The 72089-nt window shown below is 48.6% G+C and overlaps 1 protein-coding gene across 2 annotated transcripts; it reads left to right on the top strand.

The window, feature by feature from the left end:
- The first annotated feature begins 1652 nt into the window (after window positions 1–1652).
- whamm (WASP homolog associated with actin, golgi membranes and microtubules) lies at window positions 1653–38488 on the top strand. 2 transcript variants are annotated; one of them, XR_011933843.1, is made up of 10 exons: window positions 1653–2213; window positions 6696–6869; window positions 8289–8439; window positions 10142–10311; window positions 10388–10550; window positions 13722–13909; window positions 18932–19018; window positions 19090–19199; window positions 21259–21694; window positions 35653–35808. XR_011933843.1 is itself a non-coding variant. In XM_072470292.1 (10 exons), exons 1-10 carry the CDS (start codon window positions 1680–1682, stop codon window positions 35952–35954), a joined length of 2301 nt encoding a protein of 766 aa, XP_072326393.1. In that variant the 5' UTR covers window positions 1653–1679; the 3' UTR covers window positions 35955–38488. The 2 variants fall into 2 exon arrangements, 1 of the variants encoding a protein (XP_072326393.1); XM_072470292.1 differs by having other exon boundaries at window positions 19104–19199; window positions 35653–38488.
- Window positions 38489–72089: the final 33601 nt, after the last annotated feature.

Raw genomic sequence — 72089 nt, forward strand, 5'->3', positions numbered from 1 at the left:
GATCCTATGGCCACGCCGCAGCCGGTGGATTCGGTGGTCGGTGTAATCCGGGAGACTCCACTCTCGGGATCTTCCCGGCTCGCAATGCCTCTCATGATCCAACACGGAATTGCAATACATTGCGATGTAAATCCCGCCCATTGTGGGCAGAATCACATAGGGGCTGGTTTAGCACAGGGCTAAAGAGCTGGCTTTTAAAGCAAACCAAGGCAGGCCAGCAGCACGGTTCAATTCCCGTACCAGCCTCCCCGAACAGGTGCCGGAATGTGGCGACTAGGGACTTTTCACAGTAACTTCATTGAAGCCCACTTGTGACAATAAGCGATTTTCATTTTAGCAAAACTGCATATTAGACCGAGACAATAAGCCTCACTCTAATGTGCAGATTCCCGAGGTACTGGAGACTTTGGGATTCAATCCCTTCGCCTCAGGGACCTCGGGCAATCGCCGTTTGGTACTGGTCCCGATACACGGGGACCCGACGGAACATCACTTGTGGGGGTCTCCCAGGGGATCGGAGGCCCTCAGCTGCATGCCCTTTGGGCAGGGTGGTGACCTGCCACTGCTGGTGCTACCTGGGCACCCTGGCACTGCCAAGATGGCACTTTGTGCACACGATCAGGCTGGGGGGGGTGCCCTTTGTGGGGGGTTGCGGGGACCCTCCCATCGTGTGTTCGGGCTGGGGGAGGAGGTTGGGATCTCTTTGGGAGCCTCGGAGTTCGGGACGTCATCAATCTCTTGCTACACTGGGGGTTCCGGCGAGCGGAGCTGCCACTGTATAAAACGGGGCTGTGAGCAGCCTCAGCCGTGCGGTCCCCGTTCAGGCCCTTTGTACAATGTGAGTCGTGTTGAACAGCCGGGCGTTTCTCAGCTCTGCCAGTGCCGGGACAGGCGGCTAAATGCTTTGTGCCCATTTGGTAGAATCGCAGCCAAAGTGTTGCTGTTGGGATTGAATTGCGAGCGGTTCGTGTTCCCGATGTGGGCGCTATTTCAGGACACGCTAATGGGCCACTGCTCTGTCCACGTGAATCCAGAGCAATTCCCAATCCCGCCGGTGTCAGACTCGCTGGAGCTGGAATTGGTGCTGGAGAGCCGGACTCCACAACCCCCACCCCCCACTTACCCCAACCCCCCCCCACATCCCCCTCACCCCCCCCAACCCCCACCCCCCACTTACCCCAACCCCCCCCACATCCCCCTCACCCACCCCAACCCCCACCCCCCACACCCACCGCCACCCACACCCCCCCCACCCCCACCCCCCCCAACCCCCACCCCAACCCACACCCCCCCCAACCCCCCACACCCCCTCCCACACCCCCCAACCCCCACCCCCTCGGGGAGGCGGGGCTGCTGGGCGGGGGGCGGGGGGGCGGGGCTGGCGGGGGGGCGGGGCTGGTCGGCGGGGGGGGCTGCTGGGGGGGGCGGGGCTGGTCGGGGGGGGGGGCGGGGCGGGCCGGGGGGGCGGGGCTGGTCGGGGCGGGGCTGGTCGGGGGGGCGGGGCTGGTCGGGGGCGGGAGGGGGCGGGGCTGGTCGGGGGGGAGGGGGCGGGGCTGGTCGGGGGGAGGGGGCTGGCCGGGGGCGGGAGGGGGCGGGGCTGGTCGGGGGGCGGGGCTGGCCGGGGGCGGGAGGGGGCGGGGCTGGTCGGGCGGGGCGGGTAGGCCCCAGGCCTCGGGCTGATGGAGTCGGAGCAGCCGGACAGCCTGGAGGGCTGGGTGGCGATCAGAGCCGATGTGTTCGCGGAGGCGGAGCGCGGCCGCCTGCGCTTCCTGGTGGGCTGGAATGAGGTGGAGGGGAAGTTCGCGCTGACCTGCCACAGCGGCGGGCGGCAGCGGGGCGACGCCGAGCCCCAGGCCCCGGGCAGCTGGGCCGCGCTGTACCGGCCGGAGGAGCTGGGCGCCATCCACCGGCAGCTGGCGGGCAGCTGCTCGGCCCTGGAGCCCTGCTTGCCGGCGCTGCCCGAGCTGCGGCCCGCCGGCCTGTGGGGCCTCCTGTTCCCGGCCCAGGGCCCGCCGCCCGGCCCCGGACTCGAGCCCGTCTGCCGCCAGCTGGAGCGCTACCTGGGCGCCGCCGCCGAGCTGTGCGGCCGCCGCATCCTCCTGGAGTCCGTCTTCCCCGCCGCCGCCGCCGGAGAATATTTCGAGAATCTGACCGAGTTCCGCAGGAAAAGTCTGGAACACAGAGTGGCTCGCGGCCGGGAGGCGCTGAGGGAGGTGAGGGGGGACCGGGGGGGGGGGGGGGAGGTGAGGGGGGACCGGGGGGGGGGGGGGAGGTGAGGGGGGACCGGGGGGGGGGGGGGGAGGTGAGGGGGGACCGGGGGGGGGGGAGGTGAGGGGGGGACCGGGGGGGGGGGGGGGGAGGTGAGGGGGGACCGGGGGGGGGGGGGGGGGGAGGGTGAGGGGGGACCGGGGGGGGGGGGGGGGGAGGTGAGGGGGGACGGGGGGGGGGGGGGGGAGGTGAGGGGGGACCGGGGGGGGGGGGGGGGGGAGGTGAGGGGGGACCGGGGGGGGGGGGGGGGAGGGTGAGGGGGGACGGGGGGGGGGGGGGGGGGGAGAGGTGAGGGGGGACCCGGGGGGGGGGGGGGAGGTGAGGGGGGACCGGGGGGGGGGGGGGGGGGGGGAGGTGAGGGGGGACCGGGGGGGGGGGGGGGGGGAGGTGAGGGGGGACCGGGTGGGGTGGGTGGGGGGGGGGGGAGGTGAGGGGGACCGGGTGGGTGGGTGGGGGGGGGGGTGGAGGTGAGGGGGGGACCGGGGGGGGGGGGGAGGTGAGGGGGGACCGGGTGGGTGGGGGGGGGGGTTAGGGGGGGACCGGGTGGGTGGGTGGGGGGGGGGGGAGGTGAGGGGGGACCGGGGGGGGGGGGGGAGGTGAGGGGGGGACCGGGTGGGTGGGGGGGGGGGGTTAGGGGGGGACCGGGTGGGTGGGTGGGGGGGGGGGGGAGGTGAGGGGGGACCGGGGGGGGGGGGGGAGGTGAGGGGGGACCGGGTGGGTGGGGGGGGGGGGTTAGGGGGGGACCGGGTGGGTGGGTGGGGGGGGGGGGGGGAGGTGAGGGGGGGACCGGGGGGGGGGGGGGAGGTGAGGGGGGACCGGGTGGGTGGGGGGGGGGGTTAGGGGGGGACCGGGTGGGTGGGTGGGGGGGGGGGGGGAGGTGAGGGGGGGACCGGGGTGTGGGGGGGGGGGGGAGGTGAGGGGGGACCGGGTTGGGGGGGCCGGGGAGGTGAGGGGGGACCGGGTTGGGGGGGGCCGGGGGAGGTGAGGGGGGACCGGGGTGGGGGGTGGTGAGGGGGGACCAGGTGGGGGGGGGGGTTAGGGGGGACCGGGTGGGGGGGGGGGGGTTAGGGGGACCGGGTGGGGGGGGGGGTTAGGGGGACCGGTGTGGGGGGGGGGGGTTAGGGGGACCGGGTGGGGGGGGGGTTAGGGGGGCCGGGGGAGGTGAGGGGGGACGGGGGGGGGAGGTGAGGGGGGACGGGGGGGGAGGGTGAGGGGGGACCGGGTGGGGGGGGGGGGGGGGGGGTTAGGGGGGCCGGGGGAGGAGGGGGACGGGGGGGGGGAGGTGAGGGGGGACCGGTTAGGGGGGGGGGGTTAGGGGGGACCGGGTGGGGGGGTGGTGAGGGGGGGACCGGGTGGGGGAGGTGAGGGGGGGACGGGTGGGGGGGGGGGGTTAGGGGGGCCCGGGGGAGGTGAGGGGGACGGGGGGGGGGAGGTGAGGGGGGACGGGGGGGGAGGTGAGGGGGGACCGGGTTGGGGGGGCCGGGGAGGTGAGGGGGGACCGGGTGGGGGGTGGTGAGGGGGGACCGGGTGGGGGGAGGTGAGGGGGGGACCGGTGTGGGGGGGGGGGGGGGGGGGGGGGGTTAGGGGGGCCGGGGGAGGTGAGGGGGGACGGGGGAGGTGAGGGGGGACCGGGTGGGGGGGGGGGTTAGAGGGGGGGGGGGGTTAGGGGGACCGGGTGGGGGGTGGTGAGGGGGGGACCGGGTGGGGGGAGGTGAGGGGGACCGGGTGGGGGGGGGGGGGTTAGGGGGGCCCGGGGGAGGTGAGGGGGGACGGGGGGGGGAGGTGAGGGGGACCGGGTTAGGGGGGCCGGGGGAGGTGAGGGGGGGACGGGGGGGGGAGGTGAGGGGGGACCGGGTTGGGGGGGCCGGGGGAGGTGAGGGGGGACCGGGTGGGGGGTGGTGAGGGGGGACCGGGTGGGGGGAGGTGAGGGGGGACCGGGTGGGGGGGGGGGGGGTTAGGTGGGCCGGGGAGAGGTGAGGGGGGACGGGGGAGGTGAGGGGGGACGGGGGGGGAGGTGAGAGGGGGACCGGGTGGTTGGGGGGGTGGGGTGAGGGGGGACCGGGTGGGGGGGGGGGGTTAGGGGGACCGGGTGGGGGGTGGTGAGGGGGGACCGGGTGGGGGGAGGTGAGGGGGGACCGGGTGGGGGGGGGGGGTTAGGGGGGACCGGGTGGGGGGGGGTTAGGGGGGCCGGGGGACCGGGGGAGGTGAGGGGGGGGGGTTAGGGGGGCCGGGGGAGGTGAGGGGGACGGGGGGGGGAGGTGAGGGGGGACCGGGTGGGGGGGGGGGGGGTTAGGGGGGCCGGGGGAGGTGAGGGGGGACCGGGTGGGGGGAGGTGAGGGGGGACCGGGTGGGGGGTGGTGAGGGGGGACCGGGTGGGGGGAGGTGAGGGGGGGCCGGGGGAGGTGAGGGGGGGACCGGGTGGGGGGAGGTGAGGGGGGACCGGGTGGGGGGGGTGGTGAGGGGGGGACCGGGTGGGGGAGGTGAGGGGGGCCGGGGGAGGTGAGGGGGGACCGGGTGGGGGGGGGGGGCCGGGGGAGGGGGACCGGGGGAGGTGAGGGGGGACCGGGTGGGGGGGTGGGGGTTAGGGGGGCCGGGGGAGGTGAGGGGGGACCGGGTGGGGGGGAGGTGAGGGGGGACGGGGGGGGGAGGTGAGGGGGGACCGGGTGGGGGGGGGGGGGGTTAGGGGGGCCGGGGGAGGGGGGGACCGGGGGAGGTGAGGGTGGGACCGGTGGGGTGGGGGGGGGGGGGGAGACCGGGGGAGGCGAGGGGGGGGGAGGACTTGGGGAGTGATGATTCTGGGGAAGTGTGTGTTGATAGTCTGTGTCCACTGTTGGATGTCGTGGCAAGTGTGAGGGGCCCATGTTATTGATGCCAGTGATTGACTGGAGTTGGCAGTGGCCTGAATGCTGAGTATTGATTATCCAGAAATGGACGATTGCAATCTGTGGGCATCTGTTTGGGTTTCCTGAGTGAATCGTGTGTCCATTGGAAATACATTGAATTTGTGGTGCAGTTGACCTGACTGGCCACCTCCTGTGAAACAGTGAAGGTGCTAAATACGTGCAGGTTGTTATTGTCAGTCCATGAGCATGAGGTCAGGTGGATCTGGTATGTCTCTCTTCTGGGGTCCATGAATTGGATTCAATTTTGAATTGTTTTTGGAGCAGGCAAGGAGCTGGATTAGGGGTTTGCCCCTGTCCACACTCTGTAACTCTGAATAAAATAAACGCAGCTAGTGAGTAAACTCTGGCAGTACAGCAACTTCTCAATCACTGTTGCTGGGGTGGGGATCAACCACTTTGCTGCCCCCATTTCCAGAACAGATCTGACCCGTCTAACTTGCGAGGGGATGGAACTGAATTGGTGGCCCCGGTGGGTCCCCTGATCTTTGCTTTCTCTCCTGGTTAGTTGGAATGATAAAAATCTGTAAAGAGATTGTGTCACAGGATAGTACAAAGGAAGATGATTAAACTATATAAACAAAATATAATGAGTTAATTTTTTCCCCTTCCCCTCCTCCACCCACTTGAAACAATAGCCAAGAGCAAAGCAGATTTTCAACTTCTGCCAACCAGCATTAATAACAACTTCTTAATCCTTTCATGCAGTGGAGTTTTACATTGCCAGTGTCACCAGGTCTCAAATCCTTCTCTATGAGGAGCAAGAGTGTGGTCTAGGGCTACACATTCTGCCCACCTCCTGTCCTAAAAGACCTTTCACTCCCTTGTCAATTGAGAATCTGTCTAACTCTGCCTTCAAAATATTCATTACACGACACCCATATTAGAGAACCTGCGTTGCACTCTGCTAGTAACCAATTGGTCCACTAAATCAGACTCTTAGCAACCTCGCTGCCATTTTGGCCTGAGCTGTATTCACCTGAATCAAAAGTGCTGACACCTGTCACCACTCCCACCTCAACTTATCTGCTGTTGAGATCATCCTCAGAAACACTGTACAAATTCTTTCTCTCTCTTTCCCCCCCCCAAAAAAAGAAACTGGGCCCCAGTGGTGTCAACTGTTTGAAGCCTTTAATATTTTAATAATGCTGTGGTGCCACTGCCCTTTGGGTTGTGCTAAGGAGCAGTGACTTGGTCCACAAGTCATTCTTCTGTTAACAGATGTACATTCCTTATGGGGCGACTCGGTAGCACAGTGGTTAGCACTGTTGCTTCACAGCACCAGGGACACTGGTTCGATTCCCGTCTTGGGTCACTGTCTGCGTGGGTTTCCTCAGGGTACTCTGGTTTCTTCCCACAAGTCCCGAAAGACATGCTGTTAGCTGAATTGGACATTCTGAATTCCCCCTCAGTGTACCAGAACAGGCACCAGAGTGTGGCGACTAGGGGATTTTCACTGTAGCTTCATTGCAGTGTTAATGTAAGCCTACTTGTGACACTCATAAGGATTATTATTATCTCTTCCAGATTCTGCACCAACACAATACCGCTAAAGAGATGGTAACCCTGAAAGCCATTTACCAAGAAGAAGATGAGGCCTACCAGGAATTGGTCACTGCGGCCACACAGTTCTACCAGTATTTACTCCAGCCTTTCCGGCACATGAGAGAGTGTGCCTCATTCTGTAAACAGGAGGTCTTGGTAATTCAATCCATACTGTTGTGGTTTCTTTACAGACTAATTTTTTTAATTAGCAATGTGTTTAATCAGTAATAACAATTGAACACAAAATAAAAGCAGGAATAGACCACACACCCCGTAGAGCCTGCTTTTTTATTCATTTTACGGGATGTGGGTGTTGTTGGCTTGACTAGCATTTATTGCCCATCCCCAGTTGACCTTCAGAGTGGCAATTGGCTTTGGATTCCTGGGATGGCAGGACGGTCATATGAGGAGAGACTAAATCGTTTGGGATTATATTCATTGGAGTTTAGAAGCGTGAGACGGGATCTCATAGAAACTTTAAAATTCTGACAGGGTAGATTCAGAAATAAGTTACCAATGGTGAGGGAGTCCAGAACTAGGGGGTCATAGTTTGAGGATATGGGGTACTTGTCATTTGCCAGGGTATCATCCAGGTCTTGCTGCATTTGAACATGAACTGCTTCAGGATCTGAGAAGTCACAAATGGTGCTGAACATTGTGCAAGCATCTGCGACCCATTGCCACCTTTCACCTGAGGATGGAAGGAAGGTCATTGACAAAGCAGCTGAAGCTGATTGGGCCGAGGACACTACCCTGAGGACCTCCAACCAACAGAGAATTCTCTCCATGATTCCCAATGCCTCCGTTTTTACTCGGGTTCCTTGATGCCATACTCGGCCTTCAGCTGTTTCTGAAATGTTCGGCCGTTTCATACAATCACGGCCGATCTTGGACTTCAACTCCATTTTCCTGTCGGCTCTCCATATCTCGTGATTCCGCAAGAGAGAAGAAATCTGCCGATCCCACTGATGGAGCACCCACACCCTCTGGGGTAGAAAATTCCAAAGATTCAGTAGCCTTCGGTGAAGGCATTTCTCATCTCGATCCTAAATGATCGGCCCCTTGTCCCAAGACTGGGCCCCCATGTTTTAACCCTCTCAGCGTCCCCTCCGTCTAACCTTTTTGAAGACTGAATGGAGTGGGTTCTTTAACACCAGAATCTCGAGGAACTGAATTAAAATTCTGTCCAGTGTTCAAGATCTCTCTCCTGCTGACTGCCACTGGAGACAAGTTTCTGAAGCCATTAAGTATTGCTGGAGGTGGACTAACTTCACGCTGGAGTTACAATATTATATGTGCTTGATCTAGGAGTATCTGGTACTGCACCGTGGCAACATGCTCCATACCTTAATGTTAATATCATTCACCAAAAGGTTAACAAGAACAGACTTATTTGGAACATTGGCACTTGAATCCAAATCAGGTGACTTCAATTCCTTTTTTTAATATAAATTTAGAGTACCCAATTATTTAGAGTACGCAGCTAACCACTGCGCCATTGTGCTGCCCTTCATTATTTGAATTCTGATTGCCATGACTTTATCCACAAGGTGACTGGCTCTTTTATCGTTGCAGAAATCTTTGGAGTTTGACGAGTTGGGTCCGAGGAGGATTCAAAGCCTACAGAAAGATGCAGAGGAATGGACCAGGAGGATGCAGGAAGCGGTTTGCTCAATCCAGGACATAACGGTGGATTACTTTAAAGAGACTGTGAAAGCACTGGCCGGTAAATCTGATCAGTGACACGACAGCTTGAGAAGCGGCCTGTGATTTATAGTATTAGATGATAACCATGTTTGATTCCATGTGATTTTATATCAGTAAACCTGGCTTGTGTGCAGCAGGAGGAGGGAGCATTGTCCTGGTCAGCTGAGGGTTCAGGTGAACACAGGGTGGATGATACAACAACAAAGTTGGGAAGAACGTTGTTCCATTTCAGGAAATATGTTTTGCTGTGTGTAGCTTTTGGAGGGAATATGGAAAGATCCGTAACATCCTAGAGAATGGCAACCAGCTTTGGATTGCCACTCCGTGCCTAATTACCCAGCATCCCTGGGTTTAAATTACACTTTCTGATGGCTCCCAGTGCAGGGCAATTGCCCAGAGGACATTTACGCTTCTGGGTCATTGCCATGCAAAGCCTGACCACTGAGAATCGTTTTTTTAAAAGGCCTTATCTGAAAGAGAGGGCGAGGGTGCCAAGGGAAAAGGAGGAATCTCCTTGCGCAAAATGTCAGGGACCTGAAAAAACCTAAATGCGTTATACAACTCCTCAAGACCAAGGGCGGCACGGTGGCGCAGTGGTTAGCACTGCTGCCTCACGGCGCCGAGGACCCAGGTTCAATCCCGGCCCTGGGTCACTGTCCGTGTGGAGTTTGCACATTCTCCCCTTGTCTGCGTGAGTCTCACCCCCACGACCCAAAGATGTGCAGGGTCGGTGGATTGGCCGCGTTAAATTTCCCCTTAATTAGAAAAACTTTTTTTTTCAAGTAGTTGAAGCCTGTTGGCCGATAGCTACTGGCTTTGACAGAACAGCTCTGTTCCTCCAAAATCACCCCTAGGAGGCAGAGCTCCAAGTGCATTTCCAGAACCTTCACCAACAGCTTAGTGTCCTCTTTCAGTACGAATAGGGCGATACGGCCCCCTCTCTCAGATCCTTATCCTTCAAAATCAAGGAGATTGATGCCTGCACCGGTGTGACCGGACATGGAATCGTTAAACATATCGAACAACAATGGGATCAGCTGACCCGCAAATGTCTTCTAAAATTCAATCAGCAATCCATCCGGGCACACCGCTTTACCAGGATGCATTAACCCGTACATTTCAGGATTTTCACCACTAGGGTAGACAAGCCATCCAATAATTCCGTCACCAGCAACCTCTCGTCCAGGGGCTCCGACTTGCAGAGGCTTCGGCAAAAGTCTTCAAAAGCAACATTGACCTTCTCTGGGCCGGAGACTAACCTGCCACTCGAGTCCTTCACCTGCACTATGTCCCGGGAGACAGCCTGCCGCCTCAGCTGGTGCGCTAATAGGAACTGGCCTTCTCCCCATATTCATAAAATGCCCCACTCGAGCCTCGCAGCTGGTGTGCCGCCTTGCCTATCGAGAACAGCTCAAATTCCATCTGCAACTTCAAGGATGGAGTCCACCAACTTCTGCCTATCCACCCTTTCACTCTTACGCTTATGTGCCTTATAGGAGATTATCTCCCCCCACCCCCCGGTAATCCATAATCCAGCAACTACTCCTAGAGTGCCCACACCAGGCTCGCCCAGGTCTGGTGTGGGGAGGGACTATATTTTGTACAAACTCAGTAGCACCTTTTAAAATCTGACACCGAGCAAAGAGCCAAGTGCTCAGTGAGAGATTTAGGAATGTGTCCGTAATGAAACTATTAGTTGATATTTCTCCCAAACCCTGTAGCCATGCAGAAACAGATGGAGGAAGATCAGAATCATTTTGGCAAAGCTGCCTGGAGCAGTGTCGCACCCAGACTGGAGAAGCTAAAGTTCATGTTTGCCAAGGAAACCTTGCAACACACAAGGGCGAAAGAACTTTGCCTCAATCGCAGGAAAGCAGAGATTCAGCACAAGGTAACACCTGTTGCATTGATTCATTTTTCCCTCTTGAGGGTGTGGCACATTCCCTTAACTCTTGCTTTAATTTTAGATGGAATATCTTGATACTGAGGAAGCAGTGGAAATGGTGGATGGGTTAGAAATACAGTATTATGAAACACAGCTGGAACTGTACAATATTCAGCTGGAAATGTTAAAGTATGAGGAGCTGCTCCTTTTCGCACAGTTGGACACCATTCGTCGACAGATCAAAGGTGGGCAGCACCTGTTAACCTGTTGGTTTATTCTGACTAACCCATTCACCCTTTAACAGTGAGAAAATTCAAAGATGCCCTGAAGCTGGTGTCTACCACCAATATGGAGAGGAATGGGGATTGATGTGTATTAGGGCAGATGTGGTCTTTGGCTTTGTCTAATGTCATAACCTCTCAGCAATGCCTCGTTCATATTGTGACGATTGGAAGACTTAAGAACTTTGGATTCTAACTATTGGGCAATTTAAGGGTTAGAGTCTGTTTGACTGCAGTGGTCATGTTTTTTTTTTGTAATACTGTTTTGCAGGGTTTGGGTGCTTTTAGCAGCCAGAAGTTGAAATTGACAAAGGAATAAGCTTTTCAGTCTGGACTAATATACTGTGGTTTGACTGGGAAAGTCCCCGTGGAGTTAATGAGCTTTGCAGCCTGCAGAGATCATTTTTTTCAGCTTGGGGAGATGAGGTCATTGCTGGGTGGGGGCAAGGAATACAGAACAGATATGTTGTTTTTTGAAGAGAAGGGAGTAGATTCTGATCTGCCTGATGCTGAGTCCACAACTCTCCCACAGTAAGATAGATTGAGAGCTGTATGTTTATTTCCTTGTTGTTTAATGGGAAATTGAGTAGTAGTGTTTAAGGTGTAATTGTAAGATGTTCTTTTCGGGTGTGAAGTTAAAAAGTTTAATGGTGTATGCATAATAAAGTTTTGTTTTAAAAATAACCAAGCGCTGTTTCTTCGTGCAATCACTCCTGGAGCGAATCATTCTTGCCGCACAGTCTTACAAATCAACTGAAATATTGGGATTTTGGTCCAGTATCCTAGCAACTGCTGTACCTGGTCTGGGATGATAATATGCTGAATTGCATAGAAAGACACTGGCCACTGAGTAGGAAAACAAGCAGCTGCTATTGCCCAGCAATGAGGCTAGAGATTCTGTTCTACTTTTTGGTATTTGATATCCGTTTGCCCGGACATCAGGAATAATGTCAGCGGATTTTTAAAGTCAGTGTTAACTCGAGAATGGGGAGGTGGATCCTCTGTTCAATATCTCATCCAAAGCTTGATGACCAGTGGTGTGCCTCAGGGATCAGTGCTGGGTCCACTGTTATTTGTGATTTATATTAATGATTTGGATGAGAATTTAGGAGGCATGGTTAGTAAGTTTGCAGATGACACCAAGATTGGTGGCACAGTGGATAGTGAAGAAGGTTATCTAGGATTGCAACGGGATCTTGATCAATTAGGCCAGTGGGCCGACGAATGGCAGATGGAGTTTAATTAAGATAAATGTGAGGTGATGCATTTTGGCAGATCGAATCAGGCCAGGACCTACTCAGTTAATGGTATGGCGTTGGGGAGAGTTATAGAACAAAGAGATCTAGGAGTACAGGTTCATAGCTCCTTGAAGGTGTAGTCGCAGGTGGACAGGGTGGTGAAGAAGGCATTCGGCATGCTTGGTTTCATTGGTCAACATTGAATACAGGAGTTGGGACGTCTTGTTGAAGTTGTACAAGACATTCGTACGGCCACACTTGGAATACTGTGTGCAGTTCTGGTCACCCTATTATAGAAAGGATATTATTAAACTAGAAAGAGTGCAGAAAAGATTTACTAGGATGTTGCCGGGACTTGATGGTTCGAGTTATAAGGAGAGGCTGGATAGACTGGGACTTTTTTCCCTGGAGCGTAGGAGGCTTAGGGGTGATCTTATAGAGGTCTATAAAATAATGAGGGGCATAGATAAGGTAGATAGTCAACATCGTTTCCCAAACGTAGGGGAGTCTAAAACTAGAGGGCATAGGTTTAAGGTGAGAGGGGAGAGATTCAGAAGGGCCCAGAGGGGCAATTTCTTCGCTCAGAGGGTAGTGAGTGTCTGGAATGTGCTGCCAGAGGTAGTAGTAGAGGCGGGTACAATTGTGTCTTTTAAAAAGCATTTAGATAGTTACATGGGTAAGATGGGTATAGAGGGTTATGGGCCAAGTGCGGGCAACTGGGACTAGCTTAATGGTAAAAACTGGGCGGCATGGACTGGTTGGGCCGAAGGGCCTGTTTCCATGCTGTAAACTTCTATGATTCTACCTCACGAATATTGGTCTTCATTCTCTCCTCTGACCTTCGCTGTTGCTGGGTAAAAATCCTGGGGTTCCCTCCCTCACAGCACAGTGGGTGTATCTACATCATATGGACTGCAGCGGTTCGAGAAGGCAGCTCACCACCACCTTCTCGGGCAGTTATGGATGGGCAATAAATGCTGGGCTGGCCAGCGGCGCCCTATTCCCTTGACATAAGCCAGTGATGGCAATCTGCCCCTCATTCCATGCTCACTGGTCTAAGAGTGTGATCGATGCAACACTGGTGTCCGTCTGTAATTTACTAATCAGACCGTAACCAACCTCCTTCATACTCTGATCAACTTTTAACAATTCTGATTTTATGTTTTGGAAATTCACTGTGAACCTATTGTCTGATTGGTGCCTATAAGTTTTGGAACTCTATAACTCTATAACTTAACTGCTATCAAAGTTTCTCTCGCGTTGCATCCCTCTCGATATTGAATTAGCAAATCACAAGTTCTCGGCTCAGTCTTTCCTGGGAAGTTGAGAAATCCGATTCAAAAATCTGGGGTTTTTTCAGACGTCTGTTCATAACCACGTTTATTTTCACAGTAAATATTTTGAACCAAATACATTGTTGCCCAAAATAAAAACAAAATGCTGACCGTTGGGAACAGGGGCGAAGATCCACTGCCTGAGATTGGCTGTGTGAAGTGTTCATTTAGCAGAGTGTTCTGGAATATTCTGTGCCACCATGAGGAATTGGGAAGTTTTGTAACTACTGAAAATAATTGTTTGTTGTTCATCCATTTGTTCATTTTACTTTTCAATCGATTTGCCTATTGGTTTGAAACCTGAAGCCAGGTTCAGGGTATTGTCATGTTGCGGCTCCAAGGTAGGGAGTGTGGTGAAGCCATTCACTGGAATCAGTTGCTAAAGGAATGTTCCACGTTGTCCTGGGAATGGTATCGGGCATCCAAGTATAAACAGACTGCAGCGCATCGGCCCGAAATAATGAGTAAAAAGGCGCAAAAATATAACGAGTTAAAAATGTACCCAGATTGAAAAAGAAAAATACTGCCACTTCACAGAAACTCTTTGCTATTCTTCATTCCAGAAAAAGAGGAGGAGGTGATTTATTATGACACCTGTGAAGACCCTCAGCAGCTTCAGACCACTGATGAACAGGGGTTGATACATGACACTCGTTCAGTAGACATGAAGAAATTATGGCGCAAGGCTCGCCAGCTGGAGACGAAGCGAGGTCATATTGGTGCACGCCGATCCTATTTGAGAAATAAGCGGGTAATTGGTACAATGTTCCTTAACTGAGGTGTTTTGTTTAGATAATTGGATCCCCTCTATTTTTCCCGTCTCTGCAGCCTCCAGAATTGTAATTTCACAAATCTTATCAGCAAAGATTATTTTCTCTCGCGTGACCTTTGTTCAGCCAATCAATCTTGTCAATCTGTAACTGGAACATGAAGTCACTCACTGTTGTGACCTCATTAACTCTGTCTGTTTCTTGATTGAGGGAACTGCCTTGTTCTTAGTGCAGTAAGAAGTCTTACAACACCAGGTTAAAGTCCAACAGGTTTGTTTCAATATCACTAGCTTTCGGAGCTCACCTGAGGAAGGAGCAGCGCTCCGAAAGCTAGTGACATCGAAACAAACCTGTTGGACTTTAACCTGGTGTTGTAAGACCTCTTACTGTGCTCACCCCAGTCCAACGCCGGCATCTCCACATCTTGTTCTTAGTGGATCAGCTTTTTTTAAATTCATTTTTACGGGATGTGAGTGTCATTTGCTAGGCCAGCATTTGTTGCCCATCCTTAATTGCCCTTGAGAAGATGGTGGTGAGCTGTCTTCTTGAACTGCTGGAGTCCATGTGGTGTAGGTACACCCACAGTGCTGTTAGGGATGGAATCCTAGGATTGTGACCCGGCGACAGTGAAGGAACGAAGAAGATATTCCCAAGTCAGGGTGGGTGAATGACCTGGAGGGAACTTCCATGTGGTGGCGTTCCCAGGTATCTGCTGCCCATGTCCTTGTAGATGGTACAGTAAGAAGTCCAACAGGTTTGTTTTGAATCACTAGCTTTCAGAGCACTGCTCCTTCATCAGGTGAATGTTCTAAGTTTGAGGAAGGAGCTGTGCTCCGAAAGCTAGTGATATCGAAACAAACCTGTTGGACTTTAACCTGGTGTTGTGAGACGTCTTCCTGTGCTCACCCCAGTCCAACGCTGGCATCTCCACATTCTAGATGGAAGGTGCTGCCTAAGGAGCTGCCTTTTTTTTTCATAGAATTTACAGTGCAGAAGGAGGCCATAAGGCCCATCGCGTCTGCACCGACTCTTGGAAAGAGCACCCTACCCAAGTCCACACCTCCACCCTATCCCCATAACCCAGTAACCCCACCAACACTAAGGGCAGTTTTGGACACGAAGTGCAATTTATCATGGCCAATCCACCTAACCACATCTTTTGGACTGTGGGAGGAAACCGGAGCACCCGGAGGAAACCCACGCGCGCACGGGGAGAACGTGCAGACTCCGCACAGACAGTGACCCAGCGGGGAATCGCACCTGCGACCCTGGAGCTGTGAAGCAATTGTGCTAACCACTGTGTTACCGTGCTGCCCATTCTTGTAGATGGTACACACGGCTGCTAGTGTGTGTCGGTGGTGGAGGGAGTGAATGTTTGTGTAAGGATACCAATCAAGCGGGGCTGCTTTGTCCTGGATGATGTCGAGCTTGAGTGTTGTTGGAGCTGCGCTCATCCAGGCAAGTGACTCCTGACTTGTGCCTTGTAGGTGATGGACAGACTTTGGCGAGTCAGGTGGTGAGTTACTCACCACAGAATTCCTAGCCTCTTACCTGATCTTGTAGCCATAATATTTATATGGTTAATCCAGTTCAATTCCTGGTCAATGGCAGCCCCCAGGATGTTGATAGTGGGGGATTCAGTAATGGCAATGCCACTGACTGTCATGGGCCGATGGTTTGATTCTCTCATTGGAGATGGTCATTGTCTGGCACTTGTGTGGTGTGAATATTACTTGCCAAATGTCAGCCCAAGCCTGGATATTGGCAGGTCTTGCTGCATTTGGACAAGGACAGCTTCAGTGTGTGAGGAGTTGTGAATGGTGCTGAATATTGTGCAGTCATCAGTGAACGCCACTTGGTGGCACTCTGACCAGATCAGGCCAAGGACACACTGGAGCTTTCATCCCCATTTCATTGGAGTAGGAATGTTGCCCGCATCACTTTCTCTTACTTTGCAGCAAACTTAGAACATCACTTACACCATGTGGGTGCCTTCAGGGTGTAAATTAATCTTTTGTACAGAGTTGCCTCGATGGTTGCTTCGCCTCTGGCCTAACAACCAGTGACTAATCCATCTCAAAATGGATTGTTCGTTACATTTTATAGCATATGAATTGGGAGCTGGAGTACTTCAATCAGCCCATCAATAAAATCCCGTCTGATCAGATTGTAGCTTCAATTCCACTTTGCTGCCTATTCCCAAAAACTCATGGCTACCTTGTCAAAAACATATCTGACTCGGCCTTGAATATATTCGACGACCCAGCCTCCACTGCTGACTGGGGAAGAGCATTCCAAAGATTAATGGTCATCTCGGAGAAGAAATCCCTCATCTCCGTTTTAAACAGGAGGTTCCTTGTTTTGAAACGGTGCCCCCAAAGTTCCAGATTCCTCCACAAGGGGGAAACATTCCCTCGGCGCCTACCCTGTCCAATCACTCGGCACCTACCCTGTCCAATCCCTCGGCACCTACCCTGTCCAATCCCTCGGCCCCTACCCTGTCCAATCCCTCGGCACCTACCCTGTCCAATCCCTCGGCCCCTACCCTGTCCAATCCCTCGGCACCTACCCTGTCCAATCCCTCGGCACCTACCCTGTCCAATCCCTCGGCACCTACCCTGTCCAATCCCTCGGCACCTACCCTGTCCAATCCCTCGGCACCTACCCTGTCCAATCCCTCGGCCCCTACCCTGTCCAATCCCTCGGCACCTACCCTGTCCAATCCCTCGGCACCTACCCTGTCCAATCCCTCGGCACCTACCCTGTCCAATCCCTCGGCACCTACCCTGTCCAATCCCTCGGCACCTACCCTGTCCAATCGCTCTGCGCCTACCCTGTCCAATCACTCGGCACCTACCCTGTCCAATCACTCGGCGCCTACCCTGTCCAATCACCCGGCGCCTACCCTGTCCAATCACCCGGCGCCTACCCTGTCCAATCACTCAGCGCCTACCCTGTCCAATCCCTCGGCACCTACCCTGTCCAATCCCTCGGCACCTACCCTGTCCAATCACTCGGCGCCTACCCTGTCCAATCACTCAGCGCCTACCCTGTCCAATCCCTCGGCGCCTACCCTGTCCAATCCCTCGGCGCCTACCCTGTCCAATCCCTCGGCGCCTACCCTGTCCAATCCCTCGGCGCCTACCCTGTCCAATCACTCGGCTCCTACCCTGTCCAATCCCTCGGCACCTACCCTGTCCAATCCCTCGGCGCCTACCCTGTCCAATCCCTCGGCGCCTACCCTGTCCAATCCCTCGGCACCTACCCTGTCCAATCCCCCGGCGCCTACCCTGTCCAATCCCTCGGCACCTACCCTGTCCAATCCCTCGGCGCCTACCCTGTCCAATCCCTCGGCACCTACCCTGTCCTATCCCCCGGCGCCTACCCTGTCCAATCCCTCGGCACCTACCCTGTCCAATCCCTCGGCACCTACCCTGTCCAATCCCTCGGCACCTACCCTGTCCAATCCCCCGGCGCCTACCCTGTCCAATCCCCCGGCGCCTACCCTGTCCAATCACTCGGCGCCTACCCTGTCCAATCACTCGCCTCCTACCCTGTCCAATCCCTCGGCGCCTACCCTGTCCAATCCCTCGGCGCCTACCCTGTCCAATCCCTCGGCACCTACCCTGTCCAATCCCTCGGCGCCTACCCTGTCCAATCCCTCGGCGCCTACCCTGTCCAACCCCTCGGCGCCTACCCTGTCCAATCCCTCGGCGCCTACCCTGTCCAATCCCTCGGCGCCTACCCTGTCCAATCACTCGGCACCTACCCTGTCCAATCCCTCGGCACCTACCCTGTCCAATCACTCGGCACCTACCCTGTCCAATCACTCGGCACCTACCCTGTCCAATCCCTCGGCACCTACCCTGTCCAATCACTCGGCACCTACCCTGTCCAATCACCCGCCGCCTACCCTGTCCAATCACTCGGCACCTACCCTGTCCAATCACTCGGCACCTACCCTGTCCAATCCCTCGGCGCCTACCCTGTCCAATCCCTCGGCGCCTACCCTGTCCAATCCCTCGGCACCTACCCTGTCCAATCCCTCGGCACCTACCCTGTCCAATCCCTCGGCACCTACCCTGTCCAATCACTCGGCACCTACCCTGTCCAATCCCTCGGCGCCTACCCTGTCCTAATCCCAGGATTTTTCAATAATCCTAACCGGTTAGTGTTTTACAAGGAAATTCCCACATTAAAGGTTTCATGTTTGAGATATTTGAAGGAATCAATCAAATTCCAATTAACATGTTTAGCCGACAGACTGAATAATCATCACACATTTACTAAAGATGCTTTTTTAATAAATTTAGAGTTCCAAATTATTTTTTTCAATTAAGGGGCAATTTAGTGTGGCCAATCCACCTACCCTGCACATCTTTGGGTTGTGGGGGCGAAACCCACGCAGACACGGAGAATGTGCAAACTCCACACAGACAGTGACCCGGGCTAGAATCGAACCCGGGACCGTGGCGCCGTGAGGCAGCGGTGCTAACCACTGTGCAGCCCCCTTACTAATTCAGCAAAGTGATGTATTTTGATAGATTGGCGGTTATTGGTCACTGGTGTTCTGGCTCCTTTGTATGGGCTCCCCTCCTATGACTGCATTACTTTGCTGTTCTCTAACGCTGTGTAGAGGATATAGAAGGAATGCTTTGTCTACTGATGAGGTCTGTGTTTGCAGATTGGCAAGGTATCCTCCAGGAATCAGTTAGCTGTGAGGGTGGTTGCATTGAACAGGTTAGTCTCCGGTTAGCTCCAGGTCAAAATTAACAAGCACCGTGGACAGATCATAGAGACGTACATTACACTGAAAACTCTGCCTATATGTAATTCACGGTAACATTTTCATATGTATTGCCCACAAATGTTTAATCTCGATTTGCCTTCGGCGGTTGAGAGGTAGAGAAACTGGGAACATCCCGCAAGATATATTATCTAGAAAGTCAAGTTATTGGATTCCATCTTGAAGAACAGAATCTAACTGCACTTCCTGTGAATAGGATCAGTGTGAGGAATCTCAAAAAGCAAAGCAGCAGCAGGAGCGAGGAAACCAGGAGCGGCAGCAGCATCATCACAGTATCCAGGCGGTGAGTGAACACAAAGCACTGGCATGTCAGGGCTGGTCTGGGGAGACCTTGCATTCTGACTCACTCTAAAGCTGTCTTTACACAGAAACGTGATCAGAAAAAGGAAGAAGACAAAAGGAGGAGGGAATGGGTCAACCAGGAGCGGGAGAAGACTTTGCAGCGACTACGTACATTTAAGGAGGTAGAGATAAATCCTGCTGTTCTGATTTCACATTCATAATCCTGGTTTTCAGAGTTGGGCGATGTTTTGGGAATACTGTGCTGGGGCTATACATGAACAAAACTCTCACTTTCCAGGATCTGTTCCCTTTATGTTGTCTTGACCTTGGCTGTGGTTTTGGTACAAGAAATATCGAGTGCAATGCTTGTTTCTCTCCCCCTACATTCCCCTCCCCTACCTTTGTTTCCCAAGTACCTTTGCTCATCAACTTCTCATTCTCGTGCTGCCCCTCAGCGCCATCATCCAAAAACAGCATTTGTTTCCACGGATACACTGACACCAGTGCTACCTGTTTCTCCCATTGTTCTCGGTCCCCATCACGTATTCCATTTCCCAGCCACTGACCCCAACCCCTCTCTCTCCCTGGCAACTGCTTGAGGTGAGCTGGGTTATTCGTAACCTTTTGTCATATTTAACTGAGATGAACATCCACCGACATCAGTGCCATCACTTAGACTGCCTATTTCCCCCTGACTCTGTCCTACTTGAGTTTCCAAAACCCTCATTCATGTCTTTGTCACCTCCTAGACATCACTATTCCAATGCGTTCCTGGCTGCTCCTCCCACATTCTATCCTCTGTGAGCTTGAAGTCATCCAAACCTCTGCTGCCTCTGTCTAAACTCACAGCAATTCCTGTTTCCCTACCAGACCTGTGCTACGCTGCTCCATGCTAAGCAACACTTTTTTTTTTAAATTTAATTTAAAAAAAAAATAAATTTAGAGTACCCAATTCATTTTTTCCAATTAAGGGGAAATTTAGCGTGTTCAATCCACCTACCCTGCACATCTTTGGGTTGTGGGGGCGAAACCCACGCAGACACGGGGAGAATGTGCAAACTCCACACGGACAGTGACCCAGAGCCGGGATCGAACCTGGGACCTCGGCGCCGTGAGGCAGCAGTGCTAACCCACTGCGCCACCGTGCTGCCACTGCACCTTCATTTTTAACATAATCATCCTTGTTTTCACATCCCTCCGTGGCCTTCCCTCCTTTTCCCTGAAATCTCCTCCAATCCCACAATCCTCCGATCTCTGCGCTCATCTACCTCATCCTGACCTCTTTAGCGTTTCTGATTTTAATCACTACGCCGTTGGCAGCTGCCTTGACCCCGAGGATGTCTTGATCGCTGCCCCAAGCGTTGGCGATCGGCGGCCCGCGCCTGGGCGATCGGCGGCCCGCGCCTTGGCGATCGGCGGCCCGCGCCTTGGCGATCGGCGGCCCGCGCCTTGGCGATCGGCGGCCCGCGCCTTGGCGATCGGCGGCCCGCGCCTTGGCGATCGGCGGCCCGCGCCTTGGCGATCGGCGGCCCGCGCCTTGGCGATCGGCGGCCCGCGTCTTGGCGATCGGCGGCCCGCGTCTTGGCGATCGGCGGCCCGCGTCTTGGCGATCGGCGGCCCGCGTCTTGGCGATCGGCGGCCCGCGTCTTGGCGATCGGCGGCCCGCGCCTTGGCGATCGGCGGCCCGCGCCTTGGCGATCGGCGGCCCGCGCCTTGGCGATCGGCGGCCCGAGTGTTGGCGATCGGCGGCCCGCGCCTTGGCGATCGGCGGCCCGCGCCTTGGCGATCGGCGCTCTAAACCTTGCCACCTCGCTATCTCTGTTTGCTCCTTTAGGACATTCCTCCTTGACCAACCTTTTGGTCAACTCCATTTGTGACTCAGTGTCAAATGTCAGATAAACATTCCGATGAAGCACTTTGAGACGTTTTACTCCATTAAACAGAGGAACCCATGTCCTGAACATAGCGCCTTTGTATTACCTCGTTATTTAGCTGGTGGTGTGACTCCTGCAGCCCTTGTGATGATAACTCTGCTGTAATTACCCAGCCTGGAGTTGTTCCCTCATTCCTTGTGATGAAATCCCATTGAGGATGTAAACCAGAGTCCTGGTTCCCACAGACCCTGCCACCCCCCCCCCCCCCCATTATTACAGACTCTACATTTTATGTGGTGTGAATGAAACATTTGATTTCATTATTAAGTTGCAGAATTTGTGATTTTAAAATTAATTTCTATTCCAGAAATCTTCAGCACATTTTGTATTTCAACCTTGTTGCCAAACTCTCGACGCGCAGAGACAATTCACACCTTTATCTCCAGCTTCCTCCATATCTGAACAGCCAATGTCCCTCATGGATCATTCACCGAGAAAGAAACAAACACGAACCAGGACCTCAAAAGCAGAAAAGGGCAGACCTCCAGCTCCCAATGATATTCCAGTGCAGATCTTCTCTCCGGCAGGCACTGTGCCACCAGGACAGGCGGAGACACAAGGGATTCCTCCAGTACCTTCGGCAATTCCCCCACCACCACCACTGCCCCCTCCTCCACCGCTGATGCCAGCTTCCCCGAGTACTTTGCTGGGTCACAAAAGCACTTCAGTTGACAATGACCAGGTTCAATCACTCATCTTCTCCGCAGAGAATTCGGCAAAGAAAACCCTGAAGGAAAATATAGGTAAAGAAATTGCAGTGCCGGGTGATATAGGTAAATAAATCGCAATTACGGGTAATATAGGTAAAGAAATCGCAATTACGGGTAATATAGGTAAAGAAATCTCAATTACGGGTAATATAGGTAAAGAAATCGCAGTGCCTGTAATATAGGTAAAGAAATCGCAGTGCCGGTAATATCAGTAAAGAAATTGGTGCCGGTTATATAGGTAAAGAAATCACAGTGCCGTGTAATATCGGTAAAGAAATCCAGTGCCGGGTAATATCGGTAAAGAAATCACAGTGCCGGGTAATATAGGTAAAGAAATCGCGATTACGGGTAATATAGGTAAAGAAATCGCAGTGCCTGTAATATCGGTAAAGAAATCGCAATTACGGGTAATATAGGTAAAGAAATCGCAGTGCCGGTAATATCAGTAAAGAAATTGGTGCCGGTTATATTGGTAAAGAAATCACAGTGCCGGTAATATTAGTAAAGAAATCACAGTGCCAGGTAATATCGGTAAAGAAATTACAGTGCTGGGTATTATAGGTAAAGAAATCACAGTGCCGGGTATTATAGGTAAAGAAATCACAGTGCCGGGTAATATAGGTAAAGAAATCACAGTGCCAGTAATATCATAGAATCATAGAAGTTTACAGCATGGAAACAGGCCCTTCGGCCCAACCAGTCCATGCCGCCCAGTTTTTACCATTAAGCTAGTCCCAGTTGCCCGCACTTGGCCCATAACCCTCTATACCCATCTTACCCATGTAACTATCTAAATGCTTTTTAAAAGACACAATTGTACCCGCCTCTACTACAACCTCTGGCAGCACATTCCAGACACTCACTACCCTCTGAGTGAAGAAATTGCCCCTCTGGGCCCTTCTGAATCTCTCCCCTCTCACCTTAAACCTATGCCCTCTAGTTTTAGACTCCCCTATCTTTGGGAAAATATGTTGACTATCTACCTTATCTATGCCCCCCATTATTTTATAGACCTCTATAAGATCACCCCTAAACCTCCTACGCTCCAGGGAAAAAAAGTCCCAGTCTATCCAGCCTCTCCTTATAACTCGAACCATCAAGTCCCGGTAACATCCTAGTAAATCTTTTCTGCACTCTTTCTAGTTTAATAATATCCTTTCTATAATAGGGTGACCAGAACTGCACACAGTATTCCAAGTGTGGCCGTACCAATGTCTTGTACAACTTCAACAAGACGTCCCGACTCCTGTATTCAATGTTCTGACCAATGAAACCAAGCGTGCCGAATGCCTTCTTCACCACCCTGTCCACCTGCGACTCCACCTTCAAGGAGCTATGAACCTGTACCTAAATTAAACTCCATCTGCCATTCGTCGGCCCACTGGCCTAATTGATCAAGATCCCGTTGCAATCCTAGATAACCTTCTTCACTATCCACTGTGCCACCAATCTTGGTGTCATCTGCAAACTTACTAACCATACCTCCTAAATTCTCATCCAAATTATTAATATAAATCACAAATAACAGTGGACCCAGCACCGATCCCTGAGGCACACCACTGGTCACAGGCCTCCAGTTTGAAAAACAACACTCTACAACTCTTCTGTCGTCCAGCCAATTTTGAATCCAATTGGCAACTTCACCCTGGATCCCGTGAGCTTTAAACTTCTGCAACAACCTACCATGCGGTACCTTGTCAAAGGCTTTGCTAAAGTCCATGTAGACAACGTCTACTGCACTGCCCTCATCTACCTTCTTGGTCACCCCCTCAAAATATTGGTAAAGAAATCACAGTGCCGGTAATATAGGTAAAGAAATCACAGTGCCGGGTATTATAGGTAAAGAAATCACAGTGCCGGTAATATCGGTAATGAAATTACAGTGCCGGGTATTATAGGTAAAGAAATTACAGTGCCGGGTATTATAGGTAAAGAAATTACAGTGCCGGGTATTATAGGTAAAGAATTCACAGTGCCGGTAATATCGGTAAAGAAATCAGTGCCGGGTAATATCGGTAAAGAAATCACAGTGCCGGGTATTATAGGTAAAGAAACCACAGTGCCGGGTATTATAGGTAAAGAAATCACAGTGCCGGTAATATCGGTAAAGAAATCAGTGCCGTGTAATATCGGTAAAGAAATCACAGTGCCGGGTATTATAGGTAAAGAAATCACAGTGCCAGTAATATCATAGAATCATAGAAGTTTACAGCATGGAAACAGGCCCTTCGGTCCAACCAGTCCATGCCGCCCAGTTTTTACCATTAAGCTAGTCCCAGTTGCCCGCACTTGGCCCATAACCCTCTATACCCATCTTACCCATGTAACTATCTAAATGCTTTTTAAAAGACACAATTGTACCCGCCTCTACTACTACCTCTGGCAGCACATTCCAGACACTCACTACCCTCTGAGTGAAGAAATTGCCCCTCTGGGCCCTTCTGAATCTCTCCCCTCTCACCTTAAACCGATGCCCTCTAGTTTTAGACTCCCCTATCTTTGGGAAAATATGTTGACTATCTACCTTATCTATGCCCCCCATTATTTTATAGACCTCTATAAGATCACCCCTAAACCTCTACCGCTCCAGGGAAAAAAAGTCCCAGTCTATCCAGCCTCTCCATATAACTCGAACCATCAAGTCCCGGTAGCATCCTAGTAAATCTTTTCTGCACTCTTTCTAGTTTAATAATATCCTTTCTATAATAGGGTGACCAGAACTGCACACAGTATTCCAAGTGTGGCCGTACCAATGTCTTGTACAACTTCAACGAGACGTCCCAACTCCTGTATTCAATGTTCTGACCAATGAAACCAAGCATGCCGAATGCCTTCTTCACCACCCTGTCCACCTGCGACTCCACCTTCAAGGAGCTATGAACCTGTACCTAAATTAAACTCCATCTGCCATTCGTCGGCCCACTGGCCTAATTGATCAAGATCCCGTTGCAATCCTAGATAACCTTCTTCACTATCCACTGTGCCACCAATCTTGGTGTCATCTGCAAACTTACTAACCATACCTCCTAAATTCTCATCCAAATCATTAATATAAATCACAAATAACAGTGGACTCAGCACCGATCCCTGAGGCACACCACTGGTCACAGGCCTCCAGTTTGAAAAACAACACTCTACAACTCTTCTGTCGTCCAGCCAATTTTGAATCTAATTGGCAACCTCACCCTGGATCCCGTGAGCTTTAAACTTCTGCAACAACCTACCATGCGGTACCTTGTCAAAGGCTTTGCTAAAGTCCATGTAGACAACGTCTACTGCACTGCCCTCATCTACCTTCTAGGTCACCCCCTCAAAATATTGGTAAAGAAATCACAGTGCCGGTAATATAGGTAAAGAAATCACAGTGCCGGGTATTATAGGTAAAGAAATCACAGTGCCGGTAATATCGGTAATGAAATTACAGTGCCGGGTATTATAGGTAAAGAAATTACAGTGCCGGGTATTATAGGTAAAGAAATTACAGTGCCGGGTATTATAGGTAAAGAAATTACAGTGCCGGGTATTATAGGTAAAGAAATTACAGTGCCGGGTATTATAGGTAAAGAAATCACAGTGCCGGGTATTATAGATAAAGAAATCACAGTGCCGGTAATATTGGTAAAGAAATCACAGTGCAGGGTATTATAGGTAAAGAAATCACAGTGCTGGTAATATAGGTAAAGAAATCACAGTGCCGGGTATTATAGGTAAAGAAATCACAGTGCCGGTAATATTGGTAAAGATATCACAGTGCAGGGTATTATAGGTAAAGAAATCACAGTGCTGGTAATATAGGTAAAGAAATCACAGTGCCGGGTATTATAGGTAAAGAAATCACAGTGCCGGGTATTATAGGTAAAGAAATCACAGTGCCGGTAATATTGGTAAAGAAATCACAGTGCTGGTAATATAGGTAAAGAAATCACAGTGCCGGGTATTATAGGTAAAGAAATCACAGTGCCGGGTATTATAGGTAAAGAAATCACAGTGCCGGTAATATTGGTAAAGAAATCACAGTGCCGGTAATATAGGTAAAGAAATCACCGTGCCGGGTATTATAGGTAAAGAAATCACAGTGCCGGGTATTATAGGTAAAGAAATCACAGTGCCGGTAATATTGGTAAAGAAATCAGTGCCGGTAATATAGGTAAAGAAATCACAGTGCCGGGTATTATAGGTAAAGAAATCACAGTGCCGGGTATTATAGGTAAAGAAATCACAGTGCCGGGTATTATAGGTAAAGAAATCACAGTGCCGGGTATTATAGGTAAATAAATCACAGTGCAGGGTATTATAGGTAAAGAAATCACAGTGCCGGGTAATATAGATAAAGAAATCACAGTGCAGGGTATTATAGGTAATGAAATCACATGCAGGGTATTATAGGTAAAGAAATCACAGTGCAGGGTATTATAGGTAAAGAAATCACACTGCCGGTAATATTGGTAAAGAAATCACAGTGCCGGTAATATTGGTAAAGAAATCACAGTGCAGGGTATTATAGGTAAAGAAATCACAGTGCCGGTAATATAGGTAAAGAAATCACAGTGCCGGGTATTATAGGTAAAGAAATCACAGTGCCGGGTATTATAGGTAAAGAAATCACAGTGCCGGTAATATTGGTAAAGAAATCACAGTGCCGGTAATATAGGTAAAGAAATCACAGTGCCGGGTATTATAGGTAAAGAAATCACAGTGCCGGGTATTATAGGTAAAGAAATCACAGTGCCGGGTATTATAGGTAAAGGAAGCACAGTGCCGGGTATTATAGGTAAAGAAATCACAGTGCCGGGTAATATAGGTAAAGAAATCACAGTGCAGGGTATTATAGGTAATGAAATCACAGTGCAGGGTATTATAGGTAAAGAAATCACAGTGCCGGGTATTATAGGTAAATAAATCACAGTGCAGGGTATTATAGGTAAAGAAATCACAGTGCCGGGTAATATAGGTAAAGAAATCACAGTGCAGGGTATTATAGGTAATGAAATCACAGTGCAGGGTATTATAGGTAAAGAAATCACAGTGCAGGGTATTATAGGTAAAGAAATCACAGTGCCGGGTATTATAGGTAAAGAAATCACAGTGCCGGGTATTATAGGTAAAGAAATCACAGTGCTGGTAATATCGGTAAAGAAATCACAGTGCCGGTAATATAGGGAAAGAAATCACAGTGCCGGGTATTATAGGTAAAGTAATCACAGTGCCGGGTATTATAGGTAAAGAAATTACAGTGCAGGGTATTATAGGTAAAGAAATCACAGTGCCGGGTAATATAGATAAAGAAATCACAGTGCAGGATATTATAGGTAATGAAATCACATGCAGGGTATTATAGGTAAAGAAATCACAGTGCAGGGTATTATAGGTAAAGAAATCACACTGCCGGGTATTATAGGTAAAGAAATCACAGTGCCGGTAATATTGGTAAAGAAATCACAGTGCCGGTAATATTGGTAAAGAAATCACAGTGCAGGGTATTATAGGTAAAGAAATCACAGTGCCGGTAATATAGGTAAAGAAATCACAGTGCAGGGTATTATAGGTAAAGAAATCACACTGCCGGGTATTATAGGTAAAGAAATCACAGTGCCGGTAATATTGGTAAAGAAATCACAGTGCCGGTAATATTGGTAAAGAAATCACAGTGCAGGGTATTATAGGTAAAGAAATCACAGTGCCGGTAATATTGGTAAAGAAATCACAGTGCCGGTAATATTGGTAAAGAAATCACAGTGCCGGTAATATAGGTAAAGAAATCACAGTGCCGGGTATTATAGGTAAAGAAATCACAGTGCCGGGTATTATAGGTAAAGAAATCACAGTGCCGGGTATTATAGGTAAAGAAATCACAGTGCCGGGTATTATAGGTAAATAAATCACAGTGCAGGGTATTATAGGTAAAGAAATCACAGTGCCGGGTAATATAGGTAAAGAAATCACAGTGCAGGGTATTATAGGTAATGAAATCACAGTGCAGGGTATTATAGGTAAAGAAATCACAGTGCAGGGTATTATAGGTAAAGAAATCACAGTGCCGGTAATATTGGTAAAGAAATCAGTGCCGGTAATATAGGTAAAGAAATCACAGTGCCGGGTATTATAGGTAAAGAAATCACAGTGCCGGGTATTATAGGTAAAGAAATCACAGTGCCGGGTATTATAGGTAAAGAAATCACAGTGCCGGGTATTATAGGTAAATAAATCACAGTGCAGGGTATTATAGGTAAAGAAATCACAGTGCCGGGTAATATAGATAAAGAAATCACAGTGCAGGGTATTATAGGTAATGAAATCACATGCAGGGTATTATAGGTAAAGAAATCACAGTGCAGGGTATTATAGGTAAAGAAATCACACTGCCGGTAATATTGGTAAAGAAATCACAGTGCCGGTAATATTGGTAAAGAAATCACAGTGCAGGGTATTATAGGTAAAGAAATCACAGTGCCGGTAATATAGGTAAAGAAATCACAGTGCCGGGTATTATAGGTAAAGAAATCACAGTGCCGGGTATTATAGGTAAAGAAATCACAGTGCCGGTAATATTGGTAAAGAAATCACAGTGCCGGTAATATAGGTAAAGAAATCACAGTGCCGGGTATTATAGGTAAAGAAATCACAGTGCCGGGTATTATAGGTAAAGAAATCACAGTGCCGGGTATTATAGGTAAAGGAAGCACAGTGCCGGGTATTATAGGTAAAGAAATCACAGTGCCGGGTAATATAGGTAAAGAAATCACAGTGCAGGGTATTATAGGTAATGAAATCACAGTGCAGGGTATTATAGGTAAAGAAATCACAGTGCCGGGTATTATAGGTAAATAAATCACAGTGCAGGGTATTATAGGTAAAGAAATCACAGTGCCGGGTAATATAGGTAAAGAAATCACAGTGCAGGGTATTATAGGTAATGAAATCACAGTGCAGGGTATTATAGGTAAAGAAATCACAGTGCAGGGTATTATAGGTAAAGAAATCACAGTGCCGGGTATTATAGGTAAAGAAATCACAGTGCCGGGTATTATAGGTAAAGAAATCACAGTGCTGGTAATATCGGTAAAGAAATCACAGTGCCGGTAATATAGGGAAAGAAATCACAGTGCCGGGTATTATAGGTAAAGTAATCACAGTGCCGGGTATTATAGGTAAAGAAATTACAGTGCAGGGTATTATAGGTAAAGAAATCACAGTGCCGGGTAATATAGATAAAGAAATCACAGTGCAGGATATTATAGGTAATGAAATCACATGCAGGGTATTATAGGTAAAGAAATCACAGTGCAGGGTATTATAGGTAAAGAAATCACACTGCCGGGTATTATAGGTAAAGAAATCACAGTGCCGGTAATATTGGTAAAGAAATCACAGTGCCGGTAATATTGGTAAAGAAATCACAGTGCAGGGTATTATAGGTAAAGAAATCACAGTGCCGGTAATATAGGTAAAGAAATCACAGTGCAGGGTATTATAGGTAAAGAAATCACACTGCCGGGTATTATAGGTAAAGAAATCACAGTGCCGGTAATATTGGTAAAGAAATCACAGTGCCGGTAATATTGGTAAAGAAATCACAGTGCAGGGTATTATAGGTAAAGAAATCACAGTGCCGGTAATATTGGTAAAGAAATCACAGTGCCGGTAATATTGGTAAAGAAATCACAGTGCCGGGTATTATAGGTAAAGAAATCACAGTGCCGGGTATTATAGGTAAAGAAATCACAGTGCCGGGTATTATAGGTAAAGAAATCACAGTGCCGGGTATTATAGGTAAATAAATCACAGTGCAGGGTATTATAGGTAAAGAAATCACAGTGCCGGGTAATATAGGTAAAGAAATCACAGTGCAGGGTATTATAGGTAATGAAATCACAGTGCAGGGTATTATAGGTAAAGAAATCACAGTGCAGGGTATTATAGGTAAAGAAATCACAGTGCCGGGTATTATAGGTAAAGAAATCACAGTGCCGGTAATATTGGTAAAGAAATCACAGTGCCGGTAATATTGGTAAAGAAATCACACTGCAGGGTATTATAGGTAAAGAAATCACAGTGCCGGTAATATAGGTAAAGAAATCACAGTGCCGGGTATTATAGGTAAAGAAATCACAGTGCCGGGTATTATAGGTAAAGAAATCACAGTGCCGGTAATATTGGTAAAGAAATCACAGTGCCGGTAATATAGGTAAAGAAATCACAGTGCCGGGTATTATAGGTAAAGAAATCACAGTGCCGGGTATTATAGGTAAAGAAATCACAGTGCCGGGTATTATAGGTAAAGAAATCACAGTGCCGGGTATTATAGGTAAAGGAAGCACAGTGCCGGGTATTATAGGTAAAGAAATCACAGTGCCGGGTAATATAGGTAAAGAAATCACAGTGCAGGGTATTATAGGTAATGAAATCACAGTGCAGGGTATTATAGGTAAAGAAATCACAGTGCCGGGTATTATAGGTAAATAAATCACAGTGCAGGGTATTATAGGTAAAGAAATCACAGTGCCGGGTAATATAGGTAAAGAAATCACAGTGCAGGGTATTATAGGTAATGAAATCACAGTGCAGGGTATTATAGGTAAAGAAATCACAGTGCAGGGTATTATAGGTAAAGAAATCACAGTGCCGGGTATTATAGGTAAAGAAATCACAGTGCCGGGTATTATAGGTAAAGAAATCACAGTGCAGGTAATATCGGTAAAGAAATCACAGTGCCGGTAATATAGGTAAAGAAATCACAGTGCCGGGTATTATAGGTAAAGAAATCACAGTGCCGGGTAATATAGGTAAAGAAATCACAGTGCCGGGTATTATAGGTAAAGAAATTACAGTGCCGGGTATTATAGGTAAAGAAATCACAGTGCCGGGTAATATAGGTAAAGAAATCACAGTGCCGGGTAATATAGGTAAAGAAATCACAGTGCCGGGTATTATAGGTAAAGAAATCACAGTGCCGGTAATATTGGTAAAGAAATCACAGTGCCGGTAATATTGGTATAGAAATCACCGTGCCGGTAATATAGGTAAAGAAATCAGTGACGGGTAATATAGGTAAAGAAATCACAGTGACGGGTATTATAGGTAAAGAAATCACAGTGCCGGGTATTATAGGTAAAGAAATCACAGTGCCGGGTATTATAGGTAAAGAAATCACAGTGCCGGGTATTATAGGTAAAGAAATCACAGTGCCGGGTATTATAGGTAAAGAAATCACAGTGCCGGGTATTATAGGTAAAGAAATCACACTGCCGGGTATTATAGGTAAAGAAATCACAGTGCCGGTAATATTGGTAAAGAAATCACAGTGCCGGTAATATTGGTAAAGAAATCACAGTGCAGGGTATTATAGGTAAAGAAATCACAGTGCCGGTAATATAGGTAAAGAAATCACAGTGCAGGGTATTATAGGTAAAGAAATCACACTGCCGGGTATTATAGGTAAAGAAATCACAGTGCCGGTAATATTGGTAAAGAAATCACAGTGCCGGTAATATTGGTAAAGAAATCACAGTGCAGGGTATTATAGGTAAAGAAATCACAGTGCCGGTAATATTGGTAAAGAAATCACAGTGCCGGTAATATAGGTAAAGAAATCACAGTGCCGGGTATTATAGGTAAAGAAATCACAGTGCCGGGTATTATAGGTAAAGAAATCACAGTGCCGGGTATTATAGGTAAAGAAATCACAGTGCCGGGTATTATAGGTAAATAAATCACAGTGCAGGGTATTATAGGTAAAGAAATCACAGTGCCGGGTAATATAGGTAAAGAAATCACAGTGCAGGGTATTATAGGTAATGAAATCACAGTGCAGGGTATTATAGGTAAAGAAATCACAGTGCAGGGTATTATAGGTAAAGAAATCACAGTGCCGGGTATTATAGGTAAAGAAATCACAGTGCCGGTAATATTGGTAAAGAAATCACAGTGCCGGTAATATTGGTAAAGAAATCACACTGCAGGGTATTATAGGTAAAGAAATCACAGTGCCGGTAATATAGGTAAAGAAATCACAGTGCCGGGTAATATAGGTAAAGAAATCACAGTGCCGGGTATTATAGGTAAAGAAATCACAGTGCCGGGTATTATAGGTAAAGAAATCACAGTGCCGGGTATTATAGGTAAAGAAATCACAGTGCCGGGTATTATAGGTAAAGGAAGCACAGTGCTGGGTATTATAGGTAAAGAAATCACAGTGCCGGGTAATATAGGTAAAGAAATCACAGTGCAGGGTATTATAGGTAATGAAATCACAGTGCAGGGTATTATAGGTAAAGAAATCACAGTGCCGGGTATTATAGGTAAATAAATCACAGTGCAGGGTATTATAGGTAAAGAAATCACAGTGCCGGGTAATATAGGTAAAGAAATCACAGTGCAGGGTATTATAGGTAATGAAATCACAGTGCAGGGTATTATAGGTAAAGAAATCACAGTGCAGGGTATTATAGGTAAAGAAATCACAGTGCCGGGTATTATAGGTAAAGAAATCACAGTGCCGGGTATTATAGGTAAAGAAATCACAGTGCAGGTAATATCGGTAAAGAAATCACAGTGCCGGTAATATAGGTAAAGAAATCACAGTGCCGGGTATTATAGGTAAAGAAATCACAGTGCCGGGTAATATAGGTAAAGAAATCACAGTGCCGGGTATTATAGGTAAAGAAATTACAGTGCCGGGTATTATAGGTAAAGAAATCACAGTGCCGGGTAATATAGGTAAAGAAATCACAGTGCCGGGTAATATAGGTAAAGAAATCACAGTGCCGGGTATTATAGGTAAAGAAATCACAGTGCCGGTAATATTGGTAAAGAAATCACAGTGCCGGTAATATTGGTATAGAAATCACCGTGCCGGTAATATAGGTAAAGAAATCACAGTGACGGGTAATATAGGTAAAGAAATCACAGTGACGGGTATTATAGGTAAAGAAATCACAGTGCCGGGTATTATAGGTAAAGAAATCACAGTGCCGGGTATTATAGGTAAAGAAATCACAGTGCCGGGTATTATAGGTAAAGAAATCACAGTGCCGGGTATTATAGGTAAAGAAATCACAGTGCCGGGTATTATAGGTAAAGAAATCACAGTGCCGGGTATTATAGGTAAAGAAATCACAGTGCCGGGTATTATAGGTAAAGAAATCACAGTGCCGGGTATTATAGGTAAAGAAATCACAGTGCCGGGTATTATAGGTAAAGAAATCACAGTGCCGAGTATTATAGGTAAAGAAATCACAGTGCCGGGTATTATAGGTAAAGAAATCACTGTGCCGGGTATTATAGGTAAAGAAATCACAGTGCCGGGTATTATAGGTAAAGAAATCACAGTGCCGGTATTATAGGTAAAGAAATCACAGTGCCGGGTATTATAGGTAAAGAAATCACAGTGCCGGGTAATATAGGTAAAGAAATCACAGTGCCGGGTATTATAGGTAAAAAAATCACAGTGCCGGGTATTATAGGTAAAGAAATCACAGTGCCGGTAATATTGGTAAAGAAATCACAGTGCCGGGTATTATAGGTAAAGAAATCACAGTGCTGGGTATTATAGGTAAAGAAATCACAGTGCCGGGTATTATAGGTAAAGGAAGCACAGTGCTGGGTATTATAGGTAAAGAAATCACAGTGCTGGGTATTATAGGTAAAGAAATCAGAGTGCCGGTAATATAGGTAAAGAAATCACAGTGCCGGGTATTATAGGTAAAGGAAGCACAGTGCCGGGTATTATAGGTAAAGAAATCAGTGCCGGGTATTATAGGTAAAGAAATTACAGTGCCAGTAATATAGGTAAAGAAATCACAGTGCCGGGTAATATAGGTAAAGAAATCACAGTGCCGGGTAATATGGGTAAAGAAATCACAGTGCCGGTAATATTGGTAAAGAAATCACAGTGCCGGGTATTATAGGTAAAGAAATCACAGTGCCGGTAATATTGGTAAAGAAATCACAGTGCCGGTAATATTGGTATAGAAATCACCGTGCCGGTAATATAGGTAAAGAAATCACAGTGACGGGTAATATAGGTAAAGAAATCACAGTGCCGGGTATTATAGGTAAAGAAATCACAGTGCCGGGTATTATAGGTAAAGAAATCACAGTGCCGGGTATTATAGGTAAAGGAAGCACAGTGCCGGGTATTATAGGTAACGAAATTACAGTGCCGGGTATTATAGGTAAAGAAATCACAGTGCCAGGTATTATAGGTAAAGAAATCACAGTGCCAGGTATTATAGGTAAAGAAATCACAGTGCCAGGTATTATAGGTAAAGAAATCACAGTGCCGGGTATTATAGGTAAAGGAAGCACAGTGCCGGGTATTATAGGTAAAGAAATCACAGTGCCGGGTATTATAGGTAAAGAAATCACTGTGCCGGGTATTATAGGTAAAGAAATCACTGTGCCGGGTATTATAGGTAAAGAAATCACAGTGCCGGGTAATATAGGTAAAGAAATCACAGTGCCGGGTAATATAGGTAAAGAAATCACAGTGCCGGTATTATAGGTAAAGAAATCAGTGCCGGGTATTATAGGTAAAGGAAGCACAGTGCCGGGTATTATAGGTAAAGAAATCACAGTGCCGGTATTATAGGTAAAGAAATCACAGTGCTGGTAATATAGGTAAAGAAATTACAGTGCCGGGTATTATAGGTAAAGAAATCACAGTGCTGGGTAATATCGGTAAAGAAATCACAGTGCCGGGTAATATAGGTAAAGAAATCACAGTGCCGGTAATATTGGTAAAGAAATCACAGTGCCGGGTATTATAGGTAAAGAAATCACAGTGCCGGTAATATTGGTAAAGAAATCACAGTGCCGGTAATATTGGTATAGAAATCACCGTGCCGGTAATATAGGTAAAGAAATTACAGTGCCGGGTATTATAGGTAAAGAAATCACAGTGCCGGGTAATATCGGTAAAGAAATCACAGTGCCGGGTAATATAGGTAAAGAAATCACAGTGCCGGTAATATTGGTAAAGAAATCACAGTGCCGGGTATTATAGGTAAAGAAATCACAGTGCCGGTAATATTGGTAAAGAAATCACAGTGCCGGTAATATTGGTATAGAAATCACCGTGCCGGTAATATAGGTAAAGAAATCACAGTGACGGGTAATATAGGTAAAGAAATCACAGTGCCGGGTATTATAGGTAAAGAAATCACAGTGCCGGGTATTATAGGTAAAGAAATCACAGTGCCGGGTATTATAGGTAAAGAAATCACAGTGCCGGGTATTATAGGTAAAGAAATCACAGTGCCGGGTGTTATAGGTAAAGAAATCACAGTGCCAGGTATTATAGGTAAAGAAATCACAGTGCCGGGTATTATAGGTAAAGAAATCACAGTGCCGGGTATTATAGGTAAAGGAAGCACAGTGCCGGGTATTATAGGTAAAGAAATCAGTGCCGGGTAATATAGGTAAAGAAATTATAGTGCCAGTAATATAGGTAAAGAAATTACAGTGCCGGGTATTATAGGTAAAGAAATCACAGTGCCGGGTAATATAGGTAAAGAAATCACAGTGCCGGGTAATATAGGTAAAGAAATCACAGTGCCGGTATTATAGGTAAAGAAATCACAGTGCCGGGTAATATAGGTAAAGGAAGCACAGTGCCGGGTATTATAGGTAAAGAAATCACAGTGCCGGGTATTATAGGTAAAGAAATCACAGTGCCGGGTATTATAGGTAAAGAAATCACAGTGCCGGTAATATTGGTAAAGAAATCACAGTGCCCGTAATATAGGTAAAGAAATCACAGTGCCGGGTGATGTACATCTAAAAACTCTTGTTGCTGTTTGTTTTTCTAAATGGTGGAGCAGTGACGGTTGGTGTTAAAATCCATATTTTGACTGTTGTCTTGTTTTGGGGATCAGGTGATAGTAAATCTTGAGCAAAGTGATGCACAATTCTGAATATGTATGAGCGACTGGACCATGCAGTTATATTATAACAGAGTTTATACCCTCCTTCCCCCTCTTGTGTCCGTACAGGAACAATGGATGATGTGCTCGCTTCCTTGAAGCGTGGGGAAATCTTACTTAAAAAGGTGGAACGGGCAAAGCCGCAATCTGTGGGCAGGTCGGATGACCCACGTGAAAACATGTTAGCTACAATTCGAAAAGGCATCCAATTGCGAAAAGTGACAGTGGGACCGAACGTGCCTGCGAATAGCAATCCAGTCAATGACTTGGAGCGTAGCATTAAAGCAGCCATGAAGCGGATGAAGAAAGTCTCCCCAGACTCTGATGATGACGCAGATGATGGCAGTCAGTCTGAAGAATGGGAGAGCTGACCATGCACTCTTTCCTCCACATTTACTGCGCAGTTTGAATCAGCGTGCTGCTAAATCTGTTTCTTTCTTGTCTGACGTAGTTGACAGAATCATTGTAACAAAGTGGAATAAAAGTTGAGGTGTTTAATCACCAACTCGATTTTCTGCCAAGTGATCTAACCAGTGGCCAGGTGAGGTGAAAGGATTTATTTATAATTTTGCAGAATTCCCTGTTTTACTAGAGTCGCTCTCTCTCTGACACACCCTGATCCACTGGCAAATCAGTTATCACACTGGCATTAAATTGTGCACTAGTTGGAGTTGAGTAGCTTCGGCCTCCTGTAACTTGCATCTTTATTTATTTTAGGAACGAGCAAAGACCATAAGATTCTTGTCTTTCTCCTTCGCCGCCCCTCGTGTCGCCTCCTAATTCCCTGTACACTGTCTCCTAGGAACATAGAACTTGGGAGCAAGAGTAATCCACTCGGCCCTTTGCGAAGATCATGGCTGATACCATTGTGGTCCCTCACCTGTCTATCTAAAATCTGTAATTATTCTACATTTAATAAATTCTATGACGCAGATCATATTGAAACGTGTACGATCCCAAGGGGACTGGACAAGGTGGTTACTGGAAAGGATGTGTCCTCTTGTCAGAGAGACTAAAACTAGGGGGACATAGATTAGTCTCCTTTTTAAGACTGAGGTGAGGAGAAATTTTCCGTTAATACCTTCTCTCTTCCTCCCATTCTCTGTGACTGCCTTTTTGCTGACTCACTTTTTTCATTTCCTCCGTTTGAGTTTTGAGCTTTAATCATGCACCTGAATTAACAATGCCCTTCAATTCAGGGCCTTTGTTTTGGTTGAATCATGAATTTAGTCATAGCCATGATGCCTTTTGTCAATAACAATTTCCATTTCGTGTCACATCCCCAAGTGCTTCAGCAACAAGGATGGGAAAAGAACACACAAACTTGCATTTATAAAGCACCTTTCACAACGTCAGGACATCCCAAAGTCCTCCACAGTTAATGTAGTACAGTACTTTCAATTTGCAGTGTACTTCGTAGAATGTAGAAAATGTGGCAGTCGATTTGCACAAATCTAGCTCCCACAAATAGCAACGTGAGAATGACCATTTCTTTGTGATATTGTTTGTAGGCTAAATATAGTTTCAGGGCACTGGCGGAGCTCCTGCCTTCCTCTTTGACTAGTGGCTGTGGATATTTTTTGTCTCTCTCTCTCTCTCTCTGTCTCTCTCCCCCTCGGCCTCACAACCTGCTGATGTGAGCGGCAGCGGCACCAACTGAAACAGAGATTAGACTATCGGGGTGTGGGTGCCTTTCAAGGTATTTAAACACCAGCCTGAGAATTTTAAAATCTGGGACTTTGGGTGATCGAGATCAGAAGCTAATGTCGCCATCGAAGTGAATGATTCCGAGCAGGGTAGGTTAAAAAGGAAGATTTGGATAAGCTGAGATTCATGCCAACGCAACAAATCAGCAAGATTGAAACAGCATAAACCCATCTGCTTACACTGTTACCTGACTAACCATGAGTAACACTGCCTGTGATGCACTAGGATTGTTTAATAAGCACGATACAGGCTGTGTCAGTGATCTCACTCAGTGGGAGTGAGATAATGAGCAATTTGGGACAGTTTCCCAAAACTCTAGGTATTAACTGTGATGTATTGTCAGAGTCGGCACTTACACAGTCACCAACCTATCCTGAATACATCATTAGAGCAGTGATGCCCCTTCTCTGTTTTATATGAGGACACGCCAACAGCACACTCCGAAAGCAGTGGTAACCCTAAATGTCCTCTACATTCTTTATTAAATTCTGGTTTATCAGCCTCATCAAGGAACCATGTGGTCCTGCCAACTACAGCACAGGAATAGACGCCTCGGGTTTGGCCCGAGCCAGGGGCGCAGTTAGGGTATCCCAGGCCACAGTGGGGCACACATGATTCGAGCTGCTGCTCACTAAGACCTTGGCTGAGAGCAGGATTGGCCTTGACTGTGATGCCTTCTGCAGTTGAATAACATGCTTGCTATCATCATTTAGCCTCACGAGTATGGAAATTAAATCACAATAAATGATGAGAACTGAGGGGATGTTCAATTAACATTTAATTAGACTTTTTGGTGTATTCTGAATTATTCCATCTAGACCACTGCACTCGGTGAACAAACCTTTGAAATATATTAATTAAGGCACAATTTACCATTTTAAAACTAGCTTCTGCAAATGTAATTATAAACTGTATTTTTTTGCACAGAATTTACAATAGAAATTGGTCATCTATTTTAATAAGAATATTCAGGTTATCAATCTAAGGCACTTTAAAATGTAATTGCAGAGCACTTGGAACATGCTCTCTTTCAGAAGGCTGCTTATATCAGAAAAGCTTAAATATTGTAAAGTATATCTAATTCCATTTGCTTATGCCATCAAGTTTTCTCTGAAGCGGCTACATACAACCGGCCGTTTCCACTGTTGCTCTGCCTCTGTAGAAATTACTGATATTAAAATATTATTTTTTAAACCTTCTCGTTCTCAGCATTGTGCTAATTGACCAATTTAGATCAAGGTTTCAGCAGATCTACTCTAATCGAGGAAGGAAACGTACTACTCGACTAATGAGCTGGTGACTTTGTTGGTGAGATGTGGATTTGTCTGCAATAATTGGGAGCAGAAAGCTGTGTGGAGAAAAGAGTTTTTAAGTTGCTGTAACCGTGGCGAGATCCTATTAATGCGGTAGGTGGACTCTTGTCAGATAAATGACCAAGAAGGCATCTTGACACAGCAAGTTATAAACTGGAATGTACCGACTGAATGTGTGATGAAAACAGATTGAATAACTTTCAAAATGAAATTGAGTAAATATTTGAAGTGAGGAAATTTTCAGGGGGATTCATAGGAGCTGGGGATTGAGACCAATTGGATAGCTCTTTGACATTAAAAATTTTTTTTTTTTTTTTTAAAGAGTAGCCAATTATTATTTTTTTCCCAACTAAGGGGCAATTTAGCGTGGTCAATCCACCTATTCTGCACATCTTTGTGTTGTGGGGGTGAGACACACGCACACCCAGGGAGAATGTGCAAACTCCACACGCACTGACCCAGGGCCAGGATTCGATCCCAGGTCCTCGGCGCCATGAGGCAGCAGAGTTAATCACTGCGCCACCGTGCTGCTCGGATAGCTCTTTGACATACTCAGCACAACCATGATTGGCCAAATGGCTTTCCGTGTTGTAAGATCTGATTAGGAGCATAGGAACAGGAGGAGGCTGCATCACCCGTTAGCCCCATAACCCTCGTCCCTCTCAAACCCTCCTCCACACCCCTAGCTTCACTGGAACAGAGTCCCAGGGTTTCACTGCTCTTGTGAAGATGTACTTTTGTCATCAGCCCTGAATGGCCTGGCTCCAATTTTAAGCCCCCCCCCCCCCCCCCCCCCCCCGTTCCAGACCCCCCAGCAGCAGACTAAATATTTTCTCTGTGTGCGATCAACCTTCACTGTAAACTTATCAAGTAAATAACCCCTTTACTGTCTCGGTTCAAGGCAATACAAGCCTAGTCTATGCAACCTCTTAATTTAAGTGCTTTGGTCCTGATATTCTGATGTGAATCTGCACAGTTGCCCCTCCCAAGGCCAATTTATCCTTCCTGTGGAGCAGTGTCCAGACTGAATGCGGTTGTTCCAGACACACATCTTTGTTCCTCCACCCCTTTGTGTTCCAGCCTGTCTGAGATAAAGTTGCTAAAATGTGTTTGTTTTGATGCGTCGATTTAATGAGAGCCTGAAGTTCATGTGTTTTACTTCCTGAATCTTTTTTTTCTGTGCCATCTGACTTCGTCTAACAATTGTACAAAGCATTGAGCATTAATGATAACTTCACTTACTCCCCTTAGCTGTACCTCGAATAATCGCACATGCTCAGCTCTATATCTGCAGATAACCAGTGGGGCTGTGCTGGGACAGCAGTGTGCATACCACACTGTTTAAAACATTAGGCTGTACAAATCTCCTGTACTTACTCCTGACGTCTATGTGGTGTGTGTGTTACATATGCAAACCGTGCTCCCCCCACCCTGGTAATTTAAAGGCAGTTAAAGCATTTTTTAAAAACCCATCCTTCCCCTAAAACAATTATTGTTTCCTAATGACTAAAGTTAAAACCGAACTGTTGATCTGTAGACTCGCATGACTTCAGCAGGGTCACATCTCAACAGATTGGTAGATATTTTTCAGAGGTTTTACTGGCGTGGTCAGCATATCCTTGGCATTCAAAACGTGACAGTAGACTAGAGACCAGTAGGTTTGCAGGACTGGCCTTGGCATGGATAAGCAACTGTTTCAATTCTCATGGACTGAAGGTTGTGAATGTGGTTACAGGTAGATTCCCATGGCTGTGTTGGGACCGTTTCACTTCACTGTAATAATGGAGGCCTTCCTGAGTTGAGCCTCTGACCGCACATTTGTACCATCACTAAGACTGCCTATTTCCACCCTGTTTTTAATTTAAAAATTTAGCGTTCCCAATTATTTATTTTTTCCAATTAAGGTGGAATTTAGCGTGGCCATCCACCTAATCTGCACATCTTTGGGTTGTGGGGGTGCAACCCACGCAGACACGGGGAGAATGTGCAAACTCCGCTCGGGCAGTGACCCGGGGCCGGGATCGAACCCAGGTCGTCGGTGCCGTAGGCAGCAGTGCTAACCGCTGCGCCACCGTGTTCCCATATCTCCGCCCTGTGGAAACCCTCATCCATTCCTTTGTTGCTTCTAGACTCAACTCAACTCTTTCTAAGAACTCCTGGCTGGTCTCCCACATTCTACCCTCCATAAAGTTGAGGTCATCGGAAACCCTCCAGCCCATTTCCTAATTCGCACCACGTCCCCCGTTCTCTCTTCTTCCCCCCCCCGGCCTGTGCTTGCTGACGTACATTACCTCCTGGTCAAGCAACACCTTGATTTTAAAATTCTCATCCTTGATTTCAAATCTCTCCTTCGCCTCAATCTCTCTAACTCCAGCTCTACAACCCTGCAAGGTAGCAATCACATCGAGACTCATAAAATTATAACAAGACTAGACAGGATATGAGCATTCCTCATTTAACTTCTCTCTTGAAATCCCTCCGCCTCGCTTTCTTCCTTTAAAGCGCTTCTTAAAACTGGTCTTTGTGACCAAACGTGTGGTCACCTGGCCTAAAATCATATTATCTATGGATCAGTGTCGTGTTTTGTTTTCTAATGCACCTATGAAGGACCTTGGAATGTTTTATTATGTTCATAGATTATCATAGAATTTACAGAGCAGAAGGAGGCCATTCAGCCCATCGAGTCTGCACCGGCTCTTGGAAAGAGCACCCTACCCAAGGTCAACACCGCCACCCTATCCCCATAACCCAGTAACCCCACCCAACACTAAGGGTAATTTTGGACACTAAGGGCAATTTATCATGGCCAATCCACCTAACCCGCACATCTTTGGACTGTGGGAGGAAACCGGAGCACCCGGAGGAAACCCACGCACACACTGGGAGGATGTGCAGACTCCGCACAGACAGTGACCCAAGCCAGAATCGAACCTGGGACCCTGGAGCTGTGAAGCAATTGTGCTATCCACAAGGCTACCGTGCTGCCCCAAAAGGAGCTATTTGAATACATACATAGAAGATGGGAGCAGGAGGAGGCCTTTTGGCCCTTCGAGCCTGCTCCGCCATTTATCACTATCATGGCTGATCATCCAACTCAATAGCCTAATCCTGCTTTCTCCCCATAGCCTTTGATCCCATTCTCCCCAAGTGCTATATCCAGCCGCCTCTTGAATATATTCAATGTTTTAGCATCAACTACTTCCTGTGGCAATGAATTCCACAGGCTCACCACTCTTTGGGTGAAGAAGTGTCTCCTTATCTCTGTCCGAAATGGTTTACCCTGAATCTTCAGAATGTGACCCCTGGTTCTGGACACACCTGCCATTGGGAAATCTTCCCTGCATCTACCCTGTCCAGTCCTGTTAGAATTTTATAAGTCTCTATAAGATCCCCCCCACCCCTCATTCTTCTGAACGCCAGCAAGAACAATCCCAACTTCGTCAATCTCTCCTCATATGACAGTCCCGCCATCCCTGGAATCAATCTGGTAAACCTTTGCTGCTCTCCCTCGAGAGCAAGAACATCCTTCCTCAGAGAAGGAGACCAAAACTGCCCACAATACTCCAGGTGTGGCCTCACCAAGGCCCTGGACAATTGCAGCAACACATCCCTGCTTCTATACTCAAAACCTCTCGCAATGAAGGCCAACATACCATTAGCCTTCTTTACCGCCTGTTGCACCTGCATGCTTACCTTCAGCGACTGGTGTACAAGGACACCCAGATCCCGCTGCACACTCCCCTCTCCCAATTTACAACCCTTCAGGTAGTAATCTGCCTTCCTGTTTTTGCTTCCAAAGTGAATAACCTCACGCTTATCCAAATTATACTGCATCTGCCATTGGTTTGCCCACTCGCCCAACCTTTCCAGAAAATGCTGTAGGATCTCTGCATCCTTGTCACAGCTTACCCTCCCACCCAACTTGGTATCCGCAAACTTTGAGATGTTACATTTTATTCCCTCATCCAAACCATTAATATATATTGTGAATATAAGATGTTGTGTTATCAAGTTTGCAGATTGCACGGATTTGTGCTGGTGTTAAAATCCTGGATGAGGAAAAACTAATAGAATGTTCACTGTGTGGAGCACAGGTGAGCTTGTATATTGATAAATATAGTTTTTACTTGGAGCAACTGCAGGATCTGAACTGAATTCTGTCGATGGGGAAAAAGTCTCTCGAACTTCAATTCTGTCTGTAATTTTAATAACTTTTTGAAGGAGTGCATTCTAATGGGGAAATCTGAGACTGTAACCGACAATCTACAACCATTTGTCCACGAGTAGATCCCCTCCCAGAGCAGACAGCCCAACCCCTCCCGAGACAGCTGATTATTACGCCAGTGCAGTGTTTACTAAACAGAGGCCATTTGGTCTGTCCTATCCATGCTAGGTCCAAACCAGAGTCTAGTCCCACTCTTCCATCCTTGCCCCAGCTACTTTCCCAATACCTCTTTGAAAGTCTAGATTGAATCTGCCTCCATCACACTCGAGGCAAAGAATTCCCGGTACCAAACCATTCCCAGCGCAAAAACATTTCCTCTTGTGGGCCTTTTGGCTCTCATCATTCAACTTAAATCTGTGTCCTTGACCCCTTGCACCAATGGGAACAGTTTCTCTCTACCTGGGACTATTGGGGTGGCACAGTGACTAGCACTGCTGCATCACAGTGCCAGGGACCTGGGTTTGAATCCAGGCCTCGGGTGACTCTGTGTGGAGTTTGCACAATCTCCCCGTGGGTTTCCTCCGGGTGCTCCCGTTTCATCTCACAATCCAAAGATATACAGGTTAGGTGGATTGGACATGCTAAATTGCCCCATAGGATGAGGTTGCAGGGCGGGGGATAGGGCCTGATAGGGTGGTCTTTCAAAGGGGCAGTGCAGACTCGATGGGCTGAATGGATTCTATGATACTCCTGTCTGGACCGCTCATCATTTTCAACACCTCTTATCAAATCTCCTCCATCTTCTCCAAGGAAAATAACCTGGGCTTTCCCAATTTAATAAAGTCATTACAGAGTAGAAAGAGGTCATTTTTTAAATGTATCCTTTCACAGGAGGTGAGCAACACTGGCAAGGCCCTCATTTGTTGCCCATCCCTAATTGTCCTTGAACTGGGTGGTTTACTGGGCCATGTCAGAGGGCCTGTAACCTTTAATCTGCAGGGAGAAAACCAGAGAGCATCTGAGACCTTCGGAAGGTAAGTAAGTGATCTTTACTCATTTTTACTTTTATTACCATTTCAAATTGTGTGTTGGGGGGTGGGGGGGGGAAACTGAAGTGACATCACAGAAAAGCTGTGACCTGATTGGCTGATTGGGAATCAACACTAAATTAAAAAAATTAAGCATTGGTAAACTAATTAAACATAATTACTTAATTATAATTTAGAGGGGTATCTAAGCCAGAGATCGGAGAGTCCTGTATTTAGCTTTCACATTTATAGTAGAAATCTAGTGCTAGGTAACATATAGTTAACAGTAATTTTTTTTAAAAACTTTTAAATTTAATTTACTAATTAATTAACGCAATGTCAGTTAGAGGGGTACAGTGCTCTGACTGTGAGATGTGGCAGGTCCGGGAGGCTTCCAGTGCCCCGGATGGCTTCATCTGCAGAAAGTGCACCCAACTGGAGCTCCTCACAGACCGCATGGTTCGGTTGGAGCAGCAGTTGGATGCACTTAGGAGCATGCAGGTGGCGGAAAGCATCATAGATCGCAAGGTATACCCCTTTGGTAAAGGGAGAATGAGAGTATAGAGGTCAGGAGCACAGATTTGACGTCGCAGGAGGGAGCCAGTGTTCAGGTAGGTGGTTTGAAGTGTGTCTACTTCAATGCCAGGAGTATACGAAATAAGGAAGGGGAACTGGCAGCATGGGTTGGTACCTGGGACTTCAATGTTGTGGCCATTTCGGAGACATGGATAGAGCAGGGACAGGAATGGATGTTGCAGGTTCCGGGGTTTAGGTGTTTTAGTAAGCTCAGAGAAGGAGGCAAAAGAGAGGGAGGTGTGGCGCTGCTAGTCAAGAGCAGTATTACGGTGGCGGAGAGGATGCTAGATGGGGACTCATCTTCCGAGGTAGTATGGGCTGAGGTTAGAAACAGGAAAGAAGAGGTCACCCTGTTGGGAGTTTTCTATAGGCCTCCAAATAGTTCTAGGGATGTAGAGGAAAGGATGGCGAGGATGATCCTGGATAAGAGCGAAAGTAACAGGGTAGTTATTATGGGAGACTTTAACTTTCCAAATATTGACTGGAAAAGATATAGTTCGAGTACATTAGATGGGTCGTTTTTTGTACAGTGTGTGCAGGAGGGTTTCCTGACACAATATGTTGACAGGCCAACAAGAGGCGAGGCCACGTTGGATTTGGTTTTGGGTAATGAACCAGGCCAGGTGTTGGATTTGGAGGTAGGAGAACACTTTGGGGACAGTGACCACAATTCGGTGACGTTTACGTTAATGATGGAAAGGGATAAGTATACACCGCAGGGCAAGAGTTATAGCTGGGGGAAGGGCAATTATGATGCCATTAGACGTGACTTGGGGGGGATAAGGTGGAGAAGTAGGCTGCAAGTGTTGGGCACACTGGATAAGTGGAGCTTATTCAAGGATCAGCTGCTGCGTGTTCTTGATAAGTATGTACCGGTCAGGCAGGGAGGAAGGCGTCGAGCGAGGAAACCGTGGTTTACCAAAGAAGTGGAATCTCTTGTTAAGAGGAAGAAGGAGGCCTATGTGAAGATGAGGTGTGAAGTTTCAGTTGGGGCGATGGATAGTTACAAGGTAGCGAGGAAGGATCTAAAGAGAGAGCTAAGACGAGCAAGGAGGGGACATGAGAAGTATTTGGCAGGAAGGATCAAGGAAAACCCAAAAGCTTTCTATAGGTATGTCAGGAATAAGCGAATGACTAGGGAAAGAGTAGGACCAGTCAAGGACAGGGATGGGAAGTTGTGTGTGGAGTCTGAAGAGATAGGCGAGATACTAAATGAATATTTTTCGTCAGTATTCACTCAGGAAAAAGATAATGTTGTGGAGGAGAATGCTGAGCCCCAGGCTAATAGAATAGATGGCATTGAGGTACGTAGGGAAGAGGTGTTGGCAATTCTGGACAGGCTGAAAATAGATAAGTCCCCGGGACCTGATGGGATTTATCCTAGGATTCTCTGGGAGGCCAGGGAAGAGATTGCTGGACCTTTGGCTTTGATTTTTAGGTCATCATTGGCTACAGGAATAGTGCCAGAGGACTGGAGGATAGCAAATGTGGTCCCTTTGTTCAAAAAGGGGAGCAGAGACAACCCCGGCAACTATAGACCGGTGAGCCTCACGTCTGTAGTGGGTAAAGTCTTGGAGGGGATTATAAGAGACAAGATTTATAATCATCTAGATAGGAATAATATGATCAGGGATAGTCAGCATGGCTTTGTGAAGGGTAGGTCATGCCTCACAAACCTTATCGAGTTCTTTGAGAAGGTGACTGAACAGGTAGACGAGGGTAGAGCAGTTGACGTGTATATGGATTTCAACAAAGCGTTTGATAAGGTTCCCCACGGGAGGCTATTGCAGAAAATACGGAGGCTGGGGATTGAGGGTGATTTAGAGATGTGGATCAGAAATTGGCTAGCTGAAAGAAGACCGAGGGTGGTGGTTGATGGGAAATGTTCAGAATGGAGTTCAGTCACAAGTGGAGTGCTGTTTGTCATTTTTATCAATGACCTAGAGGAAGGCGCAGAAGGGTGGGTGAGTAAATTTGCAGACGATACTAAAGTCGGTGGTGTTGTCGATAGTGTGGAAGGATGTAGCAGGTTACAGAGGGATATAGATAAGCTGCAGAGCTGGGCTGAGAGGTGGCAAATGGAGTTTAATGTAGAGAAGTGTGAGGTGATTCACTTTGGAAGGAATAACAGGAATGCGGAATATTTGGCTAATAGTAAAGTTCTTGAAAGTTGCCACCCAGGTTGATAGGGTTGTGAAGAAGGCCTATGGAGTGTTGGCCTTTATTGGTAGAGGGATTGAGTTCCGGAGTCAGGAGGTCATGTTGCAGCTGTACAGAACTCTGGTCCGGCCGCATTTGGAGTATTGCGTACAGTTCTGGTCACCGCATTATAGGAAGGACGTGGAGGCTTTGGAGCGGGTGCAGAGGAGATTTACCAGGATGTTGCCTGGTATGGAGGGAAAATCTTATGAGGAAAGGCTGATGGACTTGAGGTTGTTTTCGTTGGAGAGAAGAAGGTTAAGAGGAGACTTAATAGAGGCATACAAAATGATCAGGGGGTTGGATAGGGTGGACAGTGAGAGCCTTCTCCCGCGGATGGAAATGACTGGCACGAGGGGACATAGCTTTAAACTGAGGGGTAATAGATCTCGGACAGAGGTCAGAGGTAGGTTCTTTACGCAAAGAGTAGTGAGGCCGTGGAATGCCCTACCTGCTACAGTAGTGAACTCGCCAACATTGAGGGCATTTAAAAGTTTATTGGATAAACATATGGATGATAATGGCATAGTGTAGGTTAGATGGCTTTTTGTTTCGGTGCAACATCGTGGGCCGAAGGGCCTGTACTGCGCTGTATTGTTCTATGTTCTATGATACTGTCGGGGGGGATAGCCTATCAGGGGAAAACAGCAGCAGCCAGAGCAGTGGCACCACGGCTGGCTCTGATGTTCAGAAGGGAGGGTCAAAGCGCACTGGTCCACGGGTCACTGAAAGGGGCAACACAGGTGGAGAAGGTAGTCAAGAAGGCATACGGCATGCTTGCCTTCATTGGTCGGGGCATTGAGTATAAGAATTGGCAAGTCATGTTGCAGCTGTATAGAACCTTAGTTAGGCCACACTTGGAGTATAGTGTTCAATTCTGGTCGCCACACTACCAGAAGGATGTGGAGGCTTTAGAGAGGGTGCAGAAGAGATTTACCAGAATGTTGTCTGGTATGGAGGGTATTAGCTATGAGGAGTGGTTGAATAAACTTGGTTTGTTCTCACTGGAACGACGGAGGTTGAGGGGCGACCTGATAGAGGTCTACAAAATTATGAGGGGCATAGACAGAGTGGATAGTCAGTGGCTTTTCCCCAGGGTAGAGGGGTCAATTACTAGGGGGCACAGGTTTAAGGTGAGAGGGGCAAGGTTTAGAGTAGATGTGCGAGGCATGTTTTTTTACACAGAGGGTTGTGGGTGCCTGGAACCCGCTACCGGAGGAGGTGGTGGAAGCAGGGACGATAGTGACATTTAAGGGGCATCTTGACAAATACATGAATAGGATGGGAATAGAGGAATACGGACCCCGGAAGTGTAGAAGATTGTAGTTTAGTAGGGCAGCACGGGCTTGGAGGGCCGAAGGGCCTGTTCCTGTGCTGTACTTTACTTTGTTCTTTGTATCAAACACACTGCTGTGGGTCTGGAGACACATGTTGGCCAGATCGTGTAGGTTTCCTTCACTAAAGGAGTTGAGTGAACCAGATGGTTTTTTTAATGGTTTATTGTCACCGATACTGAATCTAACTTTATCATAGATTCATAGAATTTACAGTGCAGAAGGAGGCCATTCGGCCCATCGAGTCTGCACCGGCCCTTGGAAAGGGCACCCGACCTAAACCCACACCTCCATCCGATCCCCGTAACCCAGTAACCCCACCTAACCTTTCTTTTTTGAGACACTAAGGGCAATTTATCATGGCCAATCCACCGAACCTGCACATCTTTGGACTGTGGGAGGAAACCGGAGCACCCGGAGGAAACCCACGCACACACGGGGAGGATGTGCAGACTCCGCACAGTGACCCAAGCCGGAATCGAACCTGGGACCCTGGAGCTGTGAAGCAACGGAGCTAACCACTGTGCTATCGTGCTGCCCATCCGGGTTTATGAATTGAATTGAAATTCCACCAACTACCAAGCTGGGATTTGAACCCATATTGCCGCTGGGTTAGCCTTTGCCACTGGGTCACTAGTCTAGTGACGTTGCCACTCCATCACCATCTCTCCATCTGTCCTGTTGAGCCAATATTGGCTCTTTGTAGAGCATTCCAGTCAGCCCCATTCCCCTGTACTAGCCCGGAACCCTGCACGTTTATTTCCCTCGAGTACTTATCCAATATCCTTTTGAATTCATTTCCCCCGCCGCCCCTCCCTCCTCTTCCACCAAACCCGGGTGAAATAATTTGCAGCTCATTAACTCTGTGACAAGGTTCTTCCCCAAATTCTCCCCTTTGTCCATAGCTTTAGATCTGCTCCCCCAGTCCTTGTACCATCAACTAATGGTAACAGCAGGGCGGCATGTGGCGCAGTGGTTAGCACTGGGACTGCGGCGCTGAGGACCTGGGTTCGAATCGCGGCCCGGGATCACTGTCCGTGTGGAGTTTGCACATTCTCCCCATGTCTGCGTGGGCTTCACTCCCACAACCCAAAGATGTGCAGGGTCGGTGGAATGGCCACGCTAAATTGCCCCTTAATTGGAAAAAAAATAATTGGGTACTTTAAATTTATTTAAAAATCTAATGGTAACAGCTCCAAGAACAATGGGACCATCTCTCCGTAACTGAAGTCCCTCATCCCTGGAACCATTATTTTAAATATTTCCTGCACCCTGTCCTACATGCCAAGGGAAGGAAGTGGTGTAATGGTATCGTCGCTGGACTGCTAATCCAGAGACCCCGTGTAATGCTCTGGGGGACCCGGGTTCCAATCCCACCAGAGCAGATGGTGAAAATGGAATTCAATAAAAGAGGAAATCTGGAATTTAAAGTCTCCTGACGACCATGAAACTATTGTCGATTGTCGTAAAAATCCACCTGGCTCACTAATGTCTTTTAGGGAAGGAAATCTTCCATCCTTACCCGGTCTGGCCTACATGTGACTCCAGACCCAGAGCAACATGGCTGACTGAGACGGCCGAGCGAGACACTCCGTTCAAGGGCAGTTAGGGATGGGCAATTAGGTTTGGTCCAGCTAGTGATGCCCATGAATGAAGAACGATAAAGATCTGAGTGTGATATCCGAATTGGACACAATAGTCCTGATGATGCTGCCACCAGTGTTTTATCAAGTTTAGTACATCAACATCCCTTTCTTAAAGATTATACATGGCTGTGGGATATTGCAATGCAAAAATCAGCTGCTGTGTTTCCTGCAACAGACACTGAACTTGTATTCATTGTCTTTAAAGCACTTTGGGGCATTCTACTATTGTGTAAGGTGCAATAGAGATGCAGATCTTTTTCTAAGTTCTGCTGCTGGAGAATTGCCTCCTGTCACAAGAGGGCCCTGGAGAGCTCCGGAGGTAACCAGAACCAGCACGGTGGAAAGTGTCACTCGTTCCTTTTGCAAAGATCATTGTCTCTTTGGAGGGGAAGTGATGTATGTTGTCAATAATTCAAAGAATGAGAACCTGGGTGCTATTTAAAATGTTCAGTTATTAACGATCCATTGAAGTGGAAGAAAATGCTCTGAGCGGAGATTTCAGCAGGGCAGGTCAACAAAATCTACATGCCTGACCCACCGGACGCTTTGATGCTGTACAGCACAACATTTTCAAAATATTTGTTCATGCGATGTGGGCATTGTTGGTTCGGCCAGGATTTATTGCCCATCCCTAATTGCCCTTGCAAAGGTGGTGCTGAGCTGCCTTCTTCAACTGCTGCAGTCCCTGTGATGTAGGTACATCCACTGTGCTGTTAGGGAAGGAATTCCAGGATTTTGACCCAGCGACAGGGAAGAAACGATCCAGCCTCCCCGAACAGGTGCTGGAATGTGGCGACTAGGGGCTTTTCACAGTAACTTCATTTGAAGCCTACTTGTGACAATAAGCGATTTTCATTTCAATATATTTCCTTTAAATAATTTTTATTAAAGGCTTTCATAAAATATCAATAACAAAATGAGAAAAAAAAAGAAGAGCCCAACAGGGTTAAGTACAAAACACAGTCCAGAAAAGCAACCCTCCATCCCCCCCTCCCCCCTGTACATAAATAATAAATTAACATTAACACCCCGACTTAACACAACAGGTATATACACCCCCTCAGACCCTCCAGTGTAAATAACAAAAACAATAATAAAGTAACCACCCCCCCCCCACCCCCGAGTTGCTGCTGCCACTGACCAATGTCTATCGTTCTGCCAGAAAGTCTAAGAACGGTTGCCACCGCCTAAAGAACCCTTGTACCGACCCTCTCAAGGCAAATTTCACCCTCTCCAACTTAATAAACACTGCCATATCGCTGATCCAGGATTCCACGCTTGGGGGCCTCGCATTCTTCCACTGAAGAAGAATCCTTCGCCGGGCTACCAGGGACGCAAAGGCCAGAATACCAGCCTCTTTCGCCTCCTGCACTCCCGGCTCCTCTGCCACCCCAAATATTGCGAGCCCCCAGCCCGGTTTGACCCTGGATCCTACCACCCTCGACACAGTCCTCGCTACGCCCTTCCAAAATTCCTCCAGTGCTGGGCATTCCCAGAACATATGGGTGTGATTTTCTGGGCCCCCTGAGCACCTAACACACCTGTCCTCATCCCCCCAAAAACGGCTCATCCTTGTCCCGGTCATGTATGCCCTGTGCAGCACCTTAAACTGTATGAGGCTGAGCCTCGCGCACGATGAGGAAGAGTTCACCCTCCCTAGGGCATCTGCCCACGTCCCTTCCTCAATCTCCTCTCCCAACTCCTCTTCCCACTTACCTTTTACCTCCATCACCGAGGCCTCCTCCTCCTCCTGCATCACCTGGTAAGTTTCCGAGATCTTCCCCACTCCCACCCACCCCCCGAGAGCACCCTGTCCTGTACTGTGCGTGGCAGCAGCCGCGGGAATTCCACCACCTGCCGTCTGGCAAACGCCCTTACCTGTAGGTACCTGAAGGTGTTCCCGGGGGAAGCCCGTACTTCTCCTCCAGCTCACCCAGGCTTGCGAACTTCCCGTCCACAAACAGGTCCCCCAACTTTCGTATCCCTGCCCTGTGCCACCCTGAAAACCCTCCACCTGTTCTTCTTGTGGTTCCCCCGTATTGGGGTCCACGCCAAGGCCCCCACTCCCCCCCCCCCCCCCCCCCCCCCAATGCCGCCTCCACTGCCCCCAAATTTTGAGGGCAGCCACCACCACCGGGCTCGTGGTATACCTCCTTGGAGGCAGCGGCGCCGTTGCCAGCGCCCCCAGACTCGTACCCACACAAGACGCCGTCTCCAGCCTCTTCCATGCAGCCCCCTCCATCACCCACTTGCGCACCATCGTCGCATTGGCGGCCCAGTAGTACCCACAGAGGTTGGGCAGCGCCAGTCCCCCCCCCTATCTCTACTCTGCTCCAGGAACACCCTTCTCACCCTCGGAGTCCCTCGTGCCCACACAAACCCCATTATACTCTTGTTAACCCGCCAATAAAAAGCCTTCGGGATAAACACGGGGAGGCACTGGAACAGGAACAAAAACCTTGGGAGCACCGTCATTTTGATTGACTGCACCCTACCCGCCAAGGACAGCGGCAACGCGTCCCACCTCTTGAACTCCTCCTCCGTTTGCTCCACCAGCCTTGTAAAGTTAAGCCTATGCAGGGCCCCCAGCTCCTGGCCACCTGGACCCCCAAATACTTGAAGCTCCTCTCCGCCCTTTTTAGTGGGAGCTCGCCAATCCCCCTCTCCTGGTCCCCTAGCTGAACTACGAACTGCTCGCTCTTCCCCATGTTGAGCTTGTACCCCGAATTCCCTAAGAATCCTCATTACCTACCGCATTCCTCCCACCAGATCCACCACATACAGCAGCAGGTCGTCTGCATAAAGCGACACCCTATGCTCCTCCCCACCCCGCACCAACCCTCTCCAGTTCCTTGACTCCCTCAGTGCCATAGCCCGGGGTTCAATTGCCAGTGCGAAGAGCAGGGGGGACAGGGGACACCCCTGTCTCATCCCTCGGTGCAACCGAAAGTACTCGGACCTCCTCCTGTTTGTGGCCACACTCGCCATCGGGACCTCATACAACAGCCTAACCCACCTGACAAACCCCTCCCCAAACCCGAACCTCTTCAGCACCTCCCACAGGTACCCCCACTCTACCCTATCGAAGGCTTTCTCAGCGTCCATCGCCACCACTATCTCCGCCTCCCCTCATGATAACGTTCAAAAGCCTCCGCACATTCGCGTTCAACTGTTTCCCCTTCACAAACCCCGTCTGGTCTTCATGGATGATCTGCGGCACACAATCCTCAATCCTCGTGTCTGAGACCTTCGCCAGCACCTTGGCATCTACATTTAGCAAGGAAATCGGTCTGTAAGACCCACACTGCAGGGGATCCTTGTCCTGCTTCAGGATCAAGGAGATCAGTGCCCGGGACATCGTCGGGGGCAAAGCCCCCCCCCCCCCCTGCCTCATTGAAGGTCCTGACTAACAGCGGGCCCAACAGGTCCACATATTTTTTGTAGAATCCGACCGGTAAACCGTCCAGCCCCGGTGCCTTCCCCGCCTGCATGCTTCCTATCCCTTTGATCAGCTCCTCCAGCCCAATCGGGGCCCCCAGTCCCGCCACCAGTCCCTCTTCCACCTTTGGAAACCTCAATTGGTCCAGGAAGCGGCCCATCCCTCCTTCCTCCCGTGGGGGCTCTGATCGGTACAATTCCTCGTAAAAGTCCCTGAAGACCCCATTGATGCCAACCCCACTCCGCACCGCACTCCCTCCCCTGTCCTTAACTCCCCCGATCTCCCTAGCTGCGTCCCGCTTCCGAAGCTGATGCTCCAGCATCCGGCTTGCCTTTTCCCCATACTCGTCAATCGCCCCCTGGGCCTTCCTCCACTGCACCTCCGCCTTCCCGGTGGTCACCAGGTCGAATTCGGCCTGGAGCTTCGCATCTTCCTCAACAATCCTTCCTCGGGCTCCTCTGCATACCTCCTGTCTACCCTCGCCATCTCCCCCACCAGCCTTTCCCTCTCCCCCCGCTCCCTCCTCTCCTTGTGGGCCCTATTGGAGATCAGCTCTCCCCTCACCACCGCCTTCAGCGCCTCCCATACCATCCCCACTCGGACCTCCCTGTTGTCGTTGGTCTCCAAGTACCTCTCTATACTTCCTCGGACCCGCTCGCTCACCTCCTCGTCCGCCAACAACCCCACCTCCAAGAGCCATAGCGGGCTCTGGTCTCTGTCCTCCCCATCTCCAAGTCCACCCAATGCGGGCTGTGGTCCGAAATGGCTATTGCCAAATACTCAGTATCCTCTACTCTCGCTATCAGCGCCCTACTCAAAATGAAAAAGTCAATTCGGGAATAAGCCTTATGGGCATGTGAGAAGAATGAAAATTCCCTAGCCCCCGGCCTTGCAAATCTCCAAGGGTCCACCCCTCCCATCTGGTCCATAAACCCCCTCAGCACTCTAGCCGCCGCCGGCTTCCTACCCGTCCTAGACCTGGAGCGATCCAGTGCCGGATCCAGCACCGTGTTAAAGTCTCCCCCCATTATCAGGCCCCCCACTTCCAAGTCTGGGATCCGACCCAACATACGCCGCATAAAACCCGCATCGTCCCAGTTCGGAGCATACACATTGACCAGTACCACCCTCTCTCCCTGCAACTTACCACTTACCATTATGTACCTACCGCCATTATCTGCCACAATGCTCGACGCCTCGAATGACACCTTCTTTCCCACCAAGATCGCCACCCCTCGATTTTTGGCATCCAGCCCCGAGTGAAACACCTGACCTACCCACCCCTTCCTCAATCTTACCTGGTCTGCCACCTTCAGGTGTGCCTCCTGGAGCATAACCACATCCGCCTTGAGCCCCTTCAGGTGCGCGAACACGCGGGCCCGCTTAACCGGCCCATTCAGCCCCCTTACATTCCAGGTTATCAGCCGGATCAGGGGGCTACCCGCCCCCCTCCCCCACCGACTAGCCATGACCCCTCCTCGGCCAGCCACGCGCCCGCACCCCACACCCGGCCCGTTCCCCACAGCGGCATACCCCCGTCTCGACCCCCCCCCCCACTCGCTCCAGCTCCTCCTTGACCACAGCAGCAGCAACTCAATTCTCCCCCCCCCCCCCCCCCCCGGCTAGGACCCATCCTAGCTGATTTACTCCACCCATTGCACTTCCGCAAGTCAGCTGACCCTGGCCACTCCCGCCTCTCCAACTCCTCCCATTGTGTGACACGCCCTCCTCTCCCGTCCCCCATCCATAGGCTCTCCCCCGTCCCCTTCCATTCTAAGCGCGGGAAACAACCCTCGCTTCCCCGCCCCCTCCAGTCTTCAGCGCGGGAAAAAGCCCGCGCTTTCCACCTACCCGGCCCCGCCACCTCTGACGCAGCTCCTTTTACAGGCCCAGTCCCCTCACCCCCGACTCGGACCTCCCCCTCCCCCACGGGGACCCATCTCACCGCTGGCCACCACCCCTGTTCCATTTACCTACCCACCTCCAACAGCCCCCCCCCCCCCGACCAACCCAACCAAAACAGTGCCCAACCCGCCCCAACCACCCTCACCGACCCGAGAGAGAAACACAGAGAAAAATAAGAAACCCGGAGCAATGCAAAGTCCCCCCCTCGAAAAAAGAATAAACATAACATATCAACCGCAGTCCCCAATCGCCCAAAATAATGGTGCCGGTCCTTGTAGGTGACCCACAGTCGCGCCGGCTGCAACATGCCAAACTTCACCCCCTTCCTGTGCAGCACTGCCCTCGCTCGATTGTACCCGGCCCTCCTCTTCGCCACCTCCGCACTCCAGTCCTGGTATATTCGAAACTCCGCGTTCTCCCACCTGCTGCTCCTCTCCTTCTTGGCCCACCTGAGCACACACTCATGATCGACGAACCGATGAAACCGCACCAGCACCGCCCGCGGAGGCTCGTTAACCTTGAGCCTCCTCGCCAGCACTCTATGGGCCCCTTCCAGCTCCAGGGGCCCCTGAAAGGACCCTGCTCCCATCAGCGAGTTCAACATGGTGACCACATAGGCCCCCACGTCCGGCCCCTCCAGCCCCTCTGGGAGGCCCAGAATCCGCAGATTCTTCCGCCTCGACCGATTCTCCATCTCCTCGAACTGCTCCTGCCGTTTCTTGTGGAGCGCCTCGTGCGCCTCCAACTTTACCGCCAGGCCTAAGATCGCGTCCTCATTGTCAGATCTTTTGTCGAGCCTCGCGGATCGCCACCCCCTAGGCCATCTGTGTCTCCAGCAGCTTATCAATAGAAGCCTTCATCGGCTCTAGCAGGTCCGTTTTAATCTCTCTGAAGCAGCGCTGGATACCCTCCTGCTGCTCCTCCGCCCACTGCCTCCACGCTGCCTGGTCTCCGCCCGCCGCCATTTCGTTCTTCTTTCCTTGCACCTTCTTCGGGTCCACCACCACCTTTTTTGTCGCCCCGCTCCTTGTAGAAGCCATATACTGCCGGGGAGCTGTTATAAACTCCTTCCCACACCTGGAAAAGTCAAGAAAGTGCCGTTGGGGGCCCTGAAAAGAGCCCAAAAGTCCGTTTTTGCGGGAGCCGCCGAATGTGCGACTTAGCTCCGCATAGCCGCAACCGGAAGTCCATTTCAATATATTTCCAAGTGAGGATGGTGTGAAACGCGGAGGGGAACTTGCAGATGGTGTTTGTATGTGTCTGCTGTCTTTGTCCTTCTAGACGGTAGTGGTCGTGGGATTGGAAGGTGCTGTCGAAGACGCTTTGGTGAGTTGCTGCAGTGCATCTCCTAAATGGTACACACGGCTGCCACTGTGCCTCAGTGATGGAGGAAGTGGATGGGGTGCCAACTAAGTCGACTACTTTCTCCTGGGATGGTGTTGAGTGTTATTGGAGCTGCACTTATCCCGGTAAGTGGGGAGCATTCCATCACAGCGCTGACTTGTAGATGGAGGACAGACTGGAGATGACCGATAGTTTTAAGTTCCTGGGGGTCACCATCACCAACAGTCTCTCCTTGTCCACTCACATTGATGCAACAGTCAAGAAAGCCCAACAACGTCTCTACTTCCTACGGAAGCTAAAGAAATTGGGCATGTCTGCATCGACACTCTCAAACTTCCACAGATGTGTGATAGAGACATAGAATATAGAACTGTACAGCGCAGTACAGGCCCTTCGGCCCACGATGTTGTGCCGAACTAGTCTGAAACTAAGATCAAATCAACCTACTCCCAATTATTCTAGTGTACTCCATATGCCTATCCAATAACCGCTTGAAAGTTCCTAAAGTGTCCGACTCCACTACCATAGCTGGGAGTGCGTTCCACGCCCCAACCACTCTGAGTAAAGAGCCTACCTCTGACATCCCTCCTATATCTTCCACCATGAACCTTATAGTTATGCCCCCTTGTAACAGCTACATCCACCCGAGGAAAATGTCGCTGAACGTCCACTCTATCTATCCCTCTTATCATCTTATACACCTCAATTAAGTCACCTCTCATCCTCCTTCGCTCCAATGAGAAAAGCCCTAGCTCCCTCAACCTTTCCTCATAAGACCTACCCTCCAATCCAGGCAGCATCCTGGTAAATCTCCTTTGCACCCTTTCCAATGCTTCCACATCCTTCCTATAATGAGGTGACCAGAACTGCACACAATACTCCAAATGTGGTCTAACCAAGGTCCTGTACAGTTGCAGCATAACCTCACGGCTCTTAAACTCAATCCCCCTATTAATTAATGCTAACACACTATAGGCTTTCTTCACGGCTCTATCCACTTGGGTGGCAACTTTCAGAGATCTATGGACATGAACTCCGAGATCTCTCTGCTCCTCCACATTCTTCAGAACCCTGCCGTTAAGCCTGTAATCCGCATTCAAATTTGTCCTACCAAAATGAATCACCTCACACTTATCAGGGTTAAGCTCCATCTGCCACTTTTAAGCCCAGCTCTGCATCCTATCAATGTCTCTTTGCAGCCTACAACAGCCCTCCACCTCATCCACTACTCCACCAATCTTGGTGTCATCAGCAAATTTACTGACCCACCCTTCAGCCCCCTCCTCCAAGTCATTGATAAGAATCACAAATAGCAGAGGACCCAGCACTGGTCCCCGTGGTACGCCGCTGATGAGTGGGCTCCAGGATGAAAATTTACCATCTACCACCACCCTCTTGTCTTCTATGTGATAGCCAGTTACTGATCCAATCGGCCAAATTTCTCTCTATGCCATGCCTCCTTACTTTCTGCATGAGCCGACCATGGGGAACCTTATCAAACGCCTTACTAAAATCCATGTATACAACATCAACTGCTCTACCTTCATCTATGTACTTAGTTACCTCAAAGAATACAATCAAACTTGTGAGGCAAGACTTACCCCTCACAAATCCGTGCTGACTATCCTGGATTAAGCTGTATCTTTCCAAATGATTATAAATCCTATCCCTCAGGACCCTTTCCAATAATCTACCTATGACCGAAGTGAGACTAACCGGCCTGTAATCCCCAGGGTTATACCTATTCCCTTTCTTGAACAAGGGGACAGCATTTGCCTCTCTCCAGTCTTCTGGCACTATTCCTGTAGACAGTGAGGACATAAAGATCAAAGCCAAAGGCTCTGCAATCTCCTCCCTCGCCTCCCAATGAATCCTAGGATATATCCCATCAGGCCCAGGGGACTTATCTATCCTCGGGCTTCTCAAAATTTCTAACATATCTTCCTTCCGAATATCTACCTCTTGCTGCCTACCAGCCTGTATTGCACTATCCTCCTCAACAACATGGCCCCTCTCCTTTGTGAACACTGAAGAAAAGTATTCATTTAGGGTCTCTCCTATATCTTCAGACTCCATGCACACGTTCCCACTGCTGTCCTTGACCAGCCCTAACTTCACCTTGGTCATTCTTTTATTCCTCACATAAGTGTAAAAAGCCTTGGGGTTTTCCTTGATCCTACCCGCCAAGGACTTCTCATGCCCCCTCCGAGCTCTCCTAAGCCCTTTCTTGAGCTCCTTCCTAGCTATCTTGTATCCCTCAAGTGCCCTAACTGAACCTTGTTTTCTCATCTTTACATAAGCCCCATTCTTCCTCTTGACAAGACATTCAAACTCTCTTGTAAACCATGGTTCCCTCACTCGACCATTACTTCCCTGCCTGACAGGGACATACATATCAAGGACACGCAGTATTTGTTCCTTGAACAAGCTCCACATCTCAATTGTGCCTATCCCTGACAGTTCCTGTTTCCATCTTATGCTCCCCAATTTTTGCCTAATTGCATGGTAATTACCCTTCCCCCAGTTATAAACCTTGACCTGCCTTATGTTCCTATCCCCCTCCATTGCTATAGTGAAAGTCACCAAATTGTGGTCACTATCTCCAAAATGCTCTCCCACAACCAACTCTAACACTTGGCCCGGTTCATTACCCAGTACCAAATCCAATGTGGCCCCGCCTCTTGTCGGTCTATCCACATATTGTGTGAGGAAACCCTCCTGCACATACTGGATAAAAACAGCCCCATCCAAACTATTCGAATTATAGTGGTTCCAATCAATATTTGGAATATTGAAGTCACCCATGACCACTATCCTGTGACTACCGCACCTATCCAAAATCTGCATTGCAATCTTTTCCTCCACATCTCTGTTACTGTTTGGGGGCCTATAGAAAAATCCTAACAAAGTGACTGCTCCTTTCCTATTTCTAACTTCAGCCCACACTACCTCAGTAGACAGATCCTCCTCAAACTGCCTTTCTGCAGCCATTATACTATCCTTGATTAACAATGCTACTCCTCCACCTCTTTTACCACCTTCCCTAATCTTACTGAAACAGTTAAACCCCGGTACCTTCAACAACCATTCCTGCCCCTGTTCTATCCACGTCTCTGTAATGGCCACAACATCGTAGTCCCAGGTACCAATCCATGCTTCAAGCTCACCAACCTTATTCCTGATGCTCCTCGCATTGAAGTAGACACACTTCAAACCACCTTCATGCCTGCAGGTCCACTCTTGTGACCTTGGTACCTTCCTCAGTACTGCACTACCCTCAACTTCCTGAACTCCAGCAGCGCTATCTCCTGGACTACAAATCAAGTTTCCCATCCCCCTGCCAAATTAGTTTAAACCCCCCAAAGAGCTGGAGCAAATTTCCCTCCCAGGATATTAGTGCCCTTCTGGTTCAGGTGTAACTCGTCCTGAGGGACATAGATAAGCTGCAGCGCTGGGCTGAGAGGTGGCAAATGGAGTTTAATGCAGAAAAGTGTGAGATGATTCATTTTGGAAAGAATAACAGGAAGAAAGAGTACTGGGCTAATGGTAAGATTCTTGGCAGTGTGGATGAGCAGAGAGGTCTCGGTGTCCATGTACATAGATCCCTGAAAGTTGCCACCCAGGTTGAGAGGGTTGTTAAGAAGGCGTACGGTGCGTTAGCTTTTATTGGTAGAGGGATTGAGTTTCGGAGCCATGAGGTCATGTTGCAGCTGTACAAAACTCTGGTGCGGCCGTATTTGGAGTATTGCGTGCAATTCTGGTCGCCGCATTATAGGAAGATGTGGAAGCATTGGAAAGGGTGCAGAGGAGATTTACCAGAATGTTGGCTGGTATGGAGGGAAGATCTTGTGAGGAAAGGCTGAGGGACTTGAGGCTGTTTTCGTTGGAGTGAAGAAGGTTAAGAGGTGACTTAATTGAGGCATACAAGATGATCAGAGGATTGGATAGGGTGGACAGTGAGAGCCTTTTTCCTCGGATGGTGATGTCCAGCACGAGGGGACACAGCTTTAAATTGAGGGGAGATAGATATAGGACAGACGTCAGAGGTAGGTTCTTTACTCAGAGAGTAGTAAGGGTGTGGAATGCCCTGCCTGCAACAGTAGTGGACTCGTCAACACGAAGGACATTCAAATGGTCATTGGATAGACATATGGACGATAAGGGAATAGTGTAGATGGGCTTTAGAGTGGTTTCACAGGTCGGCGCAACATCGAGGGCCGAAGGGCCTGTACTGCGCTGCAATGTTCTATGTTTGTACAGGTCCTACCTTCCCCAGAATGTGCTCTAATTATCCAAGTAACTGAAACCCTCCCTCCTACACCATCCCTGTAGCCACGTGTTTAACTGCACTCTCTCCCTGTTCCTCACCTCGCTAGCACATGGCACTGGCAGCAAATCAGAGATGGCAACACGGTCTGTCCTGGCTCTCAGCTTCCACCCTAGCTCCCTGAATTTCTGTTTTACATCCCCATCCCTTTTCCTATCTATGTCGTTCGAACCGATGTGTACCATGACTTGTGGCTGCTCCCCCTCCCCCCTAAGGATCCGGAAAACACGATCAGAGACGTCACGGTCCTTGGCACCCGGGAGGCAACACACCAACCGTGAGCCTCTATCGTTGCCACAGAACCGCCTATCTGTACCTCTAACTATAGAGCATCCTATCCGACTGCATCACAGATTGGTGCGGCAACTGCTTAGTACAAGATCGCTAGAAACTGCAGAGTGTGGCAAACTCGGCCCAACGCATCACACAAGCCTGCCACCCTCTCATTGATTCTGTCTACACCTCCCGCTGCCTCAGGAAGGCAGACAGCATTGTCAGAGACCCCTCCCACCCAGGCATTGCCTTCTTCCAGACCCTTCCATCAGGCAGAACAAGAACAATACAGCTCAGGAACAGGTCCTTCGGCCCTCCTGTGCCGGTCATGATACCAACCTTTGCCAAAACCCTCAGCACTTCCTTGTTCCGTATCCCTCTATACCCGTCCTATCCATGTGTTTGTCAAGATGCCTTTTGATCACCGTTAATGTATCTGCTTCCACAACCTCCCCTGGCAACGCGTTCTAGGCACTCACCACCCTCTGTGTAAAAAAAACTGCCTCGCACAAATCCTCTAAACTTTGCCCCACGGACCTTAAACCTATGCCCCCTGGTGACTGACCCCCTCCACCCTGGGAAAGAGTGCCTGCCCATCCACTCTATCCATGCCCCTCATAATCTTGTAGACCTCTATCAGGTCACCCCTCAACCTCCGTCTTTCTAATGAAAACAGTCCGAGTCTATTCAGTCTCTCCACATAGCTAACACCCTCCAGACCAGGCAACATCCTGGTAAACCTCCTCTGCACCCTCTCCAAAGCCTCCACATCCTTCTGGTAGTGTGGCAACCAGAATTGTGCGCAATATTCCAAGTGCGGCCTTACCAAGGTTCTATACAACTGCAGCCTGACTTGCCAGTTTTATACTCGATGCCCCATCCAATGAAGGCAAGCATTCCGTATGCTTTCTTGACTACCTTGTCCACTTGTGTTGCCACCTTCAAAGATCTGTGGACCTGCACGCCCAGATCTCTCTGACTTTCTATATTCTTAAGAGTTTTGCCATTTACGGTATATTTCCCCTCTGTCAGACCGACCAAAATGCATTACCTCACATTTGTCCGGATTAAACTCCATTTGCCATTTCTCTGCCCAAGTCTCCAACCTATCTATGTCCTGCTGTATCCTCTGACAATCCTCAACACTATCTGCCACTCCACCAACCTTGGTGTCATCCGCGAAGTTACTAATCAGACCAGCTACATTTTCCTCCAAATTGTTTATGTACACTACACACAACAGAGGCCCCAGCACAGATTCCTGTGGAGCACCAACAGTCACAACCTTCCATTCAGAAAAACACCCTCTACTGCTACCCTTTGCCTTCTGTGACCGAGCCAGTTCTGTATCCATCTTACCACCTCACCTCTGATCCCGTGTGACTTCACCTTTTGTACCAGTCTGCCATGAGGCACCTTGTCGAAGGCTTTACAGAAGTCTGAAGACCCGCACATCTAGACATAGGAACAGCTTCTTCCCCACAGCTACAAGACTCCTCAACGATTCCCCCTCGGACTGACCTGTTCCCTGTTAGAACACTATTCACGACGCCCTACGCTGCTCTTGCTCATGTATTTGCTTTGTTTGGCCCCTTGTTCCGCACTGTAACCAATCACTGTTTCTCGATGTACCATTTGTCAATGTACTTTGTCGATTATTTCTTTTTGCCTACTATGTACGTACTGTGTACGTTCCCTTGGCCACAGAAGAATACTTTTCCCTGCACTTCGGTACACGTGACAATCAATCACGGAGGTGAGTTACAGTTCACAGAATTCCCAAGTTCCGTGTGTGGCACAGTGGTTAGCACTGCTGCCTCACGGCACTGAGGTCCCAGATTCGATCCCAGCCCCGGGTCACTGTCCGTGTGGAGTTTGCACATTCTCCCCTTGGGTCTGCGTGAGCCTCACCCCCACAAACCCAAAGATGTGCAGGGTCGGTGGATTGGCCACGCTAAATTCCCCTTTAATTGGAAAAAAAAGAATTGGGTACTCTAAATTTAAAAAAATAAATTCCCAGGTTCTGACCTCTTGTAGCCACAGTATTAATCTGGTTAGTCCAACTCCCTCTCTGCTGAATGCTAACCCTCAGGATGTTGACAATGGGGATTCAGTGATGGCGACGCTATTGAATGTCAGGGGATGACAGTTATATTCTCTCTTGTTGGAGCTGGTCATTGCCTGACACTAGTGTACCACTTGTCAGCCCGAGCTTGAGTTTTGTCCAGGTCAGAAGAATTAGGAGCAGGAGTCGGCCATCTGGCCCCTCGAGCCTGCCCCACAATTCAATAAGATTCAGTGGAGTAATGGTGACGGTGAGAAGCTTTTCTCTCGGATCCACAAACAGAAAGAGAAATATCAGGGATGCGGGGAACGATGGATCTGGCGGCTGGATGGACAGGCTTCAGATACAGGACAAGCCCACACCCGAAAATAATATGTTTTCAGTCCCGTTTGCACTGAGCAGGGCCGCAGCATGTCAACAAAGAACAAAGAAATGTACAGCACAGGAACAGGCCCTTCGGCCCTCCAAGCCCGTGCCGACCATGCTGCCCGACTAAACTACAATCTTCTACACTTCCTGGGTCCGTATCCCTCTATTCCCATCCTATTCATATATTTGTCAAGATGCCCCTTAAATGTCACTATCGTCCCTGCTTCCACCACCTCCTCCGGTAGCGAGTTCCAGGCACCCACTACCCTCTGTGTAAAAAAACTTGCCTCGTACATCTACTCTAAACCTTGCCCCTCTCACCTTAAACCTATGCCCCCTAGTAATTGACCCCTCTACCCTGGGGAAAAGCCTCTGACTATCCACTCTGTCTATGCCCCTCATAATTTTGTATACCTCTATCAGGTCGCCCCTCAACCTCCTTCGTTCCAGTGAGAACAAACCGAGTTTATTCAACCGCTCCTCATAGCTTATGCCCTCCATACCAGGCAACATTCTGGTAAATCTCTTCTGCACCCTCTCTAAAGCCTCCACATCCTTCTGGTAGTGTGGCGACCAGAATTGAACACTATACTCCAAGTGTGGCCTAACTAAGGTTCTATACAGCTGCAACATGACTTGCCAATTCTTATACTCAATGCCCCGGCCAATGAAGGCCAGCATGCCCTATGCCTTCTTGACTACCTTCTCCACCTGTGTTGCCCCTTTCAATGACCTGTGGACCTGTACTCCTAGATCTCTTTCACTTTCAATACTCTTGAGGGTTCTACCATTCACTGTATATTCCCTACCTGCATTAGACCTTCCAAAATGCATTACCTCACATTTGTCCAGATTAAACTCCATCTGCCATCTCTCCGCCCAAGTCTCCAGACAATCTAAATCCTGCTGTAAGCAGTCGTAATCCGTCAGCGGCAATGGCAGCCATCTTTATTGGGCACAGTAAGAAGCCTTACAACAAGTGTTCCCTTCCAGTCGGGGAACACTTCAGCAGTCAAGGGCATTCAGCCTCTGATCTTCGGGTAAGCGTTCTCCAAGGCGGCCTTCAGGACGCGCGACAACGCAGAATCGCTGAGCAGAAACTTATAGCCAAGTTCCGCACATATGAGTACGGCCTCAACCGGGACCTTGGATTCATGTCGCATTACATTCACCCCCCACCAACTGTCCTGGCTTGAGACAATTCACACCTCTTTAACCTGTGATTATCCCTCTCTCCAGTTGCTCCGTTTGGACCTGTAAAGACTTCATTACCTGCAAAGACTCACATTCAAAATATTGTCTTGCATCATTGGCTTTGTCTGTATATATGTTTCTGTAACCCACCTCTTCATTCACTTGAGGAAGGAGCAGCGCTCCGAAAGCTAGTGATTCGAAACAAACCTGTTTGACTTTAACCTGGTGTTGTAAGACTTCTTACTGTGCTCACCCCAGTCCAACGCCGGCATCTCCACATCAATAAGATCATGGCTGATCTTTTTGTGGACTCAGTTCCACTTTCCCGCCCGCTTACCATCACCCTTAGTTCCTACAATCTTGTTGCACACGAAGCAAATGCTCCATATCTTCATTATCTGAGGGGTCATGAATAATGCTGAACAAGCAACTCCACGTCTACCCTTTATGATGGAACGGAGGTTATTGATGAAGCAGCTGAAGATGGTTGGGCCTAGGACACTATCCTGAGGAACTTGTACAGTGATGTCCTGGGACTGAGATGACTGACCTTCAACAACCACAACCATCTTCCTTCGTGCCAGGTATGACTCCAACCAACTAAGAATATTCCCACTGATTCCCATGATCTCCAGTTTTACTACAGCATGGTAACACAAGTGGCTAGCACTGTGGCTTCATAGCACCAGGGTCCCAGATTCAATTCCCCGCTGGGTCACTGTGTGCGGAGTCTGCACGTCCTCACCGTGTCTGCGTAGGTTTCCTCCGGGTGCTCCGATTTCCTCCCACAAGTCCAATGACGTGCAGGTTAGGTGGGTTGGCCATGCTAAATTGCCCTTAGTGTACAAAAAGGTTAGGAGGGGTCATTGAGTTATGGGGGTATGATGGAAGTGAGGGCTTAAGTGGGTCGGTGCAGACTCGATGGGCCGAATGGCCTCCTTCTGCACTCTATATTCTATGTTCTATGTACAGCTCCTTGATTCCACATTCGGTCAAATGTGACCTTGATATCATTGACAATCACACTCACCTTCCGAATGATCAGGATTCACTTGCTGTCAGATTGATGGAAGTGACAGTATTTGCTATTTGCACTTACTGAGCTGCTCCTGGGCACAGCAACATCAGACAGCTCTCTCGCATGTCAGCAAAGTGCCTCTGGGCTGGGGCTGTGCGGAGATGTATAATCACATTAACCTAAAAGGCTAGTGACGTGTCAACTCCATTAACATTGACCATGTTTGAAGAGAGAATATTGTCAGACATGAAATTGCGGTGCATGTGGTATTAAACTCTGTTCTGTCAAAATCTCCCGTGTGTTCTTAAAGGGGAAAGATGAAATAATAAGAACATAAGAACTAGGAGTAGGCCACCTGGCCCCTCGAGCCTGCTCCGCCATTCAATGAGATCATGGCTGATCTTTTGTGGACTCAGCTCCACTTTCCGGCCCGAACACCATAACCCTTAAGCCCTTTATTCTTCAAAAAACTATCTTTATCTTAAAAACATTTAATGAAGGAGCCTCTACTGCTTCACTAGGCAAGGAATTCCATAGATTCACAACCCTTTGGGTGAAGAAGTTCTTCCTAAACTCAGTCCTAAATCTACTTCCCCTTATTTTGAGGCTATGCCCCATAGTTCTGCTTTCACCCACCAGTGGAAACCACCTGCCTACATCCATCCCATCTATTTCCTTCATAATTTTATATGTTTCTATAAGGTCCCACCCTCGTCCTTCTAAATTCCAACGAGTACAGTCTCCGTCTACTCAACCTCTCCTCGTAATCCAACCCCTTCAGCTCTGGGATTAACCTAGTGAATCTCCTCTGCACACCCTCCAGCGCCAGTACTTCCTTTCTCGGGTAAGGAGACCAAAACTGAACACAATACTCCAGGTGTGGCCTCACTAACACCTTATACAATTGCAGCATAACCTCCCTAGTCTTAAACTCCATACCTCTAGCAATGAAGGACAAAATTCCATTTGCCTTCTTAATCACCTGTTGCATCTGTAAAACAACTTTTTGCGACTCATACACTAGCACACCCGGGTCTCTCTGCGCAGCAGCATGTTTTAATATTTTATCATTTAAATAATAATCCCTTTTGCTGTTATTCCTACCAAAATGGATAACCTCACATTTGTCAACATTGTATTCCATCTGCCAGACCCTAGCCCATTCACTTAACCTATCCAAATCCCTCTGCAGACTTCCAGTATCCTCTACACTTTTTGCTTTACCACTCATCTTAGTGTCGTCTGCAAACTTGGACACATTGCCCTTGGTCCCCAACTCCAAATCATCTATGTAAATTGTGGGCCCAACACTGATCCCTGAGGGACACCACTAGCTACTGTTGCCAACCAGAGAAACGCCCATTAATCCCCATTCTTTGCTTTGTATTAATTAACCAATCCTCTATCCATGCTACTACTTTCCCCTTAATGCCATGCATCTTTACCTTATGCAGCAACCTTTTGTGTGGCACCTTGTCAAAGGCTTTCTGGAAATCCAGATATACCACATCCATTGGCTCCCCGTTATCTACCACACTGGTAATGTCCTCAAAAAATTCCACTAAATTAGTTAGGCACGACCTGCCCTTTATGAACCCATGCTGCGTCTGCCCAATGGGACTATTTCCATCCAGATGCCTCGCTATTTCTTCCTTGATAGATTCCAGCATCTTCCCTACTACCGAAGTTAAGCTCACTGGCCTATAATTACCCGCTTTCTGCCTACCTCCTTTTTTAAACAGTGGTGTCACGTTTGCTAATTTCCAATCCGCCGGGACCACCCCTGAGTCTAGTGAATTTTGTAAATTATCACTAGTGCATTTGCAATTTCCCTAGCCATCTCTTTTAGCACTCTGGGATGCATTCCATCAGGGCCAGGAGATTTGTCTACCTTTAGCCCCATTAGCTTGCCCATCACTACCTCCTTAGTGATAACAATCATCTCCAGGTCCTCACCTGTCATAGCCTCATTTCCATCAGTCACTGGCATGTTATTTGTGTCTTCCACTGTGAAGACCGACCCAAAAAACCTGTTCAGTTCCTCAGCCATTTCCTCATCTCCCATAATTAAATCTCCCTTCTCATCCTCTAAAGGACCAATATTTACCTTAGCCACTCTTTTTTGTTTTATATATTTGTAGAATCTTCTACTATCTGTTTTTATATTCTGAGCAAGTTTACTCTCATAATCTATCTTACTCTTCTTTACAGCTTTTTTAGTAGCTTTCTGTTGCCCCCTAAAGATTTCCCAGTCCTCTAGTCACCCACTATTCTTTGCCACTTTGTATGCTTTTTCCTTCAATTTGATACTCTCCCTTATTTCCTTCGATATCCACGGTCGATTTTCCCTCTTTCTACCGTCCTTCCTTTTTGTTGGTATAAACCTTTGCTGCGCACTGTGAAAAATCACTTGGAAGGTTCTCCATTGTTCCTCAACTGTTTCACTATAAAGTCTTTGCTCCCAGTCTACCTTAGCTAGTTCTTCTCTCATCCCATTGTAATCTCCTTTGTTTAAGCACAAAACACAAGTGTTTGATTTTACCTTCTCACCCTCCATCTGTATTTTAAATTCCACCATATTGTGATCGCTCCTTCCAAGAGGATCCCTAACTATGAGATCATTAATCAATCCTGTCTCATTACACAGGACCAGATCTAGGACTGCTTGTTCCCTCGTAGGTTCCATTACATACTGTTCTAGGAAACTATCGCGGATACATTCTATAAACACCTCCTCAAGGCTGCCTTGACCGACCTGGTTAAACCAATCGACATGTAGATTAAAATCCCCCATGATAACTGCTGTACCATTTCTACATGCATCAGTTATTTCTTTGTTTATTGCCTGCCCCACCATAATGTTACTATTTGGTGGCCTATAGACTACTCCTATCAGTGACTTTTTCGCCTTACTATTCCTGATTTCCACCCAAATGGAATCAACCTTATCCTCCATAGCACCGATGTCATCCCTTACTATTGCCCGGATGTCATCCTTAAATAACAGAGCTCCACCACCTCCCTTACCATCCACTCTGTCCTTCCGAATAGTTTGATACCCTCGGATATTTAACTCCCAGTCGTGACCATCCTTTAACCATGTTTCAGTAATGGCCACTAAATCATAGTCATTCACGATGATTTGCGCCATCAACTCATTTACCTTATTCCGAATACTACGAGCATTCAGGTAAAGTACACTTATGTTGGCTTTTTTACCTCTGTTCTTAATCTTAACACCTCGATCAGTAACCTCTCCTAAGTTATATTTCCTCTTAACCTTTCTCCTAATTTTCCTTGTCGTCGAACCCACATCTTCCTGTAACAACCTGCCGCATCGCTTACCATTAATGTTTTTACTTCCTGTTTTATTTCTTTTAGTATTCCTGGTCCTATTCACTGAGCTCCCCTCAGTCACTGTACCTTGTACTGTCGCCCTTTTGATTTTTGACTATGGCTTCTCTGCCTTACACTTTCCCCCTTACTGCCTTTTATTTCTGTCCCTGTTTTACTACCTTCCAACTTCCTGCATCGTTTCCCATCCCCCTGAAATGATAAATGATCGGACAGCAACTCCTGATCTGGGGAGAGGACCGGGTTGGGGTGGTGCAGGTACAGATATCATTCCATGTGTCAGGTGTCTGCCATGCCCCAGTGTTCAGTTAGCCAATGCTGTTCCTCTGGCTGGGACCCAGACATCTGCACACAGACTGGACACGCAGTTAGAACTCCTCCTCCTCGCCTGAGCCAGGTCTTTGAAAAAACATTTAAATTCCCAAAACAGGCGATGGAGACGTTGCCCTGTTCCCAATTCCAGGTTTTAAATGTTTAATATTTCTGTGATTGAGAAATGTTTGTTCAGAGTGTTTACGAACCTGGGTCCTCTGGTTTCTACAATGTCACTCCCAAACTAGCACAGGAATTTCTGGGACCCTGGGAAAACATTAGCAGACGGAATTGCCCCGATTAGAGAGAGAATGACGCCTGTTTCGCCAGTTTGTACAGCCAGAATTCAGACACTAGTCTGTCAAACAGGTTCTCTGATGCCTTCTGCACAAGTGCCAAACTTGTGGTTACACAGATTCCAACAAACATGGCAGTTCATCGAACCTCAGTTCCACAAGTGGAGCTATCAAATAAACCAATGTCCTATAGATGTTTATCCAGATCGTTCACTGGCAGCCTTTCCAGAATCGCACTGACAGATCTATAATTATTGTAAACAATGATTTTAAAACGGGAACCGTGGTGAGGAATGGCAAGTTGTTGGACGCAAGGGATTGAAAGTGGTTTGGTCAGCAAGGGAGGGAGCGGACCCATGAGGAGAGTCTTAAAGGTCACAGACAGCAGTCGAGATAATTACACTAATGAGGCTATTTATAGGTGATTTGATGCCTTAGGGAGGTGAGGTAGAGACTAAAATCTGGGCCCACATGATCATGTAATTACAGCTCTTGTTACATCCTGGCAGTGCTGTTAATAATTGAACAGGATGAAAAAAACACTGTGGGAGGATTTCCATCTCGGTCCTGAACCTCTTCAAAATAACAACCCCACAAACCCTGCTGCCAAAGGATTAACTCTTGCTGGGATGTGTTATGTCAGCACCAGCGAGACTCGTAGTCACCAAGCTTCTAACTAAGAAACCTCGCACAAATCCTGGCAGCAATTTTTAATCCATCAAAGCCTCCGCTCTGGACAATCGGGAGCTCCCACTGAATACAACACCGAGGAATTATGTTTCAAGCCTCCATTATTTTAAGGAGGAAATTGCAACAATGTTTGTGCACAGCAAGATCCCGCAAAGAACAATGTGATAAATGGCCAGGTAATCTGTTGTGATGCTGGTTTTATTTGCAGCATAGAAAGCAGCCATTCAGTCGAACGGGGGTCTCAATTATTCATCCAGCACAAATGGAGGCCACTTAGCACATTGTGTCAGTACAGAGTCTCAATTACCAATTCACCTTGTGCCGCCTCCCTGTTACCCTGCACATTTTTCCTTTACAAATAATTCAATTTGCTCTTAGAGTACCTTGATTGAATTGCCTCCACCACACTCACAGACAGTGCATTCCAGATCCTAACCACTCGCTGTGTGAATCTGTCTCCACCACACTCACAGACAGTGCATTCCAGATCCTAACCACTCGCTGTGTGAACCTGCCTCCGTCACACTCACAGATAGAACATTCCAGATCCTAACCACTCGCTGTGTGAATCTGTCTCTCTCACTCTCAGACAGAACATTCCGGATCCTCACCACTCACTGTGTGAATCTGTCTCCACCACACTCACAGATAGAACATTCCGGATCCTAACCACTCGCTGTGTGAATCTGTCTCCACCACACTCACAGACAGAACATTCCAGATCCTAACCACTCGCTGTGTGAATCTGTCTCCACCACACTCACAGACAGAACATTCCAGATCCTAACCACTCGCTGTGTGAATCTGTCTCCACCACACTCACAGACAGAACATTCCAGATCCTAACCACTCGCTGTGTGAATCTGTCTCCACCACACTCACAGACAGTACATTCCGGATCCTAACCACTCGCTGTGTGAATCTGTCTCCACCACACTCACAGACAGAACATTCCAGATCCTAACCACTCGCTGTGTGAATCTGCCTCCGTCACACTCACAGATAGAACATTCCGGATCCTAACCACTCGCTGCGTGAATCTGCCTCCAACACACTCGCAGACAGAACATTCCGGATCCGAACCATTCGCTGTGTGAATCTGCCTCCACCACACTCACAGACAGAACATTCCGGATCCTAACCACTCGCTGTGTAAATCTGTCCCCATCACACTCACAGACAGAACATTCCGGATCTTAACCACTCGCTGTGTGAATCCGTCTCCACCACACTCACAGACAGTACATTCCAGACCCTAACCACTCGCTGTGTGAATCTGTCTCTCTCACTCTCGGACAGAACATTCCGGATCCTCACCACTCACTGTGTGAATCTGTCTCCACCACACTCTCAGACAGAACATTCCGGATCCTAACCACTCGCTGTGTGAATCTGTCTCCACCACACTCACAGACAGTACATTCCGGATCCTAACCACTCGCTGTGTGAATCTGCCTCCACCACACTCACAGACAGAACATTCCAGATCCTAATCACTCGCTGTGTGAATCTGCCTCCGTCACACTCACAGATAGAACATTCCGGATCCTAACCACTCGCTGTGTGAATCTGTCTCCATCACACTCACACACCGTACATTCCAGATCCTAACCACTCGCTGTGTGACTCTGTCTCCACCACACTCACAGACAGAACATTCCGGATCCTAACCACTCGCTGTGTGAATCTGTCTCCACCACACTCACAGACAGAACATTCCGGATCCTAACCACTCGCTGTGTGAATCTGTCTCCACCACACTCACAGACAGAACATTCCGGATCCTAACCACTCGCTGTGTGAATCTGTCTCCACCACACTCACAGACAGAACATTCCGGATCCTAACCACTCGCTGTGTGAATCTGTCTCCACCACACTCACAGACAGAACATTCCGGATCCTAACCACTCGCTGTGTAAATCTGTCTCCACCACACTCAGACAGAACATT

This window comes from Scyliorhinus torazame, chromosome 12, assembly GCF_047496885.1.
Source record: "Scyliorhinus torazame isolate Kashiwa2021f chromosome 12, sScyTor2.1, whole genome shotgun sequence".
NCBI classification, from domain to species: Eukaryota; Metazoa; Chordata; class Chondrichthyes; order Carcharhiniformes; family Scyliorhinidae; genus Scyliorhinus; species Scyliorhinus torazame.

What these genes read in the sequence shown, in the direction of transcription:
- whamm (XM_072470292.1), top strand. Translation starts at nt 1,680, where the DNA reads ATGGAGTCGGAGCAGCCGGACAGCCTGGAGGGCTGGGTGGCGATCAGA. An exon ending in ATCATCACAGTATCCAGGCG is followed by an intron (nt 19,019 to 19,103) that starts GTGAGTGAACAC and finishes GTCTTTACACAG; the next exon opens with AAACGTGATCAGAAAAAGGA. An exon ending in AACCCTGAAGGAAAATATAG is followed by an intron (nt 21,695 to 35,652) that starts GTAAAGAAATTG and finishes GTGTCCGTACAG; the next exon opens with GAACAATGGATGATGTGCTC.